General features: G+C 37.5%; 2 protein-coding genes across 2 annotated transcripts; both read right to left on the bottom strand.

Moving 5' to 3' along the window:
• Nucleotides 1-11,297: 11,297 nt before the first annotated feature.
• Nucleotides 11,298-14,097, bottom strand: LOC105053477 (uncharacterized). Its single transcript, XM_010934660.4, has 3 exons — nt 13,857-14,097; nt 13,405-13,739; nt 11,298-11,756 (listed from the first exon to the last, which is right to left on the bottom strand). Exons 1-3 carry the CDS (start codon nt 14,013-14,015, stop codon nt 11,585-11,587), a joined length of 666 nt encoding a protein of 221 aa, XP_010932962.1. The 5' UTR covers nt 14,016-14,097; the 3' UTR covers nt 11,298-11,584.
• A 9,804-nt stretch (nt 14,098-23,901) lies between these two features.
• Nucleotides 23,902-53,748, bottom strand: LOC105053478 (nuclear pore complex protein NUP1). The gene is given in 11 exon segments (XM_073244490.1): nt 23,902-26,096; nt 27,261-27,700; nt 27,820-28,328; nt 28,331-28,574; nt 30,683-30,769; nt 31,007-31,303; nt 32,469-32,730; nt 33,287-33,371; nt 33,374-33,452; nt 38,506-38,552; nt 53,301-53,748. Coding segments are annotated over 11 exon segments (4,212 nt in total). The 5' UTR covers nt 53,695-53,748; the 3' UTR covers nt 23,902-24,328.
• Between the last annotated feature and the right edge of the window lie 15,206 nt (nt 53,749-68,954).

Below are 68,954 nucleotides of genomic sequence, written 5' to 3'. Positions count from 1 at the left end.
GCTGAAAGGTCGCTGGAGTATAAGCTACAGTTTGCAGCGTAGATCTAGGCAAAATCCGACGTTATTCGGCTAATGCCCATTTAACAGAGCTGTGGAGTCCGGTAGTTAGCATGCCGGCTCTGGCCGAAGGATCGTTGGAGTATAAGCTATAGTTCGCAGTGCAGATCCAGACTAAATCCGACGTTATTCGATTAATGCCTGTTTAACAGAGTCATGGAGTTCGACTGTTGTTAGCATGCCAGCTCTGGTCAAAGGGCTGTTGGAGTATAAGCTACAGTTCGCAGTATAGACTCGGATGAAATTTGACATTATTCGGCGAATATCTGTTTAACGGAGTCGTGGAGTCCGGCAACTATCAGCATGCCAGTTATGGCCAAAGGGGCACTGGAGTATAAGCTACAATTCGCAGCACAGATCCAAGCGAAAAAAATTATGGTAAGTTGGCTTATCCCTAATCCTTAATTGATCAAGGATCAGTTGATCCGAAATAAAGTAGAGATACGACCATGCTCCGTCTCAATCACCATGCTTTGAACTTGATGAGATGCTCCGCAGAATGGTGACTCACATCCCGAAACAAGTATACTTGCGCGGCTTTCGGGGCGGTCGTTAGGAAAAGCAACTCGGATCTGCACATCGGTTAACTCCTTTCGTCCGATGAATAATACGTAATTGGACTCAGGAGTTGGGGGGCAAATGTTGGGGTAGGTCCTCGTCGCTTAATCGATCTCATCTAACCAACCTTAATCGGTGGCCTATCTCGGTAAAAGCCGATCTCATCAGAAGATCGTGGTCCCTAGAAAGTTGGTCTCATCAGGAGGCCGACCTCGTCTAAAAATTGAGATCGATAAAAGTACGACCTCGGCATCACTTAGGCGTGGCGATATTGTCCAAGTTGAAGACTATATCGGCCAACGATCGGGCTGTTTCTCCCATGACTTCAGCGAGAAATCGATGTACTTGCCTGTCACGACAGCCCTAATTTGGAGATCGGGTCCCTTAGCTGCGTACGGTGTCTGATACTTTAGGTCGGTCATATATCGACCTGACTTTCCAACCCTACTCGACGAGCTTGGGACTGCTGGCACATGGGGTATTCACCTCGGGCTACTTCCAATCTCTTTCATCCTATCCCTGTTGGTGGCCGACCTGAGCATCGACATCGGCCAAACAGCTGGTGGTCAAGTGAGGCTGTCATGCAGTCGCATCGAGTCACATCAAGTCACGTCATCCTGAGGTCATACCCTAAGCACTCTGCTCCGCATCGTGATAGAACATCATAAAGTCATTAATTTTGCCACGTGCTCGCAATAAGATCCGCCGCCGCGACCACCGGTGCACCAGACAGAGGGCATGCCCGCTCACGAGGCCATTTAAAGATGCCCTTATGCGGCTCCGTATGACAAGACATTATCGGAATACATTTCTGTCCTTTCATCTTTCATTTTGCTCTCTCTATAAATGGAGATAAGAGAAGACCTTTAGGAGATACGCACACTCAAATTCTCAGAGCTCGAGACTCTGCCTCGCTCATCCATTTTGTGAGCTAAAAACTAACTTGAGCGTCGGAGTATCTTCACCGGAGCCATCTCCGGTGCAGATTTTTCATGCAAATCTCTCTGCTGCCATCGGAAGTCGCTGGCCGATTTTTCCATCCGGCTCGAGTTGACCCTACTCCTGTTCAGTGCACCATGAGTCTTCACTCTCATTCTCTACTCTCTCGACTGTGTCCTCTTTCCGGCAAATGGTTCTCTACTAGTTCTCTGCCATTTGACACTCAGGTGCGACGATCCAACTATCCCATCGGAGACGAGCCGCAATAAATTCCAAATTTTTTTCCCCTAAGAAAGATGCTATTAAATCTATCATGGCTTACCAAAAAAAAAATCTATCATGGTGTGGGTAAGACTATCAGTTGCTGATTGAATATTAGAATAGAAATAGTATGTTGAAGATTGTTTCAAGTACCGGGTAGCCAATATTCATCGATGACTTCATGGACAATATCTGATGTCTGGAATATGCGAGTTTGTTTGAAAATTGATCTTAGAAAGCCCCTATTTCCAGAAAGATCTATTCAAGGGATATAATTGTTGTTTTGGTAGCCTTTTATGTATGAAGCTATGTCGATTGTGTGCTATAAATGTGGATGTATTGGGCATCTAGAGCTTGATTGTCATGTCAATAAAGCCTCTTTTGATAGTAAATCTTATATTCAACCAGATAAGTTTGTTTCTGTCGAAGGAACTATAGGAGTTTCAGATAATATTCATCAGGATGGAGGTGGGGATGATAATAGTGGGACACCAGAAAGAGTTTATGGCCCCAGCTTGTAGCTATGAAGAATAGGTTCCTTAGCCCTAATCCTAAAACGATGGGAGGAGGGATGAAGATGATGATGACCGAGTTACTAATTGATTACTTGGTTGAATCATCACTTATCCAGTGTTTAGTTAGGGTCATAAAAGGATGGAGGGATAGGATTAGAAGTATAGATAGCCTTCATCCATCGTTTGGTTCAAAAAGTTATAGGAAGGATGGATGAAAAGGAGCGATTGTCCGTCCATCTTAGTCCATCATTTTGTACTCCCAAATTGGAAGGATGAAGGAGATGGAGTATTTAAGGATGAACTTTAGAATTGACAAAATTCTCTCATTAATTTTTTTGATAAAAATATAATACTTATTCATTTTTTCGTTCATATTATTTGTATATATTTTTATATATACTCATATACTATTAAATTTTATTAGTTATTATTTTAATTTAGTATATAATTTTCATAATTATAACTAAATAATTAGATTATCTTTTATTTTTTATTTTTATTTATTATTTTTTAATCAGCTATTTAAACTAAATGATAAATTAATTAGTTATTTATATAATTAATTAATTTATAATTAATTTATAATATGTATTAAATTAAATATTTATATAATTATAGATTTTAAATTGATAATAATAATAATTTTATCAAAGGATAGTTTCGTAAAATATTATATAATATCATCCATTCTTCTTATTTCTCCTATATCAAATAAAGAAGAGAATTATTTTCATCCATTCTTTCATACTTCACCAAACATATGAGATGGATGGATGGAATCCATCCATCTTTCCTTCAATCCATCCTTTATACTGAATGAAGGGTTAAGGGGAATCAATCGAAATTGGTTTCATCAGGATCGCTAGATGGAACCAATGATGAACCTGGGTGGATGAAGCCAACTAAAATTGCAGGAGGTTTTCACCTGAGCTTGACCGAGGACAAATGGCTAATTCCAACCCATTTGTATCTCAAGCCCAAATTGAAGTGCTGGGTATGCTTCAGCCCAAAGATGTGGGCCTTTTTGCTGTGGGCTCAAACTTGCCCAAAGGGAAGAAAGGGAGATCCTCAAGAGAAATTCTTTGTGCACTGCGGATGGTGCAGGTGTATGCAGTGATTGGTTTATGCACGGGGCTGGGGTGCGACGCATGAAAAAAAATATTTTTTTTGTCGGTCTTATGCGGAATCAATCATCATGGGCGGTGCGTGCGGTGTGCACCGTGACCGCAGCCGCGGTGCACAAAGAATTTCTCAATCCTCAACTCCTTTGTAGGCTGTGCTCAAAGTCCAATGGAATCTGCAAGGTCCAAAGGAGTGCAGATTTTTGAGCTCAGCTCAATATTGACAGATCCCAGGGCCAAGCATGTGTTTTTTGGGCAGCCAGTTGATGGCCCATTTCGCTTTTCAGCCACTTTCAATGTGCCTCAAAACTGGTTGTGAGTTGTCTTCTTCATCGGGCCAAGGGAAGGCTAAATTGCCAGTTATTTCTACTACATCAAATACTTCCAGGTGAGGAACAGCAGGCAAATCAAGTTGGTCAAGAGGTTATTCAAGATGACCATGAGAGGGCAGTTGTTTTAACGAAGAATGTGTTAGGTTTAAATCTTTCAACAGAGGACAAAGAGGATGATATGGTCTGTTCTAAACCCATGGAACTACCAATTAGTGAAGATTAGGGTGATGTTAATCAAACTTCTAGTAGTATACGATGAAGATTCTTTTATAGAACTATAGGGAGACTGATGAACCCACCTTTTCTCCAACTATTGGAAGACTTCAACTGCATCATTGTTATATTTGTGTTTTCTTTGAAAAAAGATTGTCAGGTTGTAGTTTATCCAAGGCGCATCTTTGTCTTCTGTCTAGTTGGTGTTTTCATTCTGCGGAGTCTCAAGACCTCAAGGGTGGTGTTATTGGGATTTGGCAGTAGGGTAATGTGAAAATTAAAGTTTTTAATTCGAGTTCTCAACAAGCATTTTTTGTTATTATATAGCTAAGAAAGCATCCTTGGATTTTGTTAGCTATCTATGCAGACCTGGAATACCAACATCAGTGTTTGTTATGGACAAAGGCTTCTACTATTATCAGTCAATGTCTGCCAACATTAATTACTGAAGATTTTAATTGTATTGATAGGCCACCAGAGAAGATGGGTTGGAAGCCTTTCATTGAGAAAATTAGCATTTGGGAATTTTGAATTTTTATATCTTCAAATGGTCTTTTAGATTTAGGGTATTTAGGTGTGAGAAAGAATTGATAGGGCTTTTGCTATTAGAGGATAGATTCAAAATTTTCTTGATTTTCATGTGTCATCTTCCTTGAATTACTTCTAACTATTGTCTTATTCTTTTTAAGTCTATTCTTGAAATCACTAAGAAATCCCTTTTTAAATTTGAAAAGTTTTGGCTGTATTACCCCATTCTTGGGACATTGTTTGCAATGTATGAAATATTCCTATCAAGGGTGATGCTATGTACTGTATGACTAAAAGCTTGGAACTATTTAAAAAAAGGTTGAGATCATGGAACAGGCGGGTGGTGGGTAATATTTTTATAGGACTAGAGGATGTTGAAAAAGTAATATCTGAGTTAACAAAAGGGGTGCGATGAGGGAAGATTTTCTGATTGTAATTTGTCTGTTCTGCACACCAATCTTGCTCAACATAACTCGCTTGTTTGCCAATAAGAAACTATGTAGAGACAAAAATGTAGAATTACATGCCTTAAGGAGGGGATAGGTCTACAAGATTTTTTCATTAGGCTTATTCGACGAAGAAGGAATGGAATATATTTTCTTCAAGATGGTAATGGTAATAATGTTGAGGATAACAACGCTGTTAGAAATGAGTTGTTTAATTTTTTTAGTATCATATGGCAGAGTGACGAGAACAGATCCGATTATTTTTCCACCACCTAATACTATTTTATCGGAAGCTGATAATGAGATGCTTCTTGGGGAGGTTTCAGAGGCTGAGGTCTACACTACATTCCAGGGGATAAAGCTTTTGGGCATGATGATTTTCCATATTTTTTTTTGAAATATTATTGGCTGATTATTTGAAGTGATGTGTATCCGGATGTGTACATTTTCTGATACAACTTTAGCGAATAAAAAATAAAGATTCATGAAATTCTTCAAGATCTTAAAAAAAATTTTAAACTCCAATGGAAGAAATAATTTTGAGATTTAATTGATAAATATTGAATAAATATAGAACAAAATTATTTATAGTGTCTGAATTCATAGTTTCATAAATAGTAAAATATTTAAAATAATATAATAATATCTAAATAAAATTAATAGTCTTATTTGGATTTTCGTTGCTTCCTACATTTCATCTGGTCCAAGTATTCTTTGACTAGGTGTTTCACATCATTCCCCTCCACTTAGGAAAAACTCACTCTCAAGTTGTTATCACATCAAGATACAAAACCTCATTCTCGAGATAGTAAAGATAAATATCGGCAATAATAAATGTCCTGAAAATACCCATACTGTTAGGCAGATCAACAACATAGGTATTATCATTAATCGATTTGATATGGCCCATGCTTCTACTGTAGCTTATTGTAGATGCTAATTGAAAATCTTTGCTTGTGAAGGGACACCATGACTATGTTCCTTCAGCAAAAACTCTCTTCTTGCGATGCCTATCCATAATTGGTTTATGCTAATTGAAAATCTTTGCATTGGCAGTTTCAATCTTCTGTTTCACCTCAGCCTGAATATTTTGAACATGTTTTGCAAACCTCTCAACAATAGCACTCCAATTAAATTATTTCTTTTTCAGACAGTCAGTGATAGATGTCATAATGCTACTAAAGTCTGAAATAAATTTTATGTAAAAGGCCACTAAGCCAAGAAAACTTCGCACCTCATTGACCATTTTTGGGGCCAGCCAGTCTCTAATGGCACACATGTTTTTCTCATCAACATGAATCACATCTGCACTCATAACATAGCCTGAAAACAACATGCCAGTCATAAAAATAAATTTTTTTATGTTGATATATAGCTTGTTCTCTTGTAAAATCATAGTGCCACCCTTAAGTGCTCGATATGCTCATTTTTTGTGTGACTATAAATTAAGATATCATTAAAATAAATAACAACAAATTTGTTGGTAAAAAATTTTTAAACTTGATTTATAAGTCATATAAAAGTACTTGGGGTATTAAATAGCTCAAACAGCATTACCAGCCACTCATACATCTTTTCCTTTGTCTTAAGGTAGTCTTCTACTCATCTGTAGGTCTAATCTGAATCTGATGGTACCCACTCATTAAATCAATTTTCAAAAACACCATAGATCTATGTAACTAATCTAGCAAATCATCCAGTCTAGAAATTGAAAATCTGTACCCTATCGTAATTCGATTAATGGTCCTGCTATCATCACACATCCGCCAATTGTCATCTTTGTTAGGGGTCAACAATGTGGGTATTGCACACAGTCTCATGCTCTCTCGAATTAGCCCCTTCCATAGCAGCTCTTCTACATTTTCTCTCGAAATCTCCCCTTCCTTTGGACTCATCCTATAATGCGGAAGGTTTGACAGGCTAGCTCTAGGGATCAAATCAATATGGTGTTGTACATTCCTCTGTAATCTTGTCTTTCACCACCAATAAGTGCAGCTCCTCGGTCTTCTTGTAATGTATTTCAAATTCATGGTAATGATTAGTCAAAGTTAGGAAAGCCTTTCCCTCCGCTTTAGAAGTTTTGGGCAAAGAACTTTCCTTGAAAAGTAGCAACATAAATTTCATCGTCTTTGCTAAGCTTATACACATTCTCTTTACCCTCCTACCTAGCATCAATAGCAAACTGTTAAGATCTACCAAATATCGTATTACAAGCATCCATGCCAACAATATCACAATACACTCATCCTTATATTTGTCTATAGAAGAGGGCATCTTACACCTCTCAGTTACTTGAACATCATCAACTACTTTAATCTAGTCAATAGTGTAAGGTTGGGGTGCTTCTCCATAATTAATCCTAATCTCTTAACAGTCTTCCTACCAATTATATTTTCACAGCTACGACTATCAATTATTAAATCAAAGGGGGACTTGTTAATTGTGCACCAGGTATAGAATAATATATTTCGTTGTGTATCATCTTCCACCTTAGGCAATAGCATTAGCCCTCGTACCACATAAGTCTGGTCTGACTCATCATACTCATCTCCATCTCAATCACAAAGGTACTCATCATCATCAGCAGCATCTTCACTTTTTCTCTCCATCAAATTAACAGTCTTCCTTAGTGGATAATCACTAGAATGGTGACTCAGCTCGTTGCACTTATAAACTTCATGAGAGCTGGTCTGGTATAAAGGTTATTCGCCTGCTGGTTATCTTGATCATAATTGCCCCTTTCATTATTCCTTCTTGTCTGCACCTGTGTTCCATCAGTCTTGTTTGCTTTACTTTCCTACTTAGGCTGTAAATTATCTTGAGGCATTTTGTCCTTGCATTAAATAAGTTCGACTCCTCCTAATTTGGTCGTGTAGAATCAATTCCGCAACACTAGAGGGACACTCCTAAATCATCATCCCGGCCTTTAGCGCCATATTTTTTGCCTCTAAAACATTGCGAACTAATTGAACTCCTATGTGATCATGCATTGCTGGAGTCAACCCTGACATATACCTCGCCACCTATTGCCCTTCAGTTTTCAACATGTAATTTCAATTTGCCAGCCTAAGAAATTAAGCAGTATATGCATGGATCGTTCTATGACCCTAGATACACTTTCGGTACTTGTTAAACAGAATCCGATCATAATTCGGAGGAAGGAATCATAACCGCAACAACTACTTTATTCGAAATCAAGTCTAAATAGGAGGTAATCTTTGTCTCAACCGATCATCCAATAATCTCTGTTGCCATGCGAATGCTCCTTCCATTAATCTGAACGTGATTAGTCTCACCATCTTCTCATCCGAGATATCCAGATACGCCATGAATCAATAACACTCAGGTAGCTAGTCAAGGAAATCCTTGATATTGGGGTCTCCATTAAATGATGGGATGTCTGCTTTCCGACGAAAATCTTTCGACCCCTTTAGATATCGATCAAAGTCATAATGCCGATTTTAATCTGCATACTCTGCTTCTCTTTGATTATCGTAATCTTCTTGAACGCCCATATAGTTTAGTTGTCTACATGGGTTTGCAGGTATAGCTCTATTCATAGGTAGGTCGTGAGCTCCATCTCTGACAAATCTTTTATCTCCATCATGATTCCTATTTGTGTTAATTCAAAAGCATCGAACCGTTCATATAAGCCCTCTAGGATTTGTTCGATGCATGCAAACCACCACTCGAGTGCTTTAATTCGTTGCTCCAGAGTTTCAATTACTACTCTTTGGGCACATCTCGTCTCCCAATTCACCTGCACCCCTTGATCAATATCAATAGAGTGGTTGCCTTTGACTTCATCATGGTTATCCATCGAGAATGGACAATATTATGACATGCTTTGATACCACCTGATGCAGTATAAATGAATAAAAAAATTCACACAAAAATAAAATCTTTCAAGATACCCTAAGCTCCAACTGGAGAAATAATTTTAAGATTTTATTGGTAAGTACTGAATAAACACAGAACAAAGTTATTTATAGTGTCTCAATCATAATAAGAATAGTTTCATAAATAGTAAAATATTCAAAATAACATAATAACATCTCAATAAAATCAATAGTCGTATTTGGGCTTCCTCTGCTTTCTGTGCTCCATTTGGTCCAAGTACTTTTCAGCTAGATGTTTCACATTATTTTTTCTATTGCATGGATAATTGTATGAATGTATATAGATGTATATATATGAACACTTGATATTTGTGATTGTATGGATGTATACGCTTTTCGTATTGTAGGACAAATTCTTCACTATTGTTATATCTATTGAAACATATTATCCGGGGTCGTTATTGACCATATAAGAAATATATCAGGATATTTAAGGCATTGAATAGTATGTCCATTCTGACTAAATAAAACTCATTATATAAAGTTCTAAAAGTTTTGATTACAGACATTGAGCTCCCAAAAGTTACCAAAAAGAATACCATAACCCTAAAAGTTTCAAAATGGAAAATCATAGAGAAATTAGGAGATCCGTTTTCTCAAAAATAGAGCAGTCAAAGAACCTTCGTCAGTATTAGCTATGGTTCATAAGATCTTCATGGATGCTCTCAACCCATAGTCACAATACACCATGGTGTTTTGGCCAGAGTGTTGGATGGAGGCATGGCTGTTAGTGGTCGAAGCCATTATGGTCGAGGTTCCCTCTCTCTCTTCGATCAATGTTCTTTTTTCTATCTTCTGTATGGTTTTTTTTTTTTTCATCTGATCTATGCTTCTTTCTTCCCCTCCTCTTCTTTTCGACTTCTCAATAATGGATGGGGAACAAAGAGCATGATCAAAATAAGAGAAGATGATGGTCATATGAGAGTCACATGACTCTTTTTTCCCTTTACTCCATTTTACACCAAAATCAAAAAATTTTGACAAGAGCATTTATAGTATTTCACAAGATTAAATTTCTCAGATGATTCTCATATCATAACGCAGTTTAACAGATACAGATGAGATTGGGATCCTTATCATGGCTGAGACTCTTTATAATATTTTTAAAGTTTTAGAATCCTTTTGATTTTTTTTTTTGGGTGGGGGGCTAAATGTAAATAGGTCAAAATTAAATGGGTGCCACTGTAATTTTCTCAAAAAAAAAAAAACTCCTGGTCACTCCAAGGATGTATGTTACCAGCTCCATGGCCTCCCATTCAACTACAAGCCTAGGCATCGCTCTCGGCCAAACACAAGTCTACCGATACCGGCATTCCATGGACCAGGTTTCTACCCAGACATTCGCTCCTATATGGTATTAGTAACTTCTACATCTTCTTAATGAGTTTAATAAACCATCTACATACTAGACCAATCTTGTAAGGAATTTTAGATATTTTGTTTCGGCTACATGGTCATCCTTTTGGATTATATTACGAGTGCGACTGATCTCATATGGTCTCCTACCCCACCTCATATATATCCTCTCTAATGGCAATATTGTGCAATTTCATGCACGAAACAACACATACTACTGCTCATCTTACCCCTTACATTTGTTATGGGTGTTCCTTCACAAGCTCACACATGATATAAATTTTTTCTACTGCTCATCCTACCCCTTAAATTTGTTATGGGTGTTCCTTCACAAGCTCACACATGGCCTTAGGGATCTCTTGACTAGGAAGGAGATTGATCGGGATCATGAACGTGGTGGTTTATGCTTCCTTGAAAATGAATATGCATGTGCGTCATTTTCACCATCTACATTGTTTGATTGATTTATAGCGTAGACATCCTGGACACCGCTCTCAGGAGCGGCTACGTAAACTATGTAAACTCTTCTTTCCCTTTCTCCACCATTTGTGACATTTGCCCAAAAGCAAAACAATCTCATTTGCCATTTTTTAATATTTCTATCAAATCTACTGTACCGTTTCGGTTGCCATTCTATGATATTTGGAGCAGTTATTCCATGGCTTCGACTATTAGTGTTCATTTTTTCTTAACCATTATTGATGATTATACTCAATGCAGGTAGATTTTTTAATACATTTCAAATTTTAAACTTTTTCCATATTACAATATTTTTATGCAAATGTCCAACATATTGCAATAATGGTTACTCCATTAAAAAGATTCACACCAGTAATGGGTCGGAATTTTTTTTTCCAATCAAATCCAAAGTTAATACTGGTATGAGGCGATATACACCGAACAATCCCAATAAGATATCATTGCATTGACGGTATATAGTTTTTTAGTTGAAGCAGGCACCTTCCATGAAACAATTTACTTGTTCCTGTGTAAGTAAAGATTTCAAGGAACTTGGGGATTCCAATTTTTCTTTTTTTTTTTTTTTTTTCTCGTCAAATTTCAACTCTTCATAAACAGCAACCAATGCTATGCTATTCATACTATTCTCTGGAAAGAGGTAATACAACTCATCGAGGTATACAAAAGGAAGGAGTTAAAAAAGATTCATAAGTATGCATGTTTGTGTGATATTTTCCAACATGCACAAGGAAGATTCTCTTGAACAACGATGTTCATCTCGATGTCTACAAATTTCAAAGCATCGTACCTGATTACAAATAACTCAATAAAAACAGTGCTGCGCCTGCCTGAGAAACCAACCACTGCTCCAAAATCTGAACTTGTCTAACAAGCTGCAACTCAATTTGGTTCACACCCTGTGATGAAGGTGCCCACATTCTTAAACCAACTCATCAGATTCTGATAAACTTTCACATAAAGCCAATCCTGTAGAAATGGGAAAAGGCTCTTGTTTACACCACGTGTCTCAATGTACCGTTGAAATGCATCCCTCATTTTCCAATCTAGCTCTCTGCCAATTCAACAGGGCAAAAAAAGTCATCTAACCGAAAATGCAAATGCTGACCGCTCACAATCTTGACATCGAAGACTTGAAAAACTGGAAGAAAGTCTAGCTCCCTACCAAGTCAACCGGGAAAGCAAAAGAAAGTTATAACATGCAGTGGTCAAACGTTGATCCAAAACCATGAGGAAATTCTAGAGGAACTCTTAACGAGGCAAATATTTCCTCTGTTTTGGTTTTCTGTTTCACAAATTTAGCCATTGAAGTTACTTCAGTACTTTTAATCATTCTGCTGAAATATGTTTCACATTTGGCTTTAACAATGTCCATAATATTTATAACGGACTCCCAAAATATCTATGAAACTATTTGACTGCATATACAGTTAGATAATGTATAGCATGAGCAGGACTTACATAAGAAAATTATCATGCTTATGACATTCTTCTGATTTTGTGCCATCAAAAAGGCTCAGAAGAGAGCTATCCTAAGAAAATTGGATGGAACTAGCCGAGAGAAAGGCACAAACTAAGGTACAAAGCACAATAGGGAAATAGGGAAAGAGCTCCAACCAGAACAGAAAATGATGAAAAAAATCTCGGGAAGCGTCCACGATAAAACTCAAAACCTAGTTCCATAACAGTATAAACAGAAGGAACACGGATATCTGACCAGCAAATAATATCAAGGATAGGATATAGTTTGAATTTCTCATAGATTAAAAAAAGAGTTTAGTTGATGGAGGAAGCCCCAGATATAATGAAAACTCGGCATCCACACCAAAGACCTGGTCTTAACGACCCTAACAGTGGCTGGGAATGGTGCACATAACAGGTATCCAGTTCATGACTCTGAAGAATCTAGGGCCGCATGATGCTTTCTAAATCTGAAGGAAATACTACTTTAGTCCCTTTAGCTCACAAAATAATGTTAGAGGAGCCAAAGTACAAGAACCTTTGGCCATAATTAGATACGAAGAAAGAATTAAACGTTCTTGAGGTCTGACATATAAAATAACATGAAAACTCTGATGGAGTTGAAAGGAACGAAGGGTGGTGGATTTGACATCAAACATCATAAGTGCTATAGCAATCTATATGCGTGCAAAATATCACGATGGCTGATGCATCCCTTAATCATAGCAAGCTCTAACCTAGTCACCAGTTCAAACATATTGGAAATGGATTACATTGTGAAGAGACAAGCAACCTCACTGAGTTCACCTCCTTTGTAATCAAGAATAACAGGTGGTTCAGAAACATCCCCAAGACAATATTTTTATAGCAACCAGAGATGATAAATCAGTGGATATACTGGTAGTGCAAACACTCAAACAGCACACATTGCGTGACATATTCTGCTTTTTTCTTTTCCAAACATTTTGAACCATTTTCGTTTAACAGTTGTGCCAAACCAAACAGACTTTCCACCTCAATAGCAATCACCAGATCAAACTCAAATTCACATATAAATAAAAGCATTTGGAAGAAATTAGAGTTTTCAGCTCCAAATGAAGGATGATGGCAAAAGAACAGCCAGATTCATTCGATTGCTAATCATAATAATAAATTAAATAAATAAATAAATATGTAAAAAAAATAAAGTAAAAATAAATCAACGGAAAGGAAGAGAGAAAATTGGAGGCGTGAGGCGTTACTGGAAGACGCGGCCCTGGTACATGGACGTGGAGGTTGGGTAAATGCTGGGCTTGAGGCAGATGGAGTGAATCCCGACGCCGTCCGGGTAGAGGCCGCAGAGGAAGAGCAGGGACCGCTCGCGCCCGGGCTTCGACACATCGACGAACAGACATAATTCGCTGATCACATCGCCGGCGGCGGCGGAGGCGGCTCCGCGGCCCGGGAGGATGTGGGCCCGGCGATCGACCCAGACGGTGATCTCTTCCTCTCCGTACGCCGTCCAGAGGACCGGCCCGCCCTGCCGCTCCATCGCCCCCTCCACCACTGAGAATGGCGGCGGCGGCGGCTTCAACTTCTACTGATCAGGCGGACATATATATATATATAGAGAGAGAGAGAGAGAGATGGAAATCAGGAAAGTTCTAAGAAGAAATAAAGGGGGAGATGGAATGAGAGGCTTTCTAGTAGTTACCGGGGGTGGGGATATCTCGGAGAGCTCGAGGCGGTACTCTTCGAGGGAGCGAAGGAGGGGGGCCAGTACGGGGTCGGGCGAGGCGGAGGAGAGCCGCCTCCCGGCCGTAGAACACCGGAGGATGGCGGCGCCGCCGACGCTGAAGGCCCGCTTCCACATGTCTCCGGAAATAACGGCCGCTAGGGTTTAGAGTTCAAAGAGCCAACGCGCCGGTAACGGCCGAAGGGTTCCAGAGTTTTATGTTACCACCAAAGCGTCCAGTCGCTTTTATGTTTGACTTATAATACTTTCTCTATTTTAAAATATTTAACATAGTTTTGCACTTCAATTGGATATGAATCAAACTATTGACAGAATTATTAAACATCCAATTTGATATTTAAACTCACTATAAACTCGGAAGAATAAGTAAGGCACTGAAAGCAAGAATAAGGTGATGGCATCAAATTGCATTAATGGAATGGCATGTATTACCATCGAAGATTGGTCCGATTTAAGCCGATGAGTTGTGGAGCTAGGTGAGGTGCTTAAGAAATCTAGATAGTTGGTCGGAGATGTTGAAATGATTGATTGTGGTCGAATCTTCGCTCCAATACCCAGACCAACCCTGAAATACCAAAGGCAAAGGAAGTCCACTTAACAAAGGTTTTTAGCAGAGGATTCTCCAATATTTAAGTCAGATCATCTTAGGATAACAGTAGCTATTTTGAGTTTAGGATAATAGTGGAGGTTCTGAGTGAGAGGCAAAGAGATAGCTTGAGTGAATCCACGAGGGAGAGAGAAAGAGAGCCCAAATATCTAAGTCATATTATCTCAGGATAATAGTGGAGGTTCTGAGTAGAAGATAGAGAAAGAGATAGCTTGGTGAGTCCATGAGAGAGATAGAGAAAGAGAGCTATGAGAGTCCAAGTGAGTTTCATCGTAGAGGGACTTCACTCAATCTTATAGTACTAGAGATGGCTTGGATGTCCATGGATGCTTGGAATTCAAACTCGAGGCTTAGACTTACTTGGAGGAACCCCAGAAGCACTTTACACAAATGAGGACTGAAGCCCATTGCAAATGGAATCTTGAGATGTGCGCATGTTCAGAACCTATCTCATAGTTATAGAGGTTGTTTTGCTTTTGTGAGCCAACTATAATTGAGTGGTGGAAGATTTGGGCATCTACGCATGTCTTTTGCGGTGGCCATATAGCGGAAACTAGTCGACCAAGGTGAGGATTTCGTGATAGGCTTGTGATAGGCACTAATTGGTAGGTTATGCCATATTGCCTGTGATCAATTTTGAGATACATTACAGGCCTCCCACTTTTAAGACCAAGATAGCTTCACATCTCGGTCGAAAGAAGCAGAAGAGTTGATGCAAACGACTAGCTGTGACATTATGAATCTGAGCGATAGAGTTGAATCATGGAGCCATGAAGTCGAATGTTGAGCCTGAGCTATGGAGCTTAATGCTAAGATCGAGCTATGGAGCTAAACTATGAGTTGTATCACTTTTGCTACCTTTCTAAATATGCTGGAAGAAGTTTCTGGACATTGCATGCCTTTTGTGCCAAGCCTGCTTCCCTAAGACTTTCAAGAAGAGGGGAAACTAGAAGGCTAGGCTCCTTCTGGATATTGTATTCAGGAAGGGTTCAGTCATCCTTGAGCTACTTTCCACCAAGGGTAAAACTAAAGTATAGCATTTTGCCAGTCAGCTACTTCATCGGATTTGCTTGTAGAGTAAGCTTTTGTTTTTCCTTTTGCAAATGTGCTTGGATACTGAGCTAACACCTTTGTAATCATAACTGATTAATAGAAAGACTTGTTTTCTATGTGTTATGCTCCAATGAATGATGTTGTTGAATGATTGCTTAATTAATTACCATCTGCTATTGAAGTAGTCCTTTGGGCCTGGGCCCCCAGCCTCAATTTTGATAGTGAGCTATTAGGAGATTGTTAGGGGCCTCAGCAAGGGCTATATCAAAGTGTGGAGTTAGTGTTTGTCTGCTGGAAGCACTTGATCTTCAAGTTGTTCATGGTTTGAATGCTGGGTTACTACTTATTTGACAGATGATTGAGTTGGGGTTGTTCTGTTCTGAAGAGGTCAGATGTGTCAACAAGCCTTCTGTGCATGGTCTAAGAGTTGTGCTCGGACCATACCATCTATGTAGGTCAGTTGGCTCTTAAGCTTTTGGTGTAGGAATGGAAATGTTCAAGCCATCCCGCCCGTGTAGGTCAGTTTGGGGCCAAAGCTTTCTATGAGGGCCTAAAGTGCTCGAGGCATCCTACTTGAGGAGGCTGAATAGAGATCGAGGCTTTCTTCACAAGAGTCTTAGATGCTCAGGTAGTTCCACCTGTGAAGGTTGTAGGTTATCAAGACTTAAGCATAGAAGTATAAAGTGCTTGGACTATTTGTTGATTCAAGGGTTGATTTTGATGAATATAAAATATTTAAATATATATTATTGGTACCAATGGGTTGTTGAAGTACATATTGAGAATATTTTAAGAAGCTAAGGCCATTCTCATGAAGATTTATGAGATTGCCAAAGTAGGGAGTCAAAGAAAATAAATTGGTGAAGCCACATCATGAGAAATCAAGTAGAGAAAGTCAAGAGCGGACTTTAAGTTTCAAAGAGTTGACTTTGAAATGTAAAGTTTAAGTGGCATAGTCTATGAGTTCATCCTAGTGAAGTATGAGTCGACGCTCTCAAGCAAGATAAAGAGTTATATTTTTCAATCTGAAACTCAAGTCGATCCTAACTTTCCTCGAGTCGATCCCTGACCAACTCTGAGTCGACCCTCCGAAGCCAAGTCGACTCTCACAAGAAAAATAGAGAGCCACATTTTTCAAACTAAATCCTAAGTCCACTTCAAGTCATCTTGAGTTGATTCTTACTTGATCTAAGTCAAATCGACTGTGATTGACAGCTATAATAGCTAGTTTTGCAAAATTTATAAAAATATGCAAAATGGCTATACTGGTTAGTTTTTAGTCTCTAACTGCTAGAAAATTATTTTTAGACATTTTAAGAAGGTTAAATGCCTATCAAACACATTAAAGAAGATAGAGAAAGAGAGAAATAAAGAAAAAATTTAGGGAACATCATGTGTGTATTCAAAAGAGAGCTCCAACTTCCTAACCACCAAAATTTTGAAGGACTCATTTGGTTTAGAGGAAGAACTTTTCTTCTTAAGAAATTACTTTTCAGAAAGTTAGTTCCTAGAAATATGATGCATGATAATATAGTTTTCATATATTTGATTGATCATGAAAAAGTAGCTTATTATAGAGTGGTTTATGTTTAGTTAAACATTACTTTTTCAAAAAAATTATATAAAATATCTATTATATCCTTAATAAATTTAAAACTATGCCTTTTTGCTCCCAAACTCTATATAAATACTAATATAATATTACATTAGATCATAATTATTTATTATATTAACATAATATTAATATATATTGACATAATATTAATATTATATCAACATTTTAGTATAACAAATTTATTAATATAGATATACAATTAATATAAATATAATATTAATATTAATAAAAATACCAAATTAGTATAAATATTAAAATAATATCAATATATTACAAATATTAGCATAGTATTAATATAATATTATATAAATATTTATAAGAATAATATTAAGAGGATATTTTTGAAAATAAAAAAGTTTCATGTATCAAAAAAGAAAAGAATCATTACTTTCCATTCATGGGAAGTTTCAAAAACCATCTCCTCCATAGGTTTACATTTTCCATGAAATATGGAAAGTATTTTTTTATGAATTTTTTTTTTTACATGCTCTCTCCTCTTAAAACTCCAATCAAATTAGGGGACTCTCCTCCACTTCAAAAATTGTCACTTCCCTCCACTTCTTATGAACCAAATGTATTAGACCTAAAATTAATTTTGATGATGTCAAAGGTATTTAAGTATAAGAGACTTTTTGTTGGATGGATAGGTGAGGAAGTGCATATTTTTACTTTAGGATCTGTTTGGATAGTTGGACCTAAAATCCTATGAATTTCGTGATCCAACCACCAAAAGTATTAAATTATAGGCTAGACTAGGGCTATGTTTACAACTATCCAAAACTATCTTTTATGTAGGCCGACCTGAATCTCATAGGGAGAAAAAAAGCTATTTCACAATACATCTCCATTGAGAAAAGAGGTGCCAACTAGCTAAAACATGATTGATTGACATGTTTTTAATCTTCATTTTAGGCACATTATACTAGATTTAATAATTATTGATACCTTGGCAGGATTCATCCTAAATTTTCTTATTTCAAAGCAAGAAATAATCTATTAATACCTCACAACTTTGAAATGCCTTTTTTTTAATATATCCAGGGTCCAAAGACCCCAAAGAAAAACAAAGAACAAGCTAGGTTACTCCAGCAGCACACGCATTAACCCTTGAAATGCTTTTGTAGGAACACAAACTTACATATTTTGTAGCATGGTAAGGACTTATTAAATCAACATCAACTTCCACATAATGTTAGGCTGATGAAGACAATTCATTTGTAATTATCTTAGACCAAATTCATGTAATATGGGATTTGGGCCGGCCCATATAAAAGATAGTCATAGATAGTCGTAGATATAGGTCTAGTCCAACGTATAACTTAATATTTTTAATAGACAAAATTCTTTGTACATCGATCGCGGTGTAGAAAATCCGACGTGGAGCACACCACATTATCCGATTAATCCACATAGCCCCATCATGGCATGACGTGACGGATGTCATTTGCACCAAATTGGATGTCTGAAGCCGCAAAGAAAATGGAGGCAGTGCATTATTTCATCGCCGAATATATTTAATATACGTCACAGTCTATTTTTTAAATTAAATATGATAAAAATATCTTTTTCCTCCAAAACAAAGAGTTTTTACTATTTTAAAGTCTGATTCAATAATATGAATGATGTTCTTCTCTCTCTCTTCTTCCTCATTCTGTTGAGCTTCTGTTTGAGCGTCTAGGTGTACAAGTTTATTCTACAGCAAAAATTATACATTCGAGATTATTGGCTAGCATCTAGATAATATTATCCATCCAAATAATATATCTCATCAATTAGGAAGTAAAATATCGTCTGTAGATCATTCACTATAACTTTTTTATAGTTCCTTTATTACCACAACTCCTTTCGTAGTTAAACGAAGTTAATGCATTTGGTACATTCAAATGAAGTTTTTTTTTTATTTTAAATATAGCATATCGTATAATTTTTTTCAAAAAAATTATATAATAAGTCAAAATGTCATGATTTTTATCTAAGATAGCTTTTGATAATATATTGACATCCAAGGTCAAAATTATGGCATTATAGATTCATATTATAATATTGTATATTATAATTATGATATTCTATATGTAAAATACCTTCTGAAGATAGTTTTGATAATATTATGACTATCTAGATCAAATTTATGATATTATAAGTTAATATTACAATATTTCATAGGTAAAACACCTCCTAAATATTTTTTTTGATATTTTTATGATATTCTGAATCAAAATTATAATATTCTATGTTAAAATTATGACATTCGATATGTAAAATACTTTTCGAAGATAGTTTTGATAATATTATAATATTCTATATCATAATTATGATATTATAAGTTAATATTATAATATTTTATAGGTAAAACACCTCTTGAGTATATTTTTTGATATTTTTATGACATCTTGGATCAAAACTATCATATTCTATGTTAACATTCTATATTCAAATTATGATATCTTGTAGATAAAATATCTTCGAAAGATAATTTTGATAGTATAATAATATTCTATATCAAAATTATGACATTCTAGACTAATATTATATCTTATAGATAAAACACCTTTTAACTATATTTTTTGATATTTTTTATGATATTCTAAATCAAAATTATAATATTAAAGATTGAAATTATGATATACTATAGGCAGAAAATATCTCTAAATGCAGATTATGACATCTTGGATCAAAATTATGATATTGTAGATTGAAATTATGATATTCTAATTTGAGATTATGATATCCTGCAGTAAAAATAGCTCTCGAAGTAAGATGTTATAATTATGATATTTTATATTGAAATTATGACATTCTAGATTAAAATTATAATATACTATAGTATATCTTCAAAGAACCTCATATTTATATCTTCCATATGCATTTTTTGACATCAAAAAAATATTTATACACATTCTAAAGAGATTTCTATAAATGATCAGTTGGAAGAGGCTTCATATGATGGTTATCTTAAAAATCTACCTCCTTCTAGTGTACCAAATGCAGATAATGAGTTGATAAAGTACGAGAAGGAAGGAGGATCGAGATGTTACTTTTCGTCACCACTGCAGGGCTTACAGATCAAAAGATTTTGTTTCTAGCTTGTAGAAACAATGGTTTATAGCAAAAGAAGAGCACGGAGAATGAGGAAGGAGAGGCCAAGGATAAAAATATGTTATAAATTTCTTGCTAGATGTCATAATTTGTAAATCGAATGTTTTAAATTCATCAAAATATGAAACATACTATAACATATAGTTTAAAAATTTATTATTTTAATAAAATATAGTCTTAAATTTGAAATATATTATCTGGACTGATCATAATTATATAATACCTTCTGCTTCAGAAAAAATTTCTAAATATGATTTCATAAGATATTATATTTTTACAAGTACTATGTTTAAGGATATTTTTTATATCAGAATATCATAATTTTAACCTACAATATCATAATTTTAATATATGATATCATAATTCTACATTCGGAGATATTTTCTGTACTAGGATGTCACAATTTTAACCTATAATATCATAATTTTGATCCAGTATGTCATAATTCTGCGTTCGATGATATTTATTGTGCCGAATGTCAATTTATGATGTCATAATTTTGATCCAAATATCATAATTCTATATTTAACGATATTTTTCTGTATCAAAATATTATAATTTTAACCTATAATATCATAATTTTGATTTAAAATTTATAACTCTATGTTCAAAGTTAAAAGATTTTTATGCCTCTCGATTGACTGTTAAAATACCGGTCAACAATCTTTATCAAAAAAAAAAAGTGCCGGTCAACAAAGGTTTTTTTATTAAAGGACCGAAAGCTAGATTACACAAAATTATAACCAGCATCCATCCTACATGGATCCAAACAATGCAGAATCCTAGCAAATTAACCCTCGGCCTCTTGCTGTTCCTTGCATTCTTGTGTTTTTAGGGGCACAGAAAGCAGACTAATTGAATAATATCCCTCCGACACAATCCACCAGTTTCTACTTGTACCACCAACTTCATTGCCCAGCTCAATCCTAACCATGACTTGCGTCATGCAAAGATAAACGGTCTTTGCCAAGTGCCAACTGATGGATTGTGCTGCAAATCTCCACCATGTGCAACGTCCTCACGAAAATCTTCAAGCATAGCTGCAAATCTCCAATGGTGGTACATGTATCAACGGGAGCATTTTCCATCAAAATCACACTCTTGTTAAGTTGGATGTGATGCAGAGCACTCAAAAGTGAATAGGCACCCGACCCAGCACCACCCGGGACAATAAGACTATATCACTAGGGCCTACCTAATTAGACCAAAATTAAGAATTGCCATCTACATCGTGGTCTTCGATCCCCTCCCATTTAACACTATAAGTTAAACCATTTCCAGAATTCTAGTCACGAGAAATTCTTTGTCCACCGCGCACGGTGACTGATTCCGCAAGCCCCAGCCGCCCTCCCCCCGGAACCAATCACCACCGCGCACCGTGCGCGGTGCACAAAGAATTTCTCTTCTGGTCACTGCGCGCGTGGTGCACAAAGAATTTCTCTTCTAGTCACGGTCAGGATTTAGACATCACCATACGTAACGGCATAGAAGCTGCTCAAATGTATGGAAATGTCGACCCTCTATCACAGAAGAGTATTAATCCGTGTGATAAAGAAGCCAACTGATTCTAGCAAATAGCTATTAAGTTCATTCTGGAAGCACCACAAAAGCATGGTATACTCTTGAACAAACCCATGATCACAAGGGAAGACGAAAACCAGTCTATATACCATGTTCTTGTTTGCACCCATGAAGGCCCTTTTTTTTTTTTGAAAAGCAGAGTCATTGTCCACAATATATGAACAAAAATCATTTGGGGGGGGGGGGCACCAAATTTTTTTAATTTTATATTTAAAAAAATTTAAAAATCAAATAAAGATTAAATTTCTCCTACTACCATAGTTCAATAATTGAAATAATAAAAAATAAAATAAAATACATGCTTAAGAAAGATCCTTCATGCACGTCTATATTCTATTTTTTTCATGTCAAGCCTCTCTATCCATTATTTTATTTCTCCCATCTGTAAGGTTTTTCTCTTGAGTCTCTTTTTTATATTTCAATTTTCAAATCCCACGTGCCATCTCTCCTATCTATGAGATCTTTTTTTGAATTTTTTTTTCTCTTCCAAATTTCTCTTCTTTTCTAAAATCTTTGCATCTAAAAGTTCATAAAAACTATATATTATTTTATCTAGATGTATATTGAAACATCGGATAAATATTTTACTGTGTATCAACTGATATACTGTGTATTGATAAATATTAAATTCAATAATTATGTATCAATTTATTTATAATATATATTGAATAGTTGTTGGATATATATATATATATATATATATATATATATATATATATATATATATATATATTATATATATATATATATATATATATATATATAACTTATAATATATATCAATAAATCGTCTAATGTGTATATCATTTGATCATATGCTGTGCACTGACAAACGCTATATTTTAAAAACTATGTATCATTTTACTTAAAAATTTGTATTAGAATATCGGATAAATATTTTGCTAGATATGTATCAACTAATCATATATCATATACTGATGAATATTAAATTTGATAAACTATGTATCAAATTAGATGTAGATATATATTAAATCGTAACTGGTATGTATCAAAAAAACTTACAATATATATCACCTGACTATATGCTGTATATTGATAAATTCTATATGATGTATATCGATTTATTTGTAAGTATATATTGATTGCTCGGTAAATAATTTATTTAACATATATCATATAGATATGTATCATTAAAAAATATGTATTAAAAATAAAATATATATATATTATTTTTTATAATCATAAAATTAATAATTTTATTAATTAAAAAAATCTTAAATTTTTAGATTAATTTTTTTAAATTGATATTACGAGAAACCTAGTAAATTATAAAGTCCACCCATACGATGGTCTTTAGTGCCCGCCCGAAATGATTTTTGTTCACAATATACATTGCCAAGAAGGAAAAAATTGCAAAAGTGAAGGAAAAGAAAGAATAAAAGCATGCACGCTTAAGTAACTTGAATAGGATTTTCTTTACTATAGTACCAATCTAGCTTCTCTTTCCAAAAAAAACATCTAGAATTTAGATATGTAAATCAATTGACTTCAAATCTAATGGTTTATGCTTACAAGAACCAAACCCTCTCTAACTTGTGCACCTTCAGCAACGGCAAGATCTAACAAAATTTAAGCAAAAAAATAATAATAATAAAACAAAAAAAAAAATTAAAGGCTGGTTTTAAATACCAATACCAAATCTGATGCCCTTCAAATGTTCCGACATCAGTACAGTCCGGCAATAGGTACCGAAACGGATGGTATGATGACCGATATGGTACAACGGAATGCACCGATATAGACCAGTACACATCAGTGAGAGCAGTACATATCGGTATGGATGGTTTTAACATCCTAGCACCTGTAATGGCCATCTATTATGGGATGCCGATTCAGCACCATCCCATTCCGTTCGTTTTCGAATCCATTGCCAAAAATTCTAAATTACCTTATTTTATGCAAGTATATGATGCTAGACTGGTTGTTGATGCGTTGGTCAGAACGGTTAGATTGTACAATTGTGCAAGCAACACTACAATCTGCCTTGTGTATAAAAATCAGGTAAAAGTGATTCCAAACTGAGCTTCAGATGAAAACAAAACCACATATCATATAAGTAATATGACCCAGCTTACATTCAAGCAGTTATATAAAGAGAGATCTATGTTACAATTTACAAGTACAACCAAACCAGCAGCATGGAGTGCCAGTCCTTGAGGCCATACCAAAATGCAAAAACATTCCCTGATTATTATCCACAGCTAAACCAAAATTGCAACAATATTAGTCCAAATGCAACAAGAAAAAACAAATAAGGGATAAAAATAAAGAATGCATAAGATCTAACTGCTAACCAGCTTCTCAGGACCAGAAAATGGAGCACTATCAATGGAAACAACAGATGATTTTTACCTCTTTCCTTCAAAATATTCGGCCGTGTAATGGCAATAAAAGCAAGTTTCCTCTCAATACAATATCTGCCAGAGCACCTAAGAATCATCCACTGAAATTCTCGTCCTACTTTTTCCTATGTTTGTCTCGCCTGACTCTCACGAGCTTGCGGCCAGACTTGTCACCGCCACCACTTCCCAAAGAAAAGCTTCTTCCAGCAGCAAACTCTACATTGCCAGCCGCTTGAAATGGAGAGGGGTTCTGCAGAATGGAATTATTCTGCTGGCTGCCAATTTGAAAGACTGATGGCTCACCAGATGGACCAGCTAGAGAACAGAACATAAAATTTGGTGTTGCAGTTAAATTTGTTTGTTGACCAAATGTTGGAACCACAGGAGCAGAAGCCTGGTTGGTGTCATCAGTCATGCTATCCTCAACATTCATCCGATCATTTCCAGGAGATCCTGAACTGAAACTGACTGCTGGATTTTGTACTCCAGAAGGCGAGGGAGAGGTGGCTGTTGCAGTTCCAGCTGAAGTGAATGAGAATGCTGGCCTAGATGATGTGTCAAATCTAAAAGGAGAACTAGCTGAAGAGCGGGCAGACAACCCAAATGAAAATCCTGAGGATAGCAAGGGTGTGGTGGATCCAAAGGTGGAACCAAAAATGGACGATGTTGATGGCTGAGAACTGGAATTGAATATATTTGCAGCTGTTGATGCAAAGGAAGAGCTGCTGCCAGAACCGGAGGAAGAACCAGCACCAGTGGAGAAAGGGAAACCAGAAGCTGAACCAAAAGGTGTCACTGGGGCAAACGAAGTGCTGCCACCAGAGCTGGAAGAAGAAATGGTACCAGAGGAAAAAGAGAAGCCAGAACTTGTACCAAAAGATGCTGTTGATGCAAAGAACACACCGCTTGACGAACTGGAAGAACTCACACTGGTGGAAAAAGAAAATATCGAACTTGTACCCAAAGATTTGGTAGCAGGAGTTGCAGACCCAAATAGTGAGCTAGCCGAACTTGAAGAGGAAGAGCCAGTCAGCCCAAATCCGGGCTGGGAGGTAAAGGAATCAGACTGACTTGGGGAGCTTTGTGAAAAATTTGAAACCCCACTTCCAGATTGAGTTGCCTGGGTGTTAAAATTGGATCCACCTGTGGCACCAAAAGCAGAAGCCGAAGTCTGATAACTGTTATTAGCATAGGACAACTTCTCACTGCTAGAGTGTGCTGCAGCCATGGTTGGAAAAAACCCATTGTCCATAGAGACCAAAGATGTCGATAGAGCCAAGGAACCACTGGTTGTGCTTGAAAATAATCGTGACTCTTGCAAAACGGATGAACTACTACTTGTTCCCATGCTTGAAAATACAGATGATGTCGCTGAAGCAGAATTGTTGCTCCCTGTGCTTGAGAATGCAACTGCTGAATCAAGAGTGATGGAGCTGCTTATGCCAAAAGATGATGCCTTAATAGACTTTCCTTCCAAACCTTTAGAATCAGATTGGTTTGGACATGGTGTAACCAAGGTGGAAGCACCTGTAGAGGCACCAGAGCCAAGCTGGAATGATGGCACCATGGAACATACAGTGGTTACAGATGAGATACTAGGACTACCAGAACTGGTGCTAGTGACTATGCTGGTGGAGAAAACTGAGGTCACTGGACTATCAGAGAATGTCATGGCTGGGGCAGCAGAAATCGAGGCTAAAGACAGTGAACCATTGCTTAGTGTTGGTGTTGCAGACTCTCCGAAAGCAAACAGGGCTGGTCTAGTTGAACTAGACAACTGTGAGGAAATAGTGTTTCCAAATGATTGGAACACATCTCCAGCATTCTGATTACCTTCTTTATCTGAATTTGAACCATCTGGAAGAGTTGATGTAGCACCGTTGCTATGAAACATACGAAGAACCAAAAGTCAGAAGTTCAAGAAATTCTGACAAGTGCATCAAAGACATGAGGTTGCCAGCAAATTTATAACACCACATCAAATGCCATTAAGGCATTACTGTTTCAGATTCACTCTGAAAGATATAGCAACTGGAGGGTTGAAATTGAAAAAAGGTGATTCTGATGGATAACAACATTTTCAGACGGACAATGTCTAGTTTCTAGAACTTTGACAGATCATCAATGGCAAAAATGAACATAAGATGGTAACATTGAGAACACAGAGCTTTTGTTCCTACATATATAGAAGAACACCAAAACAAAAGGCGAAAGTGCCCATGCTTTCCCGAGGAAAACAAACACTAGACCAACAAAGTTTGAGAAAATCGAGACAAGGGGGGTACAAGATCCTTGCATGCCAATGTATAACATTCTCCAAAAACATGATACAGCCATCTAACCGCATATTATTGGAGAAAAATCCTAAGTACATTGTTAGAAATCTAGTTTTCTGAATTAAAATGAAACAACTAAATTTATTTTGCAATCATATCCAAGGTACACTATCTCGGTATTGGGCCCCATACTAGTGCCACCCTGTCATGTCACTGTGTCAGTATGCCCAATATGGAGGCTGCTTTGGCATACCAACACTCCATATGCCCCACGTACCATGTACAGGAACTGAATCGGTACCATACAATATGCTCTGTACTGCTCAATTCAATACAGTATCGCATACAAATCGCATTTTACTGGTAGATGAAAACCTTCACAACAAATGATGATGGATATCCACATCTTTACTTGCAGTTGCACCCGCACTTTAAATATGCTCAGAATATCACTAAGACACATAACAAGATTTGTTGCATGTGATCTTTGAAGATATGATTTCAGTTAAAAGAGAAAAACAGAAGGAAAGAATTATTCCCTACCAAATCAGCGTAAATTCTCAATATTCACACAAATGATGACTAATAAAGGGTCACTCAAATTTTGAATATTTAGTAGCATTTGCATCTAGACTTCAATTAACTTTCTCTGATTATCAAGATTATTTTCATAATGAGGAATTCCTTGGATGTAATTCTTTGAAGAGGTTTTCTACTATGCAAATCTCAATATTCAAACAAAAGATAATTGAACTCTAATTAGAATCTGACCTTACACCAAAGTTCAGGCTTGCCGGATTACTAACAGCAGTAATAATTGAAGAGATCGTAGAAGATTGTGACTCTTTAAAGACAAATTTAAATGTAGGACCAGCAACTCCTTCCTTTTGGGGAGTTGATCTCTCAAGCAATGTGGTTGACATAGGTGGTGAAGGTGTCTGCGAAGAAGTCTTGAATAGAGAAGCAGAAGGAAAAAGAAAGGCATCATTTTTTTCACTCACAGGCCTGTCAGATGCTTTTGCCTCAGATCTCTTGTCCAATATCAAGGAAGAACTAGGCATGCTTTTGGATGCGGACCCTGGAGACTTCTCCAAATTACCAGGATGGTCTTTCTTGCACTCCGATATCAGTTCACATTTATCATCTCCAGTGGAAGCCAGACCAGAGGTATCTTTAAAATAATAATTATGATCATCCAAATCCAAAGAATCCTTACAAGATAAGTGAGAAGCAGAAAATCGACATCATCGTTCTCCACAATAATCAGATCACATAAACAATAACTTAGTTGCATGAACAAGTAAAAAGATTAAAATGCATGGTTACATACCTCAGGAGCACTCATATGGAATGATGGTTTCTTTTGTGAAGGGACAGAAGCAGTAACCAAAAAGGCAAAATCTGCAGACCTCATACCAGGTTTGGCATCCATAGCATATATAACAGATTTTTTTGCACCAACAGCTTCAGATGTCACTTGGGTTCCTGTAACGGCAGGCTTTAATGGGCCATTCTCTCCAGCCCTCTCTTGTTTTTGAGAAGTGGAACTTCTGAGGCTTTTCAGATGGGAACTGCTAGGAACATCCAAATTATCACTGACTTGCACTTTCAGAAACTTAGATGAATCTATATCCTCCATACTCTTGAGATCCCATTCATGTAACATGGTTTGTGTCAACTTAGATGGCATTTCATCCCAGTCGATTATTTTCAGTTCAGATTTCTCTTTGGGTGATGGCACTAGTTTATCAAGTTGTTGAAGTATTTTCCTGGCTGTCTCGCTGGACTGGGGAAGAATGGGAACAACACTTGCTGAAGGAATTCTATTATATCCATTTTTGCATCCTGTAATTCAGCTGCACTATATTTTGGTTCGTCTAAATGGAGAGGCTCCCGACTTAACGCTGTTGATCCTTGATTGGCACCTTTCCTAAGAGGGGATGAGGGAGCTGGAAGAAGATTTCCAGGAAGTGATGAGTGTATGTTTCTTGATGGAGACATTAAATTAGATTTCTGACGAATCCTGCGGATTAGACCTAAAGATCCTCCATCGCTATCTAAAACTGAACTCCCCCGTTTTAGTGCCTGCTCCATGGTATCAAAAGAAAGTCCAATAGTCAGACAAGGTGGCAACTGAGAAATCCAGTGACAGAAGAAAGGAAAATGTTTTGAAACAATAGGGGAAAACAGAACCTTTAGATGACCAAAGACACCTCAGCACTAATACCATCCCAATTATATAAACAGAAGGTCCAGCATTTGAGTCCTGAGAAGTGTTTCCGCACAATCTCACACAAAGTAATTACAATACAAGGGGTATTCCCCCCAGTGATAATATAACAGGAGGGACCCCCTGGGTGGGGCTCCTTCCTACTCTCAAAGCAAAAAAAAAAAGCCCTTCAGGTGTACTCCTGTCCGAGTATGTGGGGATACAGTTGTTAAGCTAGTGCTGCCTTAATGGTACAGTTCATAATAGCCAAAAGGTCAGATAACATGATCATGGCATATATTAGCCAAACACAAGGTTCAGGTCGAAAGTTGACTGAATCAAGGAAGCCACCCAAATTAGCAATAAACTAATTTTGAATGACCCTAGCCCCATGTAACATTTTGATTTGTTAATCTTGACTCCAGCTGCAATGATTTGCTTCCATTGATTTACTAACAAAAACAAAAAATAGAGCGATATCTGATCGCTAATATAATGTATTACATTGGAAAAAATGAAGCAAAATATTACAATGGTTAAAAATGAAAAATTCTATATCAGACAATGTTAACAAGAAGGACGAATAGATGGAGAAATGATGATAAACTGGTTAAAAGCAGACCAAGGAAAACATAGTGGATGTATAGAGAAGGATTATGGATCCCACCAATAATAGAGGATGTGAAAATAGTTAGAAGAGATAGACAAGCAATTTTCATACAGCCAAAAGAGTTAGCACATAAGTTCACACACAAACACAGACAACAAGAAGCACCAATAGAAGGGAAAGTGTTGCAAGTATGAACCCGTGTGCACACATACACACATATGTATGTATATGCAGACATATCATCCACACATAGGTATCCATAAATCTATGCACATGCATGCATGTATACGTGCATAACCAAATAACGACCAACTAACAATACATTATATATAATTAATTAAAAAAAAAAAAAACTTAGGGACCAAGTAATTTGTGGACTATGTAACTTAATGGCCAAGTAACTTATCACAAACTTAGCAACCAAGTAACTTACAGTTTAAATAACTTAAGGGCAAGTAACCTAATGACCAAGACCCGTATTAGAGCTTAAACAAATAGAAAATACAAGAATAGATTTGGACTGTCAGATAGTTTTAATGTTCAAATATGCTCTATGCTCCAAGCAGTTGGGCAAGGGCATGATACATATGACAAAAATTGCATCGCTTAATCCTGGATCTTGACTTCATCAATATGAAGAGCATATGCTCGCAACGTGATAATTTAATTATCCACATTTTACTGAATTATTTAATAGATCATTCATTCGGATCTGGCCATACCCAAACCCAACCGAAGAACATAATTTTTTTCCCATTATCAGGTAAGAGTTACAAGATCGTATGGTCCTAAATCACCTACTGTTCATGGATCCAAGGATTTGATGCATAAACATAACATTAGGATTTCAACTCATATTTAAAATCATCAATATGGTTCATATTTAAAATCATGAATATAGTCAGGAACATAAATTTCAATCGGTTAAACTTTCAGGGCATGTCAGATCTCTGGAGGTCGAGAATGATTTTTACTACGTGGACCAAATCAAGGTTTTAACTGCCGGTTCTGATACTCATACTAGCACCCAACTTGTGTAGGCTGTACTGAGTGTTGGTACATTACATCCTTTCATATAAACACTCAGTATAAAAGGCACACGAAATACTGGTGCCTAACCAAACTATACAGCATGCCCAATATGGACCAGTACAGCTAGGAACGTAATCCTTGGACCAAACACCAGCCCAAGTTTGGCTAAATTTCAGAGAGGAAACAAACCCATAGTGAGTCCAGATCTGGTCAAATTCAAAATAACCATCGCTCGGACATGCTTGCACCCCAAATTTATTAGAATAGCTAATAGATCGGTATCACTACCTATGGTTAATCTGTCAATTATATGGAGGCTATCCCAGTAATAGGAAGGCATACCAATTTGCTGCCAGTACTCAAGATGTTTGCTGATGTCCATTGAGATGATGTTGAGGGACCAGAATAGTCATCCACAGGTCTGCCGCCCTGAAGAGAAAACAAGATTTCAAAATGAGAAGAATAAATGCAGCAAAAAAACACCTAAAAGCTCTCTCTCTCTCTCTCTCTCTCTCTCTCTCTCTCTCTCTCTCTCTATATATATATATATATATATATAAAAAAAAAAAAAAATATATATATATATATATATATTCCCTTTATAAGGAGTTAAAGAAAGAGTCAAAAAGAGATATATTCATCAACTCCAATCACATTAGCATATACCCTGATTTTAGTCATTGGATGAGCCTTGAAATATGGAGAACGAGACATTCTGTATATTGCTGATCTGCCATGAGGTCTTGGGGTAGTATAACCATTGTCCATAAGCTCAGGAATTCCAGAAAAGCAAACAACAGATCTTGGTGCGATTGCCATATCAAATGATTTTTTTGCATATGGAGCTGCATCTCCCTGAAATATTTGGCTTCGCAGACTTAGAGTGGAAGGAGATACCTTTGAAGACCTAGAACCCATATAAGCTTTAGCAATTTCTGCTGGTGAAGCAGTTTCCTTAGGAATCTGTAAAAAATTAGTGTAACAACTAAAATCAGTGATAACTAGCATAATATTGACCCCTTGGAATTCAACAGCATGTTAAAGAAAATAATCCCAATATTACTTCAAATGCCATCTATTTCTATCGACTACCCAGACATTGGCATTAATAATAATGAACAAGAATTATCTCATTAACAAGGTGTCATTAAAAAAGGAGCTTTCACCATGATGTCAGCCACCTAAAAATATCTTTTGAAATCCTAGTGAAGGTACTTCTCAGAAATCTAATTGGTTATATGTTTAAAGCTCAAGCAACCAGAGAGCAACACTCCAAACCCCCCATGCTTGGAATGAGTCTAGACAACAGAAAGAATGCATACTTTACTAAGGCATTGTATTAATCTCTCAGACACAACCCCATGGACAAGCATGCAAAGTGAGACAGCCAGTCATAGATGGAAGAGCAAAGCAGCATTTATCAGTTCTAAGTAGTCAAAACGTACACATGTTTAAAGCCCAAGAAACCAGGGAAAACATTCCATCTGCATGCCTGGAAAGAGTCTAGATAGAAAGAATCAAGCCCCAACAAAGGCCCATTGCTTTCATCTCTCCAGTAAAAATCCCATGTTTGTACAGAAAGTGAGATAACCAAACAGTGAGACTAGACCAATCAGATATGAGCTTTAAAAAGATAAACTTCTTGATCCTTAACCACAATCCACCACCTAGTTGCTAAATCCAAATTAATCTATTTACTGATTTAAGAGTTGGCAGGCTCAACAGATAATGGCAGTACACATACTGCTCCACTGCCTTATTAGCAGGTGACACTGCCACAGTACTGGTTGTAAGCAAGTATTTGACATGTTCCCATGCCAAGCATACCAAGCACTGACACAGCAAAACACAGCACAGCACATGGTGTGTGTTATGACAGTGCCAGGCCAGCATGAAATACTTCAAATATTAGTCCATTATATTGCCAATACACTTGAGGACTCAAATAGATTGCCAGGATGATGCTGGAACTATGTTAGTATTAAATAGTATTGGATTGAAAAAATAATGCAAGATGTTTACATGAACCACAATAATATTAACACAAACACTAGCCCTGACTTTCCAAAAGAACCATTTACATTAATTGTAAAATGATCTTAAAAGCAGCAGAAAACTGAATTCTTACCACCAAACTGACTGGAGTTCTGACACTCCCATATACTCTGAAAAATGCTATTGCTTCCTGCTCTGGAACATTTGTCTTTTCCTTCTGGTCATGATTGTCTGCTGGTTGTGATGTACTTGGTTCAGCAGTAGACACCTTGTTGTGAATTCCTTGGTCTGAAACATTTGCTTTTTCTTCATTCTCACGATTGACTGCTGGTTGTGATGTACTCGGTTCAATAGTTTGCGAATGCAATAATTCGGTCAGGCGCTCAAACTCAACACTGTACAAATTAAATCTTTATTAGGGAGACAACACAAATTTAAAAAAAAAAAAAAAACAGAGAGAGAGAGAGAGAGCCACACAGAAGGAAAAAAAGACCATCGATGATAAGCAAAAGAACTTTAAAAAGAGGACATGGGAAATGTATCCTCAAAAAACAAGCCTCTATCATGTCGGAACTACATAATCATATATAATGCAGGTAAAAAAACCAACACGTATAATAGATTCATAAATTATCAAGAAATAATCATATAAACTTAATCATATTACAGGGAAGAAAATTACTACAAGCAAAACACCTTGGCATGGTTTGAAAAAGAAATACATGCAACAAATTACAAGTTATACAACATTCAGCAGCAACTAGATATAAAATTGATAATTAAACTTCTCAAAAAATGATAATTAAACTGAAGGATGGTGCTATTTTGCAGATGGCCATGATGAGTTTGGAGGTCCTGGATGGTGCGTCATGATGCACACTTGTGTGCAGTGCAAAATAGAATTTGCCAAACTGAATGCCAACAAATGGTTCAATAAGTGACAGGTATCACATAGCAAATACTTTCCTTGTGAATGTTTTCTGATTCAGTAGCTGTTCGAGTTCAGAAATCCCACCACCATCCGGATTTATTTCTGCTGAGCCCCACCAGCATCATGATTATCTTTCGGGTTCTCTCCACCAAGGCCACATTGTTCTTGTGCTTCAGATGATGAATTCTATATTTCAAGATTCCAAATGGTGCAGTACAGAAAAATATACATATTAAAAATAGCCAATAAAGAACTATAATCACATTTTATAAAAAAGAAATTAAATACTTTCCAAGTGAGCCAAGACCAAAAAGAAACATTGAATGGGTAGATCAACAATAAATGGGCACAGTCTGCATTCATACGACGAACACAACCACCACATACAGAAAACACCTAACAGTGAGAAGTATTAGGTAACTGTTACAATCTACAAATATTAGCTCACATATCATTAATTCATTACAAAATTATAACTAAAGGAAAACACAACTGTTGATGGATATTTACCTCTTAGCAAGCTAGATCATAAGCATGTCTTCTCACAGATTCAAATTTGGGGTGGTTAAGGAAAGGAAAGCAGAAGAAGAAGCATTTAAATAAAAAAATGATGAATCTTAAAACAGACAAAAAAAAAATACTTAGGATGTTAAAATTTTTGTTTTCACTTATTATATTCTACTTGAATCCCAATTCCCATCTAGCCTTTTCTCAACTATTTGTGGCCAGCTTTATAAATCCTATTTAGGGCCACCTCTGATTCAATTGACTTAATCTTGGTTCGCAAATTTATGATGTAGAAGGAAGGTAGAGAATTGAATCCTAAATGTATGTTATGATCTTGGCGGGATGATATGAATACAGATTAGAAAAGATAAGAAAAACAGAGACCTGGGCATGGAAACCATAAGAAAAATGGCTCTTGCAAGACTACAGTTCATACAAAACAGGCTACAGAATTGTTATTTAAGAAAACTAGGAGCCATAAATAGTATGGATATATTACATTGCCCACCACAGGGAGAACTGGGAACGAGGGCCGAGAGGTGCTAACCAAAACTGCAGAAGCAGCCTGAAATGGACACCAAGAGACAAGGCGATGATTCATTTCAATTTCACTAAGGACAAATGGCTGTGAAGATGCCTCTTGATGTGACTCGACATGGAAGAAAATAGACATTCGCCTACAGGTACAATTTATTATGGAAGATAGAGAATCAAATAATTGCAATCCATAGATATAGGGATGAACCCGGATGGGATACAAATCGGATACCAATATAGCCATATCCATATTTGTTTCTTTGACAAATACGGATATGGATGTTACTTGGATGCAAAATTCATATCTATATTTGTTTTAAATTGATGTGGACCAAGCCTTATACCGGTGCCACCCTATCACTATATCGGTACATCTGGCACGGGGTACCAAATGTCGGTACTCCCCTATACCATATAGGATACCAAACCTGTACAGTACAGCATGCTTCATACTGCCTGATTCAGTACGATATGGTGTACCTTGCAAATCCAAATCGGCACTAGAAGTATGGATATAAATACGAAAGTCAGATAATTAAACTTTATGACCACAGAATCACAGATATTAATGAGTGGAAGGTAAATCAAATTAATAACATATTAATGTGGTCATTTATTTTCCTAAAAAGTTCATGATTGCTATATAAAATTAAATAGGATTACAAATAGAATCAAATATTTGGATACGGATTTGGTAGTTGTCTATCCATATCCACATCTGTTTTTCTTTGACAGATATGAATACAAATATACATATTAGTGGAATACTCAAATTTTTATCCACATTTAGATAGATTTAAATACGAAAACAGATCTAGACAGATATTATCCAATCCACTTTCCCCCCACATGGATATATGATTGATCAAGCATACTACCCCTTCGAAAAGCCAGAACAAGGACATAATAATATGTACATTCCTCAAATGAAAATGTTACTGCTTGGGCAATGTACGATGTGATTCTAGTGAAAAAAGAAATGGTGGAAGATGGAAAGTTGGAAACTTTTGAAAATAATTCCAACCAAAGGCTGGTGCATGACAAATAACCTCATAGAAAAGGGAGAACAATTTTTTTGCTGAGAAAAGGGATTGCAATTATACATAGACGCCCTCACACAATATCCAAGAAAAAGATGAGAGCTGCTTATTTTCAAATGAAAGTAGTTAAGAAAAGTAATGACAACTTCTTGAGAAATGGCCAAATACTATCCACATTGAAGATATTGAAATAAGAAGGGCTAGCAGGCGATGGAAATGAAGATAGAAACATGAATTATTTGACTTTGGAGCGAAGCTTAGGGTAGATATGGAAATGCAAAAACAAGGTAAATTTAGGAAGGAGCAAGCAAGTTCTACAGGGGACACCATATTAGGCAACTAAAAAGCAAATGATGGGAAGCTTAGTGAAGTGAAAGAACTTAGTAGCAAGAAACTTCTAATTAAGAGTACTATACCAACTTTGGTGTTCATCCTTACACCAACTTCCAAAGCTTATACTTATTCAATGCATGCATTTGAATCCACTCCACAACACATGCTCCCTCTTAATACCTTAGTGGGATGGATAAAGCTTATCAGAGGAAGATTGGTTTAAACTGCAAGAACCAATAAAATAGCCAGAGAAGAGAACAAAAGGATGGGATCTACTTTCTTTGATCGATAAACATTACTAACAAAAATGTCATTCACCTAATGCATATGATAATAGGTCATTTTCATGATGCTTGTAATCATACACCTAGGTTTGTGATCCACCAATGGACCACACATGTCCACAATCAAAGTTGTTACTCATTAGGTGTTAATGTGTGATCCTAGCTCTCTCACTCTTTAGGATCCGAATCCAATCCTACTAACTTAGATATAGAGGCCGCCCCTTCCCCCTCTAACTTTGAACCCTATATAATCGTCATTAAAATAATGCCTGACCTAAAAGTCATTCACAGTTAATTGTAAACATTTACAAGATTAATGCATAGATTTTTCCTTTTCAATGATCCCATACGGTGCAGAATATGTGTCACACACTAGCCATAGAACCAAAGAGTTCACAAGTACTCTAAGGAATTTATCCATATGCATAGAATGTCTTCCGTAGGGAGGATTGATACTTGAAATTTGTTTGGAGCTATGGATAACATTGTTCACACATATAAGGCTTACAAAGTGGAAGGTAATATCGTGGAGTTCCTCCTTCATTGAGGTTAGACTTTGCACGGGCTCTCGATTTGCCATCACCTAGGCTGTGTGCTTTTGCATCCTCAACGCCTCCTAATATCACAAAAATCAACTCCAGAATCACCATCATGGGCAAGTATATCTCGTTTTAACACTTGTATATGCTTCTATATGTGGTAACATCATGAACAAAGGTCCTAATATTCCACTGCAAGTATTCTGATGATCCCTAGGATTCCATCAATGGCCGCTCTCTGGCTCCTCACTCTAAGGGCATGTTTGGTCTTCTACTTTCTAAATAGTTCTCACAAAAGGTGAAGCTAAAAGCTAGGTCTTTTAGATACTCCTAAAAGCTCCTTTTTTGACTTTTTTTCTTGTAGATGCACTTACCCTACGTTGTTACCAAACACACCTATCTAAGAAACAATATGCTGCAATAAAGGTTACAAAAGTGCTTTCAGAAGCAACAGCAAACAAGCAATAAGCAACATTTTTGAGCTTCATTTCCTTTCTTCCTCACCCAAAACTAACAAGTTGTTGTTAGTAAACATTATATACTCCATGTCCTAACCCTTCTCCAGCCATGCATCCAGCCCATCATCCAACATCTACACTCTTTCCTAATACTTAACCCAATATGTATATCCTCCACTTCCATTACCCTGCCCATCTACTCACCCTACACCTTCCCTAGCTAAACTCCCTACCTTGCTTCGATTGTCTTGTTCAAGGACAAAAAAATTGACCCAAACCACCTGGCTCGGGGGTTAACACACCAAATTGGTGTGGAACCTAGTTGATTTGGTGGTTCAATACAAGAACCACCTTGTACTAGTCCATGCTGGCTGAACAGAGTGGGATCATCTAATTCTGCTCCGTACCAACCCATACCACCCATTTTCGGGTGGTACCATGATAAGGAATGAGAAAAAGGTGCTAGGAAGCTGTCTCGGTACTGGATGTGTATGTACAGGTATAATACCTAGCACCAAGATTATAGACCTTACTGTTGTTGGTCAAAATCAAAGTTCGTTATCTCGATACCGGACCCCACATTGCTATGATTCTATTATAGCGTTGGTACATAGTTCAGTATGGTATGAGATGATGTACGAACTGAGTGTCAGTAATGTACGAGAATGGTATGCTATAGGGTGTATCGGGTGGTTCGGCCCCGCACAGCATTCCATGGTCAAAAGAGGAAGGAACATGGTGGATGTAGAGGAACAAGCATAGACAATAAGATAGAATGTAGTAACTGAGAAAGAGCAATAATGAAATGGAGGCTAGTATATGGGGAGGAAAATGAAACACTGGGTTGTGGTAGTCGCCCCTGATAGTTCTGCTCAAACTTTTGGTGTTTTAGTTATTAAAAAAAAGAAAAAAAAAATTAAAATGAAAAGATGGAAAAAGAAAAAAGGAGAACATTATAGTGATTTTGCAATATATAGATCACTAGTCATGCAGTTTTGATGGTTTCAGGATGAAGTTGATACAATATATGAATGAAATTCATAAACAATATCTGTTTTTTGTTCTGGGAATGATATTACTTGGTATGAGTCCCAAGTGTCATGCATCCCAAGTGTCACATAATTATGGATAATTGATAATAAATACCAAAAACTTAAAATCAAGAAACCATGGATAAAAGTATCAATTAACTATTTTCATTGTAATCGATCAATCAACAAGTATCATATGGTTAATATGCAATCCCAAAATCCATTTTCTGAAGATAAGTCTCTAATACAATAATATTTGGCAATTTTTGTCAATCATTTTTCAAGGATCATAACATTATCCTACAAAGAAAAGAATGAAATTATCCGTTACAACTCAAAGTACTAAACAACTACAAATCAACCTAGAATCGAAGCCAACAACTTTAAACCATTACATAAAGAAGCAGGACATAGGAAAAAAGAGAGATTTCCATATTAAACAACAATAATTAAAAAATATAGATAAATTAATACATATATAGAAATTATAATTCATTTAATGTTGCTTACAGTAGATCGCACCTCAGGAACTTCTTGTCTAGATTGATGGTTTTCCTCTGCACGTATAACACAGCTGTAAACATATTGCAGCTTAGAAAGAAAATGTAGATGTTTCATCAACAAAACAATAGCTAGCTGAACAGAGATAAATCATCGGTGAGAAAACAGAGAAATAGGATTAGCTTACCATATCAGCACCACTTCAAAAAGGTAAGAATCACAAAGACTATGAAAAAGACAGATTGCTATTAAACAAAGTGTCAGAGTATCAATCAAATCGCAGAATATTATAAAGAAAAATATATGGTGATGGCAACTGATCTTCTCAAGGCACAATTACATGGAGTAACTGAGTAACTAAAAGCATAGATAAAAGGCAGTTGTGGTATGCGGGCAGTCAAGGGCACATTTATAGCACATATGCAACATGCGGATGCATACAAAATTATAAGAATACAATAATCACAATGATAACAGTAACAACATTAATAACAACAATAGCAAATAGCAATCATTACTGACTATATACATTTAATAGTGAATAGCAATAATTATGAGACTTTTAACAAATTATTAACAACTAATCCATCTATCCCAACCATAACCCGTATATAGTCACCTACCAATTAAATCCACGCATTCACATGCGTTGCATAAAAGTGGGCCCCATAAGACTAAGCCAGTTCACATATGACATCATGATGATTACGGGGACTACATATGCAGCTGCACAAGGCTAGGTGGACCATCTTTTGGCCTACATGCAGCACAGCCACATACAGTAACCACCAAGGTTTTCAGTCTTCGTAAAGGACTCATAAAGTAACCCCGGTAGCTCAAATTTACAGGTCAGGTTGGTACAACACACCCCAGTACTAACACATGGTATACTGCCGGAGGGAAGTTAGGAATTGTACATATCTTAGCACGAGTCTGTATCAAGCCTTCATGGTAGTCCTGGTACTGGGTAGTACAGGTCAAGACAAACCTTGATAACCACATATGGGTAATGCTGTGGGGTCCAAAGACCACATCAACATATGTGGCCGCACATGACACTTTTCAAACCAATAAATAAAAGCTACCCAGCAATCAAGATTTTTCAAGAATCAAATCACTAGCCCTAGGAAAATGGTAACACCATATCAATGCTTCTATGGAGCATACCTTCTAAATGTCTTCAGCATCCTTGACTCCGCATACCTCTACAAAATTAATGCTTGGGTATTTAAGAAGCATAACACCAGGATCATCCCGTACTAATCAGTTCAAGACAAATCGAGCCAGACCAAACAGCTACTGAGACGGTTGTGCCGATCAATCCGATTACCCCCTCCCCCAAGGTTTTCAGAACCATTCAAAACCAAACGGTTCAAGGCGTGCCAAACCGGACCGACAAGGAATCAGGACGGTTCTGGCTTGCAAAACGGCACACGCTAGCGTCGAAGGAGAAAGAAAGAGAAAGAGAGGAAGAGAGAGAGAAAGAGCAGATGCCATCAGAGGCGAGCGGTGGCCCGCTGCAACCGTCAGAGGGCCGCGGAACCTCTGCGGCTCAACCATCACTCGATAGGGCTTTCAAATGAGTGAGAAAGAGAGAGAGGGAAGCGACATACTAGAGGGAAGTGCAACTGACGGAGGGGCCGTTGGAGCTTGCCAGATGGCCATCTGAGCCATCGGACAGCAGAAACTGCGGAGGCAGAGCCGTAGCCACGAAACAGGCCTACCGCCCCTATTCCTTCGTCGCTTTTTTTTAAAAAGAATGATGAATAGTGAAGCCAACACTCGATTTGCCAGGTCCCTTAACTTTTTTTAAAAAAAATTAAAAATGGTGCAGTCAGCTATGGGTTTGCCAGCTTCACGTTGTTTCGGATTTTTTTAAAAAAAATCCTATGAAACAAAAGCGTCGCCTCTGTTTCACGTCCGCAGCACCGCACGCGTGGACTGCACCATCCAGCGGCCATGACGGCTGGATGGCCTCTGTGATGCTTCCCCTCCCTCCTTTTCTTTCTTCCCCCCTCTCTCTCTATTTCTCTCTCTTTTCCTCCTTCTGATTCGCTTCCTTTCCCTATGTCAGTTTGTGCCGGTCAGATCCGGTACAGACCAGTACCGACCCGTACTGCCGGCCGGCTAGCATTGCTTTCGCTACTGAGTTCGCGAAGTCGTAAACCTTGCCCTCCCCTTTTCTATAAAAACCTCTCTGCCCTCCAATCCACTCTCTCTCTCTATTCTACTCTCGAGATCTTCCTCTCCCCTCAGCTCTCTCTCTCGATGGTCTGCTACTGATGACTCCACAACAATGACGACCTCGAGATACACTGCTCTCCCTCCCTCCCCCTTCTCTCTCTATTCAACTCCCAAGAGCTCTCTCCCCTTCCTCCTCTCTCTCGATTCTCCACCAACGACAACAACTCCATGAAAACAATGCGAACAATGGTTAGAGTTCTTCAACAACAAGGTATGCCCCCCCCCCTCTCTCTCTCACTCTCATTCCCTCTCCTCCTCCCCTTCTTGGTTCCTAGACACCTCCACTCAGTACAGTACATACCAATACCATAGTGAATCAGTTACCAGCCAATACATTCCCAATATTGGTTCGACAAACCTTGAATAAGACCATACAGAATTTACGATCTTCAAACAATCAGCATGTTTAGTTGCATTCTGTCATTTGCCAACTCCTAGAGTTTGATATTTTATGAGTTATCTAAACAATATGTATTGAATTGTTGAGGAAGTTGGAAAATAGTATAATAGTTGAAAAATACCTGCATACCAGGCATTATAATAATTATAAGACTACTAATTGCAAAGAATTGCTGAACTACAGAATTTAGTTAGAAGAGTAACAGAAACCAATAATAAGAGCAAGTGATATGCATGGTAGATCCACAGGGTAAAACTGCTGTGAATTTTGATACATGAACTATAACAGTCATTTCACTAGAATGGATGGCTTTGCAATCAAATATGAAACAAAGGCAAGGGAAGGGAGGATGGAGAGAGATAAATATTGTTTTGCTGTGTATCATGTAGTAAGCAAGCCATCACAACACGACACTACTAAAACTACAGGGCCTAGTGGCATAAGCAAGTCATAGGTATGGTTTTCTACAGCTTAAATAAAAGGATAATTACATCAACTTGGTAATAAGCAACCACAACTAAGAGAATAACTAACCTAATGGTTTGGAATTTGAATACTTCACAGAGTAAACAATAGACCCATGACATAATGATGAAGTCAAAGGCTTGAATTATGCAGCAAAATTCTTATTATAATGATCTAAGCCCTAGGCCTCATCCATAGTTGAAGTGTCCATAGAATATATTGGAGCATAAAAGGTATCGACAATCCAGATTTAATCACAAAATAAGTTTGCATTTCTTTTAGATATATGTTATTAGATTACTTGGCTTGGGTCCTAAGTTACATATTGTTTAATTATATTATGTTACTTGGTCCTCCAGTAACTTAGTGTCTAAATTACTTGGTAGCCAAGTTTCTATTTTTAATTTTAATTGGTTGCTTAGGGCCATCACAACACGACATTACTAAAACTACAGGGCCTAGTGGCATGACCAAGTCTTAGGTATGGTTTTCTACAGCTTAAATAAAAAGATAATTATATCAACTTTGTAACAAGCAACCACAACTAAGAGAATAACTGACCTAACGGTTTGGAATTGAATACTTCACAAAATAAACAACAAACCCATGACATAATGATGAAGTCAAAGGCCTGAATCATGCGGCAAAATTCTTATTATAATGATCTAAGCCCTCAGGCCTCATCCACCTGGTAGAAGTGTTGACAGAATATATTGGAGCATAAAAGGTATTGACAATCCACATTTAATCACAAAATAAGTTTGCATTTTTTTTTAGATATATGTTATTAGATTACTTGGTCCATAAGTTTGAAATTCAAGTTGCTTGGGTCCTAAGTTACATATTGTTTAATTATATTATGTTATTTGGTCCCTAAGTAACTTAGTATCTAAATTACTTGGTAGCCAGGTTTCTATTTTTAATTTTAATTGGTTGCTTAGGGCCAAAGTCGTGGGAGCTATATATGTAGCACAAGAAATAGTGGAAGGATGATCATGGGTCATATCTGTGTGAATTTGTGTTGGTGAAACAAAGTGGTTTCTTACCTTTTATGCCATTCTTGTGCCCCTATCATCTCTCCTCTCTCTTTATTGTCTTTTCTCTACTCTTCTCTACTTTCTCTTCTCTCTATTTTCCTACCTTCATCCCTTTCCCAGCATAAAACCTTATCCTTTTGCTAGCATAGGAACATGTCTTGTAACCAAGTTATTTTTTCCATTAGAATATTGAATGGCATATTGGTTTTATACCTTCTTTTGTGAAAATTGGACGTGGTTTTCATCTGGCTTTATGGCTTCTTTGTGCCCTTGAGATGAACAAGGCTTCCTGCATCAAAAATTTATCTTCTTTCCCATCCATCTAGCCTATTTCCAAATCCAGGGGAATTTTGGAGGGTTGCTCCTTGGTTGTGTGATCTTAAGGTAGACCTCCCTAGCAAGCCCCTCTCTTGCCTGGATTTGCCTTGGCTAGGTCTTCAACACCAATTTGTAGGGGGTTGATCACAAGTTGACAGCTAGTCGTAAAAGCTATTCAATCCACTGTCTTTCCAACTTTGAGCCATTCAATGTGTGTCCTAAGGCAAAGGTTCAAATAACTCCTTTTATAAAAACACTCTTCGAAGTTGATTCTTAGTAGTTAGAAAAAAACTATTTTTTGATTGCCATTCCTCTAACTCTTCCTAGTGTGATTGGCCTCAAACTATGACTCCAACTGCACAATATGAACCACATTCATATGTCCTTACCAAGCCTATAAATGTAGTCAATTACAAATATAATATTCTGATTTTCTTAAAAACATGGTGACTTCAAAACAGACATCTTATAGGGTGCCAACTGGTTGGATTGGTTGAGTCATTAGGTGTTAGATAGCACTGACCTGGGTTCTATGCCACACCCTGATTTTGGTCAGGCTTCCTCCCATCCCGGTCCTTAAAAAGTATAAAAAAAATTATAAAAAAAAATTGCATTCATCTTCTTTCAATTGATCATGACTCAAGCAAAATGTACATTCTTTACCTCTTCTCATCTTCAATCTATAGAGAAAAGGGGGGAGAGAGGGTGGGGGAGGAGGGAGAGAGGTTGGGGAGGAGGGAGAGAGAATTGAGTTTTATGGCAATACTTGTATATATACATATGTATGTATGTATGTATAGATGTGTGTGTGTACAAATATATACATATGTATGCATGTATATATACATGCATACGCATGCATATATATACACACATATATATACATATACGTATGTATACATATATATACATATGTATATATAAATATAGGTATGTATGTATATGCATGCATACACATATACATATATGTATACATATGCATATATGTATACATATACATACGTACGTACGTACGTACATATATATATACGCGCGCACGCGCAAGCGCGCACACACATACGTATATACATGTATGTATGTATGTATGTATGTATGTATGCAATTCGTTCATGCATATTCGTTGGAGAAATGCAAAGTAAAAATTCAGAGCACCTTAGAGCACATGAAGAAAGACAATGTTTAATAAAACAAAATAATTGAACATAGAATGTCAACAAAATAAAAGGTTGCTCTAGGGAGAAGAGGCCACAATAACAAATGTTTTGTCAAGAGGGAAGTCAAAAGCATCATGAAGTGAATGTTGGAGTATGACCAAAGGTAGGTGGAATATTTCAAGCATGAACTTTAGCCACTATAATATCTGGAATGAAATAACTAAACCATAAACAATAAGTCAGAAGACCAGCAATATAGCAATGCAAACAAGGAGATAATGAAGGCTATATAAGAAGCAATCACCGTTAAGTTCAGATCTCAATGTATCTAAACTTAATTGCTTGCATCATTCTTTTGTAATAGAATGCAAGCAAATTCAGATCTCAGTTCCGATATGCAATACCACAATAAATTTGCTGTGTATTAACAGCAATCTAGAAAAAAAAATTGAAGAATGAAATAACTATATGACAGGAGAAACGAGGAAAAGAATGAGAAAAAAGTACAAAAAGATGAGGAGAAGATCAAAAGAAAGAAAAGAGCATGTAACTTTTTAAATGTAAAACTCCAAACATGCATATGGACATGAAAGCTAAAACCAATTTTAACTAAAATAAGTAGGAGCAGATCATAAAAAGAAAAAAAACTAATATGCAAAATAGTTAGTACTCCTTAAGGCGACATATATTATAAAAAAAAAAAAAAACAATTTTGGTGTACGCAATTAAATGTTTAGTGGGTGGAAAGTCTTGCTCTACTAAGATACTGAGGTAAACTGGGTCTTGCATATAAGATCTTCACTTGGAAACATGATATGTTATACACATGGAATACGATACCACCCCATACCGTCCCATACCACCCGTATCGTACCACACCGGTCTCGTACCGGTATGCCAAATCAAAACACACCGACATTATCGTACTATACTGAACCGCATACCGACATTAAACAAAATTTCACCGGTACGAGGTCCGGTACCGATATGGCGAACCTTGGTTGTACACATAGGACAAGTATAGAATGAGTGTAAAGATAAATGGTTACATACATGTTTCTTTTTTTTTGCTTATCATAGTAAAATTATCTGAAGGTGACAGGTTTGTTTCTTAAGTCCAGTTAGGGGCTTACGTGCACAAAAAAATAAACAAAATAAAGAAAAAAAGGCATAAAAACTGCTAGCACCAAAGAACTTCCTGATAAAATGTGGTTCCACTAAGTCTTAATATTGCAACAGTTAATTTGTATATATCTTTGTATAACTTTTGTCAATCTTTGATCCCAAATGCCTATCTATCAGGTGATGCAATGGAAAGTGGACACAAAATTTTGATTACTGATATGGTGGAAATCAAGCCATAGCCTGATGTGAAAATTTAGTTAAGAGTTCCACAGGAGCAAAACAAGTGCCTGATATGAGTGGTTCCCCTCAAGGGGATGCATAGGAGAAAGTTGGAGTTGGAATGAAAGTGGACTTCTTTTGAAACAAGTATATTTTAAGAATTCTGTTTGGATGTTCATGATAATGGCAACATGAAACTGATGGTAATGATGGCTTGTAGACCGAAATTATTCTGTATGCTTTTTATGTAGTGGTGAGATTAAGATTTCTCATCTGGAGCTTCAATGCAATCCCCTCAGCAGCTGGTTGGCTACCTCCAACAATGATTTATAAGATGGAAATAGTCTCAGATAAGAAAAGCAGATTCAGTCCTATTGCCAATCAAATCTCCAAACTATATGATTGTTCAGCCTCTATGCTGGACCTATGGTCAGTCAATTATTCTTCCCTAGCCTGAGTTTATTTAGATCTCTCTTGAAGGAAAACAGCTGGAAATTCTCTTGGGCACACAATATAAATTGATCTGTGCATCCCTCACACCTCTTCTGTTGACCAGATAAAAGAAAACAATATGCCTCACAATTGGATGACCTATGGACTTCCAGAAATTCTCTTCAAAAATTTAATAAAGATATTTTTGCCGCTTTTAACCAGAATATATAGATCCAAGTTCTTTTTGCCAACCAACTTGCAATAGGGAAAAAAAAATGTAGATGTGGTAGCATAGTGAGTCCTTATATGTGTAAGAACTTTTTTAGTTCCTTTCTAGACAATTTTGGCAAATTGTCTTTTGTCTTCTACATGCCTTATCATCACTTTCTGTCCTTCAGGGGCCTAATTTTTAAGTTGATAAAAACTAATATAAGTTTAGTTCATTGCAGTACCAACAGCCTTCAGCTTGTACAGCACCATTGGCACCAAACAAACTGAGGCCCTTTAAGTCCACTCAAGTGCTACAGCTAGTATGTCCTCTTAAGAAGAACAGCAAGCCTAGGTTACCCTCAAATGGCCCAACAAGAAAATCTTGATAAAATGGTGGCATGGCTACTAACATTAAAGGCCCACAGGTCCCAGAGCACATTCAATGAAAGAAAGGGCCCACAGGTCCCAGAGCACATTCAATGAAAGATCCACATCATCAGTGAGCCCGAACTCCATCTAACAATTTGCAACAATTCTTCTCACCATACAAGGAGATTGCGAAACAACAGTTCCTCCCACAGGAAGCCTTTTGGGTTGCATGGTCACCCAGTCAAATTTCAATGAAGTAGATGCTTAAGGTACAACCTCTTCATGGCATGAATAGCATTACATTCACCAAATCATCACACCCAAGAACCACACTCCCATGATCGACTCTCTCTTAACAAGGTAACACATGATTGCAAATGACCTTGTAATGGTCTTCCATAGCCTTCTTTGTTCCCTCGACCATCTCGGAGATGAAGTTATATGACTAAAATGTCTCCGTGGCTTTACCTAACATCAATGTTACTTGGACACATGATACAACTGTCAAGTGTTTAAGTGTCAGGAATTGTCTGACACATGAACCTTTTAAAAATCGGATACAGGGACACATCTATATGTTTGTGTAAATACGTATTGATAGAAGGTACATTATAACTTCCATGTAGAATTGCCAAAAGTAGACTTTAAATGATCATGACTTTACAATTGAATTCTATGAAGTGTCAAGGTATGTCATGAAGTGTCCAAGCGTCCAAGTGTTCAAAATATCGAAAAAAGAAAAAGAAAAAGAAAAAACATTCCAAGTAACATTGCCCAACTTTGTTAGCCTTTCCTCAATTTCCTAATAAAATGGGAGCACAAATGTTTTGGAATGCAACTCATGCAGTCAGATGTGAGCCCAAATGTGTGGATACAACTCAGTGACTGCATGAAGGTGGATATAAGTCAGTATCCAAAATAACGGATTGACTTTTGAGTGTCTCTTTCAAAACTAGTAGCTTAAATACAACCTTGTTGACTTGTTAGCCAGATATGTTGGGCCTCATCATATGCATCCCAATTGGTTTACTTTTCATTGTTCATCATTTGATAATTCATAAATTGTTGCATTTGATTATCTAAATTTTGAGCATAGTTCAAAGTGAAGTATTGTTAATGGTATAGGTTAACATGTTACGTACTTGCTAGCTTAGGCTCTCAAATAGGTGTGGAAGTGTATATCCAAATATTCTTATTTTCCTTATCTTTTACTTATTTATTTCTCATTTTTTAACTTAACTTTATCTGTTTTCATGAATCCTTTATATTTTTAAAGACTTCTAAAGCACCAACCAGGTAGGCCCTGACATATGCACCCAAATATCACATGATATACGCAAAATGCAATATCTCAAACTGCCTACAAACCACAAACACTTTCTAAAACCTTAAGAAAGAGCTCAAGCCTAATGCTAATGACATGATTCATGCACTAGGCACTCATGAAGCTAATGATATGGATCTTGAACTAAGTTCCCTCCAAGCTAGGGGGCTTCCATGTCCGATGCTTGAGCCAACCTTGATTACATATTTTCTTTCGATTACCGTTCATGAAAATGGGTATGGCATTTGGATTGAATGTAGTAGACCTTCACATAGCCATCTTCAACTTTCCAAATGGGTTAAAAGGCCATGCTTATTGTTATGCAAACAAAAATGTCAGCACTCAATGCCAAGTTCATGAAGCACACAAGAAAAGAGAGCATTGGCTCCATATTGGGCCATGATAATATGGAGGGCTATTTTGCTGAATAAGTTTGGAATAAGGTTACTTAATGAAATATGTTAAAATAATTTTATTTTGACAAAATTCCTAATATCTGTATTCATACTTGCATTTCTAGGAAAAGAAAAGCTAGTTTCTCACTTATTTACCCCTGCATCCTTTAGAACCTAACTTCTCCTACCAATCACCCTTTTCAAAGATACATATCTTCTCCCCCATTAAAAAAATTGTTACCTTAGTATTTAATCAACTTTTGAAAGATATCTATCTTCTTCCCTCATAAAAAAAAAAATTGTTACTTTAGTATTTTCTTTATAGGGGCATTGAATCATATAAATCACCATTTTAATATCACCATCTATCACCAAGATTCCCTCAAATCTGAGTTATATGTCCAGTTTGTACTCCATTTTATTTAAAGCATACGAAAAAGTCTTACCTTTTTCAAATCCTAATTTGTTGTATTAAATGGTAAGCATTGTTAGATGGTTCTTTTTTGTCATTTTGTTCATAGTTCAAAGATTCCTAACCTTGCTTAGACCCAACTGTTTGATGAAAATTGCCCTTGAAGACGATATGGAAGTTATTATGCCGCATTGAAATAATCTAACCCCTTTTGGCTGCATGAGTATTCTCAACAAGGACATATTATCCAAAATTGGATTAGAAATTAAACTATCCTTTGCATATTAAATATAGGACTTGTTTGGTTCACAAAAAGCATCTTACCTCACTGGAATGTTTTTCCTACAATGATGACGCTTGGATATATGATATTCAAAAAGTTAATTTTCGTATGTTTGGTTGACTATGTGGTATAGAATACATACTTTCCAAAGTAACTTATGTTTGGCTGAGCATCTACTTTCTTGAAAAATATATAAAATACTTAGTATACACTTAATAGCTATTTTAAAATATTTTAAATCTAAAAATATTTAAAATTATTTAAAAATAGCTATTGAAAATATTTATTGGGTTGAGTTTTTTTGGAGTTCTGACAATGTCTAATAGTTAGACAACTTCTTTATATTATGGTAATTTTAATATATTAATATAAAAGTATATTAAATGATGTTAAGAATTACCATAACTCCTTTATATTGAGGTAACTTTTAATAGTATATTTTTAATAGTTTAAGATTAACTACTAAAAATAGTTTTAAGAACATCATAATGGCTTAAGGGCATTTTTGGAAAAATAAAAATTACCAAAATTTCCAGCCCATGGGAAAGTGACTCCCATATCCTACATCAGTTCCTCTTTCCTATGAAATGTGGAAAAGTTATTCTCATGGGAAAGCTATTTTCCTCTCTCTCTCTCTTTTAAAACCTCCACCAAACATGAGCCATGTTTCCATTTTTCCCTTGACCATACTTCCCCCCTCCTTTTCCCGTGAAATAAACGAGTCCATAGTTTACATGGACATACCAAAACTAAGCAAGACCTACATGTGATGTCATACAACTAGGTACTTGCTAGTCTAATACTAGAAACTTGTTTGTCCCCACCCCTCTCCCTCCATCTCTCTCGCTCGTCGAAGCTTTTTCCTTTCTCTTCCTCTTGTTTTCTTCTTTTCAATTTCCCTTTCTTTTTTTCTCAACCTCCACCTATTATTTTCTTTCTTTCTCACCATCTTCTTTTCTTCTTAAAGATGATAGTGTATGTAAAGAAAACTGAAGGAAGTCCTTTCTCACCATCTTCTTTTCTTCTTAAAGACAAACAGTATATAAAGAAAAAACTAATGGAAAGCCTGACTAGAGCCACATTTGCAAGTTTCCACGCATCTGGCTCATTCATCAACTTCATATTTGCATGAACTAGCAAACTAATCACTATGTGGGATGCTCATACACTTAAGACAGGTGTCATCAAAGGCCTTACCCAAGATGAAGCCCCTTCTTCTTTTGCCGATACATAGAAACAATTTGGTTGCCATTCCTCTTCTTCTTTCTTCATCCCATACCTACTGCCATTCCTATTCTTCTTCCATTCCTCAATCAATCAGAAAACCCATTAGCCTCCTCCTTCCCCCTTTCTTTTTTGTCCTTCTTCAATTGCTGCTAGTCCATCAGCAACAGGTTTGAGGGGATGATTGGTCTACTAATGCTCCTTCTCCTCCCCCTTCAGCTACTGCTATACCTATCCTCTTGTAATAGGACCTCTTTTAGTTTATTCTATAACATTATAGTTAGCTTGTCTAAAAAATTAAGGTTAACCATGTTTAGAATCACGCATTCATTATTATCTATATGTATATTGATATTTTGCACCTGACTCGGTCAAGGCAACCATCTCGTGCCCTCCAAGAGCCTCGACACCTTAGTGAGCCTAGAGCCTTGGACAACTTTTGGTGTCAAGTGTTTTGTCCTCAATCATCTAACATAGCATCTTCCAAAAGTTTATGCACAACAGCATGGCAAATAAATATCCATAAATATAACTAGACATTATTTGATGCTTATTTAATACAGAAATTAAGAAGCAGAAGAAAAGATATATGTTGTTTGGAAAACAAAATTAGTAGATCAACTATGAATTAATGAGTATTAGATTTTATATCCATTTTAGGGGAAAATAGCCTGTTACATTTTTTTTATTTTCAAGGAAAATAAACTAAAATTATCCTTATAAAGAACCCTAAAATCCTAAAGGTTAAAACATTAAACATAGAAGAATAAGTTTTGAGAAATTAGAATTGTTGTATGAACAAATCAAATCTTGGTGTAATTATGAAGAAAAAAAGAATCCTAGAAGCCTATTCCAAAAGAACCCTAACAACCCTAAAAGCCCGAAAGTTTGAACACCCCTCAGCCATAAATGAGAAAGGACTACCGGTTCACAAAGTTTAGCTTAAGAATCTACATGAATGATTGGATCGAAATGGCTGGGAGTGACAAGGAGCTGCGCCAAATGCTCTCTTCATGACTAATAGCCCTTCCTTCTAATAACCATACAGCAGAGAAAAATACCCAAATATACATAATGGTAGTACATCCCTTATATATATGTTTTAGCCTAGTTGATACTTAAATTGTTTAAATTATTTCTATTGGTACTTTTATAGGTTCCTTAAGATGTTGTTAAGATGCTTTTAAGTTGATGAATAGCTATGACAAGTTGACAACTTTGTTTAAAGGTGATAACATAATAGCACTTTTTTTTAAAGTGTCCAACACTTGAAACCAAGAGTTTCCAACATGATACTCTTTAAAAAATTGCCAAGTTTTGGCATATTTTGCTAACATAAGCAAGAAACTTAAAAGCTAAGCATCCAACAGCATGTTCTCATGTTCAAGTGTTCAAAATGTTGACACCAAGGTTTACAATCTAGGTGCCAAACCTCATACTAATAACCAATCAACAAGTCATATACCAAGTGTTGGTGTCATGGCTTGCCAAATAGTGCCGAATAGGCCAATTAAAAATGTACTGAACTGGACCAATAGGGTACTAGCATGGTTCAAGCTTTTAAAACGAAACAGGGCTGATTCACTTAAATCTTCCCTCCACTGGCTTTTAAAACAAAACCGGCCGCTCATGATGGTCCCAGCACCTCCTCCACCATCTGCGTTCCAGTAAGTTCCTCCTTCCAACCCTCTCCTTCTCCCTCCCTCTCCCTCTCTATCCCAAAGTCCAGTTAAGGTTAGGGTTTCCCTCACTTCCCCCTTCTTCCTCCCTCCCTCCCTCTTCCTCTCTCCTTTTCTTCCTCTCCTCCCTCTCCAGCTCTTCTTCTGTCAATATGCCCCAAAACAGCATGATATGGACTTGTACAATGCTGAACTGATCGTCCGACAATATCCCTTCCAATATTGGTTTGCCAAACCTTGGTTGGTATACTAAATACCTCAGTACCTGTGCAAGGGACATACTTAGTACATGTACCTCTCAAAAATGGCAAGTTATGCCCAGCACTAGTTGTTTGATTTGGTCCAGCAGACCATGATCAACATGCCCAAAAACTTGGAAAAAAGGGTTGTCCAAGCAAGATGGCATGCAACAACACAACTCCAAAAAATGATGGTCAACTTTCCTAATGTCTGGATATCCTGATTTTAAACATATTCTATTCAGTCAAAAATGCTTCCTCCTGTACCAATGCATTCTTAAAGTCAACACAGCAGCCTCAAGTTGGAGATATATCTTTCCCAAATTACCAAGCCGTCCAAGTCCAACCTCAACCTTGGTATAACAACTCTTGACCATGACAACTGAATAGTATGTATCTGTTTATGCATGTACTTACTTAAGACATAATTAGTGACTGATTTGACTTTTACTGTAATTCACTAAGTAACGAAAGAAACTAGGTCCAGTCCCCAAAAAATAGTAGGAAACACATAGAGACAAGTCATGTTATTTGTGCAAATGAATTTAAGGAAAAAAGTACTCTGGATCTGCCTCATGGATCACAGCATCCATAAACATAAAAACACAAAAATATATGCAAAAGTACTTGTACAATTGAATTGTAACGACAGCCAGAGGTAGCAAGTAGCAACAACTCCACTTGAAATTAAGTTACTCTCAAAATCCATCACATAGGAGATGGTAATCACACAAGAAAACAAAATGTGTGACTAATACAACAAAAATCAGCAATAGAATGATATAATATCAACCTGTTCAGCAGCAAGTGAGCAAATCCAGCCTGCTTACAGCTTCCAACAAGCTGCAAACATGCACTTTTCTTTAAAAAAATACAAACTTTGAGATCACATAAATAGAAAAAATTCTCCGAATAGTTCTACCAGAAACTGCTTCTAAAACCCTAGAAAGCCCGTATGAGAAGTTAAACAGCATCTTTTCTTTAGAAAATTCCTACTTTTCCTATCACAAACATGATCTTATGCTGCCCAGTGAAGAATACTTCAAAGGATTGGATTCCCCTTTCAAAATTAGTTTCAAAAAAACAACAATGTCGTTAATCCCTATGACAAAAGGCAGTCTCTTTTGCTGTCGAAGACACTGAATATAACCCGTAAAAAAGCCAGAGATTAAACGAAAACCCTAAAGTTGAAAACCCTAGGCCACCAAAACCAAGAAAGTCCAAGCAACCGAACATGAAATACACAATAGCCAAGAAAGGGACAAGGAATTCAACCTGGGGCTGCCGGGGGATCAGCGAGGCGCTTGCGGAAGATGGAGGGGAGAAGGCGGGAGGCTCTCCGGGCAATGATCCAGGAGGCGGGATCGACGAGCTTGTGCAACCAGCCGCTCCCCCCCGGCTCCACAGGGGGGTGGCGTTCCCAAAGGAGACCACGGGCCGCAGCCGGGGATCGGTCGTAGGGCGTCACGGGGGCCCGGCGGGAGAAGCGTTTTCGGAACTTTCCCCCGCCGCCACCCTCGCACGCCGCCGCCGCCGCCGCCATGGGAGGAATCGAAAGTGGAAGAGAAATGAGAGGAGAGAGAAAGATGGCGGGGGCCGAAGAGGAGCGGAAACGGACGCGAGAAAGCTCGGCAGGAGGATTAAAAAGCCGAGCTTTGCTTTCTATCATTACGGGCCTGAGAGAGAGGGGGTGGGGACCTGGTGCATGCAATAATTTCTCGAGAGAAGGGGTGGAGACCGAGGATTGGGAACCGCCTACGACGCCGCGAGGCCCGTACGGATACGGATTTGTATCTTTCTACGTATTTCTTAGATGCATAGCTACAAATAAAAATCTTCTAGAAAAGATCATATAAAGCGTAGTTTCTTGCAACCAGTTTAATATGGAAATTTAAGCCAAAACAGGATTCTTCCCATTAACGAATTGCGTCCCTCCATTACAATTCACATCAACAGAAAAAAAAAAAAAAAAACAAAAACAAAAACAAAAAGCAAGCACGTGAAAATGAGATTGCAAGGTCGTCCGCGTCGCGGGTCTGCATCTATGTTATCTTTCACATCGAGCCTCCCATCCCCCTCAATCTATAGAGCACCCTTTAAGTGTCCTCCTTCTCCTGAAATCTTTTTTTTTCAAAATCTTTTTATTTGAAAGTTGATGAAATCTAAAAAATATTATATATATAACTTTTTATGCTAGACAAAGCTAAAAAGTTCTCATCATTATTTTTTTTTTTTTGGTAAGGCATCGTCATCATTCTTTGTTTGTTATTTTTTTTCTATTTTTTTTAAATTATGTTAGAGAAAAATTAAAAGATTCAAGAGCCGAGATTTCATAAATTATACAAAGATATCCCAAATATGATGGAAACTTCCATTGTACGAATTGACTTTGAAGACAGAAATATCCTAGAAATGACTAGAGCCTTCGTTCCATGAATCTCTTTGATGCAGCCTAAAGGCCACATTTAGATGGAAAGAAGGAAAAAAACGCACGAAACAAAGAAAAAAACGACAAAGAAAGAAGAAACTCTCTTCTCTGAAATTTTTATTTTAATCACTCGAATAATCTGATTATAATGATGGTCAGAGAGCCTTATTTATAGACAAAAAGTCTTTATTCAACTATAAGAAAAAATTCAAAAGAGAATAAAATAAAAAATAAATCAAAACTGAACTCCATGTCGGATTAAGACTCTTGTGTGCTTCCGTTGGCCTGTCAAATGATTGAATTAGGCTCCAAAATTCGTAATGGGGGCGAAATAGTCAGTCTCATAGAGCACGAAAAAAGCTTTTTGGAATGGGATCATAATAAGGATTCTGATATCGAATAATAAAGTTATGACCGTCTAGCTCGACAGTGTCAACATCCTACAAGAATCGATGCTGTCAAGTCAATTTCGCACCCTTTCAGATCTAATCCCTCAAATTCATATATCTGGTCACTATGACGTCTGCATCACCCTTCCATTAAAATGTATCTTAAAAATGACTAGAACATCCATCTATGAGCGTATATCGTTGGGCGACGAGTTCGAAGATATGAATCCCCTCCTCTTGCAAAGATATATTAGAAGTGATTAAAACCTTTGTTTTGTGAGCCTATGTGACTAAGCTTCAAGATATGAATTCTCCCCCTCCAGTAGAGGCACCCCAGATTGATTGTGGCCTCCATTCAATTGATCAAGCGTTGATAAAAAAGTTCTAGCATAGCTTAGGCTCATAAGGGAGGGGGCATGTCCAACTTGATCATCTAGATACTAGCTATGCAAAAAAACCAACTAACCAAAGGGCAGTTGGCCATCCAAGATCTCCAACCCTTCACACCGGCCTAGCAATGCTGAAAATGTGAGGAAGGGTGGGCAATGCCCTGCAGGCCATGAAGAATTAAAGTCTGCCACCTCAACCACAAACAACCATAGATACTATAAGACTTACTATCTTTAAGAGATCGAAGTCTACTACCTCACTCTAACAGCACTAAGAATAAGGCACTTAGAACTCGAAAGCTCACGGTCCATTATCTAAGTCTCATTCATTCGATGTCTAATGGATTTCTTGCTTCATCTCGGCCTATTTTTAATGGCATCTAGGTTTATCTCATCCTATTTCTTAAAGTACTTCATATAAATTCAGACAACCACAAGATGACCTCAAATATCTGAGTGAAAATTCAAACACTCAAATATCATAGAAAATGAGGCACAAATGATAATGTTCATTCTATTAATATTTATATATTTGATTGTGAAAAAGGTCAGAGACTAGATGAAACCTCATTACAAAAGAGGAGCTCTAGTTCTACAAGGTTGATGACTCTGGCAAGATCACTCAGCTCAACAATGGTGCCAAGAAGCAAAAGGATGACCTACATCAAGGCCTATTTCTTAGGGCTTGAAGGCTTCCTAGCATCATCATCACTATCCTTGGAAGGGTTAAGGCAACTAAAATTAGCTTTAGGGAAGAGCTTCACCACTTGACCTTGCATTCATTGAAGGCCTCCATAAATGTCTCAACCATGGTAAGGGCGAGCATCATGTGATGGTTCTCCGAATCCTTATACCTCTCCATGGCTCGAAAGGCCTTCCCTTGGCCTAAGCATCTTGTAGCATGGCAATTGGTAGCTCCTTCTCGACCTTGATAGCTCAAACTTAGCCAATTTAACTCAGTCCTCCACACCCTCTAGCTTGCCCTTGGTGGACCTCAATCTAGCCTCCACATTGGCTACCCTCTCTCTGGTCTCACCCAAGGATAACCAAGCTCCACTCGATGCTCGAAATGTCTTTCATTTACCTAAGCCATTCAATCAACATCTATTAACTAAAATAGAGTTAGCAAAGAAATCTAACTCATTGAAAAAGAAAGAGGAAGATAGGGGTTGCAGAGCCACCACTCAGCAAATGGCCCAGTTGACATGTTTTGAGTAAGAAAAACCAACTACGAGAACCTATCAGACATACCTTGCTAAGAACCTTGGTAAGATAGAGAAGGCTTAATAGGATCTTTACAAACTCTTTAACTATGGTGGAACTACTAAGGCCCACTTCTTTTATATAGAGCCTAAATGGCCCAAATTAGTACGACCCATTAGGGAGTGAACCATCCTATCACTTAGCTTGGCCCAGGCCTTGAACGAGGAAATGCTCAGCTCGGCCCATGGGCGAGAAGGTGTCTCATTACTTCTTCATACATGATGATCAAGCAATCGAGGAGCTCAATATTGAGGTTATGTTGCTTAAAGAATTGGAGTTGTCGAAATCAGTGTGGCGAACCCTGCCATCGGTCCTAAATCAACCTAGAGTCTGGTTCTAGGCCGACCTAGAGCTCAATCATAGACCAACCTCAAGGCAGATTATCCTGGACAAATTTGGCTAACCTCAAATTTGATCGAGGTCCCACCTTAATGTCTCATCAACGACTATCCAGTCAACTGGCAGCTTGTCTCAATGAAATCCCCAAAAGTCTCAAGGCAATTCTCTTCAATTGTGCACACATGAGCTAGATTGTCATGCGTAATGCCTGTAATTATGCACTTATCTTTAATGTGCATAATAGATACCCACATCTTTAGTTGCATCGGCATAGATTCTCTAATTCTTTTATCAGATTCAATAGTAATGATCGAGCACTCCCCTTCTATATAAAGGGAGCGAAAGGGGATCTCTAGATAAGATGTCTCAAGTCATTCTTTAGAGAAAAAAAGCCCTCATTCTCTCTCACTCTCTCATTTTCTCTCGCTGGAAGATCTTTAATGAGTATGAACTTCCTTTTCCAAGTGCTCTAAGGCATAGGTGCTCTAGTCAGTCACCGGATCCCTAGTCGGTAGAAGACCGACATCAGCTACATTGATCTGGAGCTCTGCAACAACATGACCAATGGCTCTTTGCATGAAAAGTAGGCACATAGCTTTTCATCAAATGGTCAATATCACTCATCCTTTCGAGAATTTTCATTAAAAATTTAATGCCCGCTTCAAAATGGCACAAAAATAGAGGGTACAATTACTTTCTTTGCTCGAATCAAAGAGCTGTCTTAGATTCCAAAGTGGGGGTGGGTTGTGGGGGTTGGGGGTAGGTAAGTTATATGGAGAAAAATGGGTTTGATAACATGGTATGACTGGATTTATTAGGATTTGTCCAACCCAAGGTTGACATATTACTTTTCATGGTCAAGCCAAAGCTATCACGGCCAATCTAAGAACTGAGATAGCAAACTAGAAGCAACTGATCTCTGAGGTATCAGATTGTCCAACTCAAAATCCCACTACTCAGACAAGCACCCATGTAGCTTGGCATCTATCCCTAACCAATATGATCTCTTTTACATGAAGCAATGACCCCACACTCTATACTGAAGTGCGCTTCTTCAATCCACCAAAAATTGAAGTTATCATAATAGCCCCAAGTAGTTATGCCATATTTTAAGTCAGTTACGAAGTGATTATAGATGGTTACAGCATGACCTCTAAATTTCGGACCATATGTCTATATATAGATCTAGAATGTCTTCATGAAAGATAGGACAACAACAACAACAATCATCACAACAATTATTATTCTCAATCGTCTCTTCTCCCACATATTCCCCTCTAATTTTAGCATTGGAAGGCCCAACCAAAGCTAATCTAGTGAATCCTCTTTCTTATTGTTGTCTTGTAGATCAACAAAGGCTGATAAAGGTGTTCCACATTGTCAACACGAAGATCAAGTAGCAACAGTTTTTATGCTTCATCTCTTATTTGCAATGCTAAATTACATTGCACTATATGTGTCGGTACTCACATAGGAGTTATGCTAGTGGGTACTACATATTCAGATAATACACACATATACCAAATTAAAATAGTATAATAAGAATGATTGCATGCATAATTTTTCAAATATAGTTCTCATTATTTATTGACACATTTATGGGTAGAAAGTCTCTAGTGCCCGAACTGAAGACACTGATGAACCCTGATCACGATCGACCCAAGGGTCGACCGCTAACCCATGCATCGACTGTCGATCCGTGAATCAGCCGCCGACTCCTACCTTAAATAACCATCATGCTTTAGCCGACCTCTACTTCGACCGACAAATTTGGAAGGATTGATCAAGAGATCCTACGTATCCCTTCCAACCATGCGACTACTAAAAGTAGCTGACCACAAACCAGATAATGCAACCATAACTAACCAATCCCAAAAAATTAAGTTGGAAATTTCAAACCGATGCATCTAAAGAAGTCCGGATGGCCTCCAACTCTTTCTTTTATGACTCCCATCTCTATCTATAAATAGAGATAATCAGAGGACCCCCAAGATACACAATTCTCTCTCTTGTGTACTCCTTCTCATCTATTCTGCAAGTTTCTGATTTGAGCATTTGAGGATCTCTGTTGAAGCCAACTTTGATCAGAAACTTATTTTGTAGGTCCGATTGCCAATTTTTTACTGACTACCGCCCAACTCCAGCTAATCTCACTCAAATCGAAAATCTACCGCAACAGATTGGTACTAAAAGAATGACGTGAGGCTCACATTTTGGGAAGAAGCACGAGATCTATAGCAATGCCACCGTGAAAAATATCCTAAAGATGTTCTAACGCCACAGTGGGCCAGCTGATAGAAAATCTGATCAAAAATTATGCATCAGCTCAACAACCAGAGGTGCCTTCGCAGCCCTCCCAACCAACTGCAGAAGTAAAGTAGGACCAGTTCAACACTCTGATCGTCTAGGTATAGGCATTCATCGATCAATGCTATGCAACAACCAAGCCTAGCATAAAAGGCACCCCAGCAACAACCATCTCAACCTCACCCTTGAAGTTTGGATCAGAGAAGGCAGACGCGACTGAGTCGACCTCGATGGCCTGAGCAAAGGAGATGCTCTTATACTCCCCTTTCTGACAAGAAATCTACTCTAAATCATCTCCATCATATCGCACGAAGGTCTATATAGCTTATGATGCGACATGGACCATAAACTTCAAGAGATGAATCGATAAATCGAGGCACTACAGCACCAAGCTGCAAATTGAAACAATCAAATCAGCTTCCATATCAACCTGCCTTTTAGTAATAGAATCATGTGGGAGCCTCTGTCCCCTAACTTTAAAATATCTCAGCTACAAAACTACGATGGATCGATCGATCCGATGGATCATTTGGAGAGCTTCAATATCCTTATACTCCTTCATTGAGCCAGCAATGGAATCTTGTGCCAACCCTTTCCTTTAACTCTTAAAAAGATGGCTTAGGATTGGTATTCGGGCTTGAAGTTGGGCTCTATTCATTCATTCGATCAATTAAGCTAGTCATTCATAGCCCACTTCATCAGCAGCAATAGGTAGCACTAAGAATCTGATTCTCTAGTAAACATTAAGCAGAGGAAAGGAGAATCTCTCTGAGCCTACGTGAGTGGTTTTAATGTGGCCACCCTTAAAATATGCAATATGGACCAGTCGATCATAATGACCGCCCTAAAGGGCAGACTTTAGAAAATTTTTCTTCTTTTCTTTTTAGAGAAGTATTCAAAGGACTTCATAGAAATACTAGATCGGACTGAGAAGTACATCCAACCTGAAGAAGTCTTTGAGAAGCATGGGATGTCAATCGATGTCACTACCAAAAAAATGAAGAAAGATCTGAAGCTCTCACCAATCCGAGAGGATCTCCTAATGAGCTAGCCACAATTTAGAACTCTGTCTCAACGTCAATGATCTGGAGCCCCTCATTAGGGCCGATGACCTAAAATCCCCTAGAGACAGCACCGTCCATCTTCAAGGTGAAGCGAAAATTCAGTGCAGGGGCAAAATGGTAATTTTAATTTTTTCAAAATTACTATTTTACAGTAAAATTATTAATTAATCTTATTAATTAATACTAATTAACCCTACACTAGAATCTAAATATGATACAATAGCATGTATTTAAATTTGAAATTCAAATTTGAAACAGTAAACTTTTTACTGTACTGTGTTCAGAACACATCGCCTTTTGCGGGTAGTCGATCATCGCAATCTGATCACCGTCGGAGGCTCTGATCGTCACGTCGCAGCCACACTAGTGTCTGACCTCTGTGGATCATCCACACGAAGCTCCCGTCTGATCGGCTCCTCACGAATGCTAGTTTGTGATTTCATCCTTTTGATGGCTGATGTTGATCGAACTCCTTCGATCGATGTGTGCCGACTCTTCGGATGATCTGGATCGTCTGCACAATTGGTTGAAGGTTGATGGATCTCTCCTAAATTTAGTGGACTCACGATACTCGTGGCACACCAATCTCACTTCCCGAACCCTAGGTAGAAACCCTAGGGTACACACCAAAAACTCTGCATCCAATTTCTTTCTTTTCTTTCTTTTTTTTTCGGAAGGTTTTGGACCTTCACCTCATGCACAAGGCTTCCTCACGCCCCACTTTCTTTATCAGAATTTTTCTACACATGCCCCAGCTCCCTATCTCTTTTAAAACAGTTCAAAAGTGTCTTATCCGCGTGAGAGGATAAAGACAAGTGGTTACACATTTGAATTCAAATCAAATTTGAATTCAAACTAAAACCAACTCATCCCTATCCACTTGTGGTGTGAGAAGAGAAGGGCGTGGACTCTTTGTGCGTGGAAAGGTTTCACGAGAAACTTTTTCTCGTGTGAATTATGTGGCGCACAAGATGGATAAGCTTGAAGGCAAAAGAGATAAGTTATCCATTCATCAAATACGCTTTGAATTTGAATGGTTAACTAATAGCTTTATCCATCCATATGGTGCACAAAAGTGGGCGTGAGAAGGGCTTTGCGTGAGAAAAATTCATGAGAAGTTTTTCTCGTGAATTCAAATGACACAGAGATTTAAGGTGGTACAGGGATTCAAATTTGAATGGTGGTTTGATCTTAATTGAACCAACCTAATCAAAATAGGTTAAGCACAATTAGACTAAATTAAATCCAACTTAATTAGGCTTAATTAGGCTCAATAAAATCCTAATCAAATCAAAATTGACTAAACCAACCCCTGATCAAATCAGGGACCAAACCATCTCGACGATTAGGTCAACTCTTAACCTAATCGGGTCAAACCCAACTGAATCCAATTCAATTGGACTTGATCAAAAATAATTACTCAATCAAATTAAGTTAATTAGCGATCAAATCACTAATAAAATCTCTCATAATTATTGAGTCCAAATCTGATGGGTAATTAGGCATCAGAGACCATCGATATGAAACCCTGATCAAAGAGTTCAAATTTCAAATTCAAAATTTAAATTCAAAATTTTGACCCCGGTACCCAAAATGTTGGAACTCATGATCAGAGAATCTTAATTCTCAATCACAGAGTCCCAGACACATAAGACTCATAATCACCATCAGATCAGAAAGAACCTCTAATGTGTGTGACCCCACAAGTTCGAACCTACGCCGGTAGCATAGGAACCAATTTCTGTACTAATCGAAGTGACCATCTAGCAATGTACCCGACGATCGGATAGGTCGAAAATCACAATCGCAACATTCAGAACCTACGTGAATATGGTTACCGTATAATTCATCCTTTTTGATCCCTGTGTTTAGGACGACTCAGGGTTAAACTGTCAACCCTGATGAGATCATCCGAATCGTGCTCAACTCAATTAGTTCTGTGACTCCTCACTAGGACTACCCTGGCCAAGTTTTGCTAAATTGAAACACGACTGTACACAGCTCCTAAACTGGAGTGGTCAATCCATCTTGACACACGCACCGACAAGTCAAGTACTTGACTACACCCAGCAGCCTTCCGTCACTGAATTAGAAATTCAGATAGTCCAGTGCCTAAGTGCAGTGAGTTGCTTGCAAGTCACCGTGGCAGTCTCAGGTCGGAGGGATATTTATACCCATATCCCATCGAGCAAATCTTGACAGCAAAATAGCTCCGGAGTCGGTCACGTTCAGTGCAGATGTACCATTACATCTCACCTGTATGCCATACTAGTGTCTCCACACTCCTTGGTTATGAGGATAACCAACCCATATGGCACACAACGATCTATGCTCGATAAACGTTGTCGTCCTTGGTAACAACGTATCATTTGATCGCGAACAAGTTTAAGGACTAAGCGATAAATCCTTCTTTGTCGAGTCTAAATAGTCCTAAGGACTTCACCACAACACAGAGTTCATTAGAAGATGAAATATTTGTGATGAAAAAATACCAAAATAACTTTTATTTATAATTCATGTACTAATACAAAAGGAGCACAACCGTCAACAGGCTGACGATTGGCTTTGGGATACTATTCCAACAATCTCCCACTTGACCTAAAGCCAATCGGTGCAGTATCTAATACCCATCTTCGACTTGTAGTCGTTGAACTCCTTCACCGCAATGGCTTTAGTGAATGGATCGGCCAGGTTCTCCTTCCCATCGATCTTCTGAAGGTCGACGTCACCTCGATCCACGATCTCCCGGATGAGATGGTAGCGACGCAGAATATGCTTCGTCCGCTGGTGTGCTTTCAGTTCCTTCGTCTGAGCAATAGCTCCAGAGCTGTCACAGTAGAGCAAAACTGGACCAAAAAGGAGGGTGCTACTCCGAGCTCGATGATGAATTTTCTCAGCCACACCGCTTCTTTCGCAGCATCTGATGCAGCAATATACTCTGCCTCGCATACTGAATCAGCCACAGTGTGCTGCTTGAAACTTTTCAGCAGACAGCCCCACCATTAAGGGTAAAAATAAATCCGACACACTCTTGCTGTCATCGCGATCAGACTGGAAACTAGAGTCTGTAAACTCTATAAGTCTCAAGTCCGATTCACCATATACAAGCCATTGGTCCTTAATATTTCTTAAATACTTCAGGATGGTTTTAACAACCTTTCAGTGATTCTCCCTGGATCAGATTTGTATCTACTCACTAGCCCTAGTGAGTATGCCACATCTGATCATGTACATGTCATGGCGTACATGATAGATCCCACTGCCAAGCATATGGAATCCTACCCATACGCTCTCTCTCTTGAGGTGTTGTCGGACAATCCCTTTTCGAGAGAGAAATTTCATGGCCTATCGGTAGATAGCCTTTCTTGAAATTCTCCATGCTAAACCTTTTCAGCATAGTATCAATGTACGTGGACTGGGATAAGCCAAGCAACCTTTTGTATCTATCCTATAGATCCTTATCCCTAAGATGTAGGAAGCTTCTCCCAGATCCTTCATGGAGAACTTGACGACAGTCAAATCTTTATTCCCTGTAATATAGGGACATCATTCTCGATTAAGAGAATGTTATCCACATACAATACAAGAAATACTACTACTGGACCATTAGCCCACTTATAAATGTAGGGCTCTTCTCCGTTCTTAATGAAGCCATATGTTTTGATTGTCCTATCAAAACATATGTTCCAACTCCGAGATGCCTACTTAAGTCCATAAATGACCTTTATAGCTTGCATACCTTAGACTCATCTATAGATGTAACCTTGAGGTTGTATCATATACACCTCTTCATCCAACTCTCCGTTTAGAAAAGCTGTCTTCACATCCATCTGCCAGATTTCATAGTCTAGATGGGCAGCTATCGCAAGCATAATCCGAATGGATTTGAGCATTGCCACAGGATAAAATGTCTCGTCATAGTCTATACCATAACGTTGATGATATCCCTTGACAACCAGACGGGCTTTATAGGTCTCCACCTTTCCGTCTGCGCCCCTCTTCCTCTTGAAGACCCACTTACACCCCATGGGTTTCACTCCTTCGGATGAGTCAACCAATGTCCACACATCGTTGACCTTCATGGACTCCATTTTGGATTTCATGGCCTCTAGCCATTTCTCAGAGTCAGGTCTCTGCATAGCATCCATGTAGGTGATCGGATCCTCATCATTTTTATCAAGTTCGACAGGATCGCTATCCCGGACCAAGAAACCATAGTATCTGTTCGGTTGATATAGTACTCTACCAGACCGCCTTAAGGGTGCATAATCAATGGGCTCTGGATCTGATCTAATCAGATCCGGTTCAGGTTCAGTAACATGTGTCGATTTTTCCACTGTCGAACTTCGTCAAGTTCGACCTTAGAGGCAACAGTTCCTTCACTAAGGAACTCCTTTTCTAAAAAGATTGCCTTAAGGCTGACAAACACTTTTTGCTCATCAGCAAGGTAGAAATAATACCCTTTGGTCTCTTTTGGGTACCCTATAAAATTATATTTGTCAGACCTAGGTCCAAGCTTGTCTGTAATTAAACGTTTAACATAAGCTGGACACCCCCAAACCCTAAGGTGCGAGAGTACTGGCTTACGTCCTATCCATATCTCATATGACGTTTTGGCTACCAACTTACTCGAAACTCTATTTAGAAGGTAACAAGCCGATTCGAGCGCATATCCCCAGAAGAAGATCGGCAGACCAGCAAACCCCATCATGGATCGAACCATGTCCAATAAGGTCCGATTCCTCCTTTCAGACACACCATTATGCTATGGTGTTCCAGGAGGAGTCCACTGAGAGAGAATCCCATTCTCCCTAGATACGTTAGAAATTCATTGGAAAGGTATTCACCTCCTCGATCAGATCGAAAAATTTTAATACACTTTCCAGTTTGTTTTTCTACCTCATTTTGGAATAGTTTGAACATTTCAAACGACTCCGACTTATGCTTCATTAAGTAGACATACCCATACCTCGATAGGTCGTCTATGAAGGTTATGAAGTAGAAATATCCATCTCTTGCACTTGAGCTCATAGGTTCACATACATCAGAATGTACCAGACCCAAGAGTTTACTGGCTCGCTCACCTTTTCAGTAAAAGTGACTTGGTCATCTTTCCAAGAAGACAAGACTCACAGGTTGGAAGTGATTCACAATCACCAAGTTCAAGAATTCTTCTTGAGCCAACCTGTTTATCCTGTTCTTATTGATATGACCTAGCCTACAGTGCAAAGGTAGACTTCTGACACATTATCTATTCTAGGGCGTTTACCGAAGTTTTGAACCACATTAACAGGCTGTGATAGTAAGTAAATTCATTATTTAATTATCCAACAAACATTGTAACACCATTCAAAATGATATTGCAAATATTTTTTTTATTAAAAAATCATAACCGTACATGGCCAAAAGGCCTACAGAAATAATATTTAATAAAAAGCTTGGACAATAGTGACATTCACTCAGAATTACATTACGAGAATTGATTACAAGACTCATGATTCCTAAAGCTAGAACTGGAACTTTGCTTCCATTTCCAACGTTCAGGAACCTCTCGCCTTCATCAAATCTCCTACTGACCTGCAGACCCTGCATCGAATTACAAATATGATAAGGCTTCCGGTATCCAATATCCAGACAGTAGTATCACAAATGGAAAAGTTGCAAGGAGTTATCATATAATTACCTTACTTCTTCTTCGGCCTGTTCGGGTCCAAGGAGGCTATGTATTGAGGACAGTTCCTCTTCCAATGCCCCTACTTCTTGCAAAAGAAGCACTCCACCTGACTCTGGTCGGGCTTGCGCTTCTTGGTCTGATCCTGTGCAACCATCCCAGCATGAGGCTGCACCTTCTTGTTCTTGTTCTTCTTCCCCTTCCCAAAGGGTCGACGACGAGAAGAAGACCCTCCCACTACATTCACCGACTCCTTATGGAGCTGGTGATCCTTCTCAAAATTCTGCAGCAACCCCAACAACCCGTGGTAGTTTACTGCAGGCTTTGTCATTCGAAAATGAGTAAGGAATGGGAGGAAGGACTTGGGCAAGAATTAAGGATCGCATCCTTACCGAGCTGCTCGTGCAGAGGAAAACCCAATTTGCTTAGGCGCTCAATCATTTCGATCATGTACAGTACATGATCAGTGACTGAGGCCCCATCCCTCATCCGAGCATTGAAAATGGCACAACTAGTTTTGTGCCTTTCAACATCGTCAGGCATGCCAAAGGAGTCGTTCAACATTTGAAGCATCTCCTGTGGCTGGGCTTCTCAAACCTGCGCTGAACTCGTCATTCATTGCTGCCAGCATAATACATCGGACGGTAGTGTGGTCATTGAGCCACTTCTGGTAAGTGTCTCGGATCGCCTTACTAGCGTTCGGAGCTGGCTCCTCAGGTGCTAGATCCGTTACTACATAAAGGATCCGCTCATGCTCAAGGATGATTTTCAATTTTCGATACCAGCTATCGAAATTAGGTCCCATGAGCTTGTCATTATCTAATAATGACCGGAGCGACAGGGTAGTGGCCATAGCTGTATAAAAAAAAATCAGACCTCTATTAGTACATAAATTAATACTAAAGACTTGGACTTTAGTCTAAAGTTTTTTCCAATATTTTTACGAACTGGTAGCCTCAACCTCCAATTCGAAGAATTACTTTAATTCCTTAATGGGTACTAGAATCCACACAGACTACACACGAGCCCAACTTTGGTTGGTCAACCCATGTGCATCTATGGGTAGGTTCTTAACCAGTTGTTTCTCTAAACAACTTCTAGTAATTGATTTTGCCCCAGATCCTAATCAGTAGGCTTTGGCCTCCACTGAAAAGATCTGGTTAGGTCCAACCATTAACATGACTTAATTTGGTGAATCAGACCAATAAATGATCAGGCCCAACTTTGGCCGGCCAACCTAACCACCATCAGAAAGACTCAACCAAATTATCATATTATGAATGATAATTCATTAGCCAATGAGCACCAGGCCTTTGGGCCTCCAATGATCATTGAACTAATGGACTCATTATCACTCACTTAATGGGAGGCTTTGACTTAGTTATCATTATAACTTAATCATTTTAGGGACCTAATAATTTTTGAGGATTTTATTAAAGGATAGTAGAGAAGAAATCATCCAGCCAATTTCAATACTCCCACTGACTTCACCAAGTCAGATTAAAAAAGATTTAATTAAAGCTGGCATTAGGAGCACCTAAATCAGTCACACTGATTTACCTAATGACATGGGTGAGCTCTAATCACCAAGTGATCTAATCAAAATCTAACTTATCAGATTGGCCAGGTAAGTGAGATCAGTGGGGGGATTTGCCATTAACTCGTCAATGATCGAATCAATGCGAGTAGCTCCCGCTTAAGAACCACTGGTCAAAACTGTCGAACTTATCTTAGACACCAACCGGTTCATTAGTTTTAATTTTGATCAACTTAGTAAATAGGCTCCACCGCGTAGCCATGAATTAAGTCCATCTTGGTCTAGTTAAAGACATGGACCCATTCAACTACAACTATTGAAGTTGAGTCTAGAGTATCCTTGACCTAATCTAATTCAACTTTTGATTAGATTTGACCAATTACTCCATTTAGTCCATTTTTTAAGCTAACCTTAGGTCTAACCCAATTATGGACCTAATTCATCTAACCCATTGACACACAAGTTTATGCAATTGTCTTAGGTCTTAATTCACAATTCTAGACCTACTAGACAACACTTAATTCTTTTAATTAAGTACTTGGGCTGATGGGTCAGGGTTTGGCATTTCAAAATAATTTTTAAATTTTGAAAGATTTTATTTTCTGTTCACCAAATGTGTTGACTCATTTCACAAACGGGTTAGCACAATTCATAAACAGCAATCCTATTGCTCATTTCATAACAGAAAATAACTCAAAATAAATCATGAATTTTTTTTTAGATCTAATCTAACACATTCATGATAAATTTTATAATTAAGTTCTTTCGCTGCTTCATCGGTATGGGATATAATTGCATCGCACCCCTACCGCCATAGGAGACCCCATCGAATGGAAAGAGAGGGCTTTTAAACCCTACTTTTCTCCTATGACCGGATGGCCATGGCAACCAACCCAATTAGATTACTTGCTACTTGGATCAAGTATATCTAAATATACCAATTTTAAAATTTAAATTTTGAATTTTAAATTTCAAATTTCAAATTTCAAATTTTAAATTTCAAATTTCAAATTTGAGATTTCAACCAAATTTAAATTTGAATTTTCAATCTTTGAATTTTAAATTTTGAATTTTGAATTTCAAATTTTAAATTTCAAATTTTAAATTTCAAATTTGAGATTTCAACCAAATTTCAAATTTAAAATTCAAATTTCAAAATTTAAATTTTAAATTTTAAATTTTAAATTTGAAACTTCTAACAAATTTCAAATTTTAAATTTTAAATTTAAACTATAGATTACACCTTAATCTACGCATGCATATGTATATCATATTCTAGAACCATGCTCTGATACCATTTGAAGCAAAAATTCAGTGTAGGGGCAAAATGATAATTTTAAATTTTTTCAAAATTACTATTTTACAGTAGAATTATTAATTAATCTTATTAATTAATACTAATTAACCTACACTATAATCTAAATATAATACAACAGCATGCATTTAAATTTGAAATTCAAATTTGAAACAGTAAATTTTTTACTGTACTGTGTTCAGAACACATCACCTTTTGTGGGTGTCGATCACCGCAATCTGATCACC

Source organism: Elaeis guineensis, chromosome 10, assembly GCF_000442705.2.
Source record: "Elaeis guineensis isolate ETL-2024a chromosome 10, EG11, whole genome shotgun sequence".
Lineage (NCBI taxonomy): Eukaryota > Viridiplantae > Streptophyta > Magnoliopsida > Arecales > Arecaceae > Elaeis > Elaeis guineensis.
This window is presented reverse-complemented; position numbering and strand designations above follow the sequence as displayed.

Excerpts from the sequence above, each read along its gene's own strand:
- LOC105053477 (XM_010934660.4), bottom strand. The coding sequence starts at position 14,015 with ATGTGGAAGCGGGCCTTCAGCGTCGGCGGCGCCGCCATCCTCCGGTGT. Across the intron at positions 13,740-13,856 it reads CCGAGATATCCCCACCCCCG|AAGTTGAAGCCGCCGCCGCC; the intron begins GTAACTACTAGA and ends CCTGATCAGTAG. Across the intron at positions 11,757-13,404 it reads TACCAGGGCCGCGTCTTCCA|AGAGCTAGATTGGAAAATGA; the intron begins GTAACGCCTCAC and ends TTGAATTGGCAG.